The 69335-nt window shown below is 42.1% G+C and overlaps 2 protein-coding genes across 5 annotated transcripts in view; one reads left to right on the top strand and one right to left on the bottom strand.

Annotated features, from left to right (window-relative positions):
* Positions 1-22035: 22035 nt before the first annotated feature.
* LOC311089197 (sodium- and chloride-dependent GABA transporter 2-like) lies at positions 22036-35677 on the top strand (the record flags this gene model as incomplete). Its single annotated transcript, XM_084123702.1, has 14 exons — positions 22036-22174; positions 22306-22440; positions 25085-25225; positions 25317-25404; positions 25531-25663; positions 25905-26039; positions 26287-26390; positions 26677-26801; positions 26885-26997; positions 27190-27327; positions 27499-27601; positions 34786-34886; positions 35074-35244; positions 35411-35677. The coding sequence occupies 14 exons, from the start codon at positions 22036-22038 to the stop codon at positions 35531-35533; spliced, it is 1749 nt and encodes a 582-aa protein (XP_083979828.1). The 3' UTR covers positions 35534-35677.
* A 25725-nt stretch (positions 35678-61402) lies between these two features.
* Positions 61403-69335, bottom strand: part of LOC311089952 (CLOCK-interacting pacemaker) — an 11298-nt gene continuing 3365 nt past the window's right edge. For all 4 annotated transcript variants that reach the window (XM_084124989.1, XM_084124991.1, XM_084124990.1 and 1 more), the window contains 2 exons: positions 66881-67062; positions 61403-64511 (listed from right to left, as the gene is read on the bottom strand). In XM_084124989.1, the coding sequence (XP_083981115.1) occupies positions 63312-64511; positions 66881-67062 (1382 nt within the window). In that variant the 3' untranslated portion in view covers positions 61403-63311. The remainder of the gene's footprint in view (positions 64512-66880; positions 67063-69335) is intronic.

The raw sequence follows: 69335 nt of genomic DNA, 5'->3' as shown, positions 1-69335 counted from the left end.
CAGCGCTCTCCAAACACAATCTCTTTTTAAATAGCTTCTTGACAACAATTTCTTTGACTCACTGTAGCCAGCAGCGTGCACACGATTCCACAGCCACTCTCTCTCTTTGCTTCCCACTTCCAGGTGACTTTTATCCGGTTCCCCACGGCAATTACTGCAATGAGATCCAGGTGTATGTCATTATGTACTTGACCTACTTATGTGCCGCTCGTCTCCGACTCTCTTTCCTGTCACAGACGTCGCTGAACCACGCCCCCCTCGCCCCAATCCCCATCCATTGAATTGGCTCTATCACTCTCTCCTCTCCACCTATAGCTGGTGTTTGGTGAGCGTACTGGCACCGTTGTACTGTGGCTGCCGTCGCATCATCCAAGTGGATGCTGCACACTGGTGGTGGTTGAGGGGAGATCCCCTGATATGATTGTGAAGCGCTTTGGGTGTACAGTAGTACATATGAAAGGGCTATATAAATGCTTCATTCATTCATTCGTTCATTCATTCATTCATTCACCCTCTCGCTTGACTAACGCTGGGGCTAGCAGAAGGGGAGTTTTCAGCAAAAGGGGCTGCAGCTCGGCTCACTAAAGTGGCTCGAAGGGCGGGCCCCTGAGGGCCCTAAGGACCCTAGACAGGTCCCATAATGGAAGAGTAAGGGGGTGAGGCGAGTTCACTGTTTATGCAGTGCCCCCTTAGCCCCTTGTCCAGCAGCTCCTGCAGGAAATAAAGCACCAGTGAAACGTCACAGGACAATGGGTCTTCATTCCGGACTACGCACCAGTTGGAGAAGACAGACCACTTAGGGGCGTGGGGCTCTAGCCTAACAGATAGTGCTTAACCCTCTGGGGTCGGCAAACGCGCCGGTGTGTTTTGCTGGATTTTCTTCACATAGTAGCACAATATACTTAAAATACTCCGTCATTTATGCTCATACAGAAAAAAGAAATATGAAAAAAGAATCTGTGAGATGTCTACTTTGGTATGTGTCCACTTACAATCAAAACAAAACATAGTGCTTTTGTAAAATAAAGAAAATAAACAGGGTATGCTTTCTGCCTCTCCGTCTCTGTGAACTTTTTTCTTGAGCACGTCTATAAACTGAAACAAAACTCAGCAAATACTTGTCACACATTTATGAGCCATATATCTTTATAAACTTTTAAGTGTGTACTTTTAAATGATCTGATTCAAAACAAAAACAAATATTCTCTGTTTAAGTAATTTGTGTAAAACCAACAAGATGTCCAGTTTCTCAAACGCTTGCTCATTAGTTTTAATGTGACCACGCCCACGCGCGCAAAAGAGATTGACATGCAAATCTCCACGTTAAGGAACACGAACGCGCTCATTACCTCAAAAACAAAGCACCAAACTTCATCAGTCTCTGCTTTTCATCGAGTTTGGAAGACACGCTGTGAGCTTAGTCAGTTTACATTGGATTTACCTCAGAAAAAGAAGAACGCGATTTGAAGACAAGAAAGATGTAAGGTAAATGTATTCTGAATTATATTAGTTAATGTTATTGTTGCATAAACTTCACATTGCAGTTGAACTGTTGCTAGATATATGCTGAATATTATAATGTTTAGACCCATGTTCACAATTAAATACTGTGTTTGTGGATATCTGCTCAAACGTAGATATGTACAGTATATGGTAACAATAATGTTTCATAGTTTGGAGCGGCTCGATCGCTTCAGTAAATAACGTGCTGTGTGTTTGAAAAGCAAAACGCACCAAACATTAGGCTTCATGTTTTTACTCCAATCTCATTTCATAACGTCATAACGAATGGAAACATTTGAAGTGACATATGATAATCAATATATTTTTCTCTAGTGTAGTGTTACTGAAGTGTTCCTTTTTAACGATTGATAGGCTGCTATAGGTTATTGTTATTATTGTATGCAGCACTGCAGCCTATGCCTACAAGGCACAACAAACCTGGTGTTCATTTTATATATGTATATATGTATATACATATATAAAATGCAGCCCTATAGTTTCTCTTGATATCAGCATGTTCACAGGTGTGTTTTTTTTTTTTTTTTTTTTTCAGGGACCAAATGCCCCACTGATGAGTCCTGCTGACTTCAACATTCACATGAGCTTCTCTGTACATGAACATGGTAAAGTGAAAAATCAAACACCTTGGAAATGACAGGTATGTACTATGTTTCAGGAATGGCACAAAGGTGTGTGACTGGTTAAGTCTCTGTTTATTTTTCAGTGTGTTAAATAATGTGCTTTTTTGTTGTGTATCTTTGGATTATGTTGTGTTGTAAATAAATCCAAACAATCAAAAACCCATTATTTTGTAAATCTCTTAATTCTTTGTGCAAGGTTCCTCAGTTGTGAAACCCATCAATATTCATGATGTGTTCATGCCTACTCGCATAAAGCTTTCTTACACAAAACATGTCTTACAAATTTTAAATCAATATATTGTCTTTTCTGAATGAGTTGGCAGGATGATTTTCACATAGTTTTAGAGCAAATATTCTAGGCTACATGATACAACTTTCAAAAGTCTTGTGAAGAAATAATCAGTATGGGTTTCATGACCTTATTTCAGTGACTATTTTATTTTTTTCACAAACCACGCATAAACGTCATTATCTTAAAACTACAAACTTTTACATATATGCTGCTGACATATTATTGTAGCAGAGTTTGTGCTGAATACAGTGTAATCAGACTTTAGCCATGAAAATGTCACACGTAACAGAAATAAGCACAAATGGCAGAGCATGTCAGAACACCTCCAGGGCCCAGAAAACAGCTCAGACCCCAGAGGGTTAACCCTCTGGGGTCGGCAAACGCGCCGGCTCGTTTTGCTGGATTTTCTTCACATAGTAGCACAATAAACTTAAATTACTCCGTCATTTATGGTCATACAGAAAAAAGAAATATGAAAAAAGAATCTGTGAGATGTCTACTTTTGTATGTGTCCACTTTGTGTGTGTTTCACTTTAAAACATTGTGCTTTTGTAAAATAAAGAAAATAAACAGGGTGTGCTTTCTGCCTCTCCGTCTCGTGAACTTTTTTTTCTTGAGCATGTCTATAAACTGAAACAAAACTCAGCGAATACTTGTCACACATTTATGAGCCATATATCTTTATAAACATAAGTGTGTACTTTTAAATGATCGGATTCAAAATGAAAACAAATATTCTCTGTTTAAGTAATTTGTATAAAACCAACAAGATGTCCAGTTTCTCAAACCCTTGCTCATTTTTTTTTATGTGACCACGCCCACGCGCGCAAAAGAGATTGACATGCAAATCTCCACGTTAAGGAACGCGAACACGCTCATTACCTCAAAAACAAAGCACCAAACTTCATCAGTCTCTGCTGATGCTGATGCAGAACTGTTGCTAGATATATGCTGAATATTATAATGTTTAGACCTGTGTTCACTATTAAATACTGTGTTTTTGGATATCTGCTCAAACGTAGATATGTATATAGTAACAATAATGTTTCATAGTTTGGAGCGGCTCGATCGCTTATTGTAGCAGAGTTTGTGCTAAATGCAGTGTAATCAGATTTTAGCCATGAAAATGTCACAAGTAACAGAAATAAGCGCATGTCAGAACACCTCCAGGGCCCAGAAAACACCTCAGACCCCAGAGGGTTAAACCATCTGGGAATGGAGCGTCTATTCCCCTTGGGACATATTGCCCCGGTACAGCATGTTTGCCCTTTGGTTTAGTTTGGCCGGTACTTTCGCTGCTCTCAGCGAGCACAGGTTTTACTGTGCCCATAAGAGGAGGCGTCTCACCAGTTTGTACAGAGGCCTCGATCTGAGTCTACCTTGGTGGTTTATGTAGGACACCACTGCCATGTTGTCCGAGCAGACTAAGACATGGTGCCCTTTCAGGTCTGGTAGGAAGATTTTGAGAGCCAGAAAAACTGCCAGCATTTCTAGGTAGATCAGATGCTCAACCAGGAGCCAGATGTCGGCCTGCCCGTGCAGAGAGCTCTCCCACCCGTGTTGGAGGCATCTGTCGAGACCACGTTCCTTCTGGAGATCCAACCCCAAGTCTGCGCCGGCCTGGTACAGATGAGGGAACTCGTCGTGGCACGACTATTGCAACAACATCGCAGAAATTGGCTCTTTTTTTATTTGCTTTAAGCTCGCCAGATGGCCGCAGGGGAGAAGCGCTGGGACGTCTAATCCGCTGCTGAGGCTCGCTTACAGAGTACAGTCTTATCTCGGGGTCCAGCGAGGACAAGATCTTCATGCAAAAAATTTCTGGGGGCCATGAAAGTTTTGTACAAATTATCAAAAATGTTGGCGCTGGCTGGCAATTTAAAAAAAAAAAAATTCTGGTGTTATGCATAAATCAAGGTTGGTGCATGCCACCTGGATGTATGTCACTTTTGAGTAACTGCCCTTTTTAGGGTCAGATGTTGCCATGTGATCAGATGTTGTCTTGCTTTCCCTGGGTGTCTATACTGGAAAAATTTAGACAGATTTACACACATAAAAACGATATAAATGAAAACCCTCACTAAGTTACAAAAATCAGTTGGTGTTTTCAAATCGTAATTGGTGCTTTCAACCACTGTTTTGTTAAAATTGAGTTTGCTGTTCCTATAGCCCGAGATTCTGGGATAAGTTCCAGCATCCCTGCAATCCTACTTAGGACAAGGATTTGGACAATGGATGGATGAATGGGCCATTTGAATGGACTTTTTGTGTAGTCTAACAATCAATATTTGCATATACCCTTGGTATACCCAGTTATTGTGCTGTTTTAGAAGTCTTGAGTGTTCTGCAGTGCTATTTTATCCTTTAACTGAATTGGTTGGAGCTAAACTCTACAGTTCTGTCGACCTCGAAGAGGCTGTGTAGAATATCTGCGCACATTAAGATAAACTTGTTTTATTGCAAAATGTACTTATTTTACTTAGTTCATTTAAAATATTTTCTTCTTTGACAAACAAACATTTCTCCACAAAGCCCAGTACCTTTTGCACGCTCAATATATGATTTTGTGCTCAAAAAATATTCACAAGTATTATTCCACAATCACGTTTATCTGTTTCAGAGAAAACTGAACATGCATTTAGCACTCACTCAGCGGATATGATTACTTAAAACCCTTTTGATATCATGTCGCCACAGGCACGTTTTTTTTTTTTTTTTTTTTTCATGAGATATAAACGTATAAACATATGTTTCGTATGTTTCGTATAAACATCTTTGGGTTAAAGGGATAGTTCACCCAAAAATGAAAATGCTGTCATCATTTACTCTTCCTCAAGTTGTTCCAAACCTGTATGACTTACTTTCTTCTGCTGAACACAAAAGAAGATATTTTGAAGAAAGTCGGTAACCAAACGACTGATGGACCCCATTGACTTCCATAGTAGGAAAAAAAAATACTACGGAAGTCAATGGGGACCAGCAACTGTTTAATTACCAACCTTCTTTAAAATATCTTCTTTTGTGTTCAGCAGAAGAAAGAAAGTCATACAGGTTTGGAACAACTTGAGGAAGAGTAAATGATAACAGCATTTTCATTTTTGGGTGAACTATCCCTTTAATTGTGACCTGTAGTTAATATTTCCCTGGGGTTAACTTTCCAAGACACTGCGTTCTGTACATCATTTACATTATAACTTCAGCTATTCCCATGTTTGCCCCCACAAAAAGCACAACAGTAGTCTTAGCTGCTGACATACAAAGTTTTACAAACATTTTGTCAGTGTCACAGTGACACATCCTTCGAAACATTTGTTCAGACTCAAAATAAGGTCACTGTTGTCATTATCCGCTGGTATAACCAGTGGTGGAAATGGTTGAAAATCACTGTGCGGAGCCTAGATAAGGGAGGACTTTTTGTGGATGTGTGCATTGTAACGACTGAGACAAGTCAGACACAAGTATTTGTTATAGTTTAACAAATGATATTTAAAACTCACTCTGGGATCTGTGGCCCCATCCCCCCAAACAGGGCAAGAAGGTCCTAGTTACCATGACCACGATCAGATAAGTTGGTTTTATTGGTGTTAAAAGAATGTGGCCACATGCTCAAGAGAGAGACAATAGGGAAGACAGAAACAATCTTTAATACAGACTTTGCTGCATTAATCATAGACGAACTGATCTATAAATTAACATGCATCCCAGAAACTGTGTGAATGATTTACTGTCTCGTGTACAATTATGTATATACTACAGAATGTATTTTATTATACAACCAACGGTCAATGTAACCTCACCTGTATCATGTCTCCTATCTAATTAATCCTCATTTAATGACTCACACTTTGATGTACATCACCTTCTCTTAGAATGCAGTGTGGGTTTGTTATATCTATCTGAGCATTAATGAACAGAAAAAAGGTAAGGCAGATGTCTAACCACACTTGAGATAGTATCATAAATCCTCCCCACAGAGGAAACTCCCGCTCAGAAATTCCCCCTTTCTTATTGGTTGAGCCAGCCCTGCAAGGTGTGACCTTTGTCAAGCTTTAAAGGGCCTCTCCGCTAGCCCTTCCCTCTCTTGGCTTCTCATAACATTCAGGGTGCCATGCTGTCCTGCGTGGCCTCAGCAGGCCCCAGGTCAGCAGGCTTCGACTCACAACCAGCCATGTGCTCACTCAGGAGAGAGATAACTCTCAACCACAACAGCATCAAGGACAACCTCAGGAGTTCAACGTCTTCATTCAATGCAGAAGAAGTCCATCGCAACTCCCATCATTTGCCCTGTGCTCTCTCTCTGGCCCAGGGCTGGCAGGCCACAGTCTGCCCTCCAGCCATGAGAACAGCGTCAAAATAACCATGCATATCATATCTTCTCCATCCAGCGGAGAAGAAAACGATTGCAACTTGTACAGTAACATTTGACACTCACAGACCCATCAACGACTTCAATTTTCAACAGCTTCAAGAATTGTGTCCACTGCACAGACCATGCAAGTATCAATTTTAACCCCCTGAAGAGACTCAAAATACTCTGTTGACTTTGATCTTACATACAAGTTTCATACATCATTCGATCCTGTTAAGTGTGTATTTTTTTTGTGTATACTCACAATAAAAACAAAGTGAGTTCTGCCTTCTCTCTGTCAGTGAAGTCCATTCTGAAACGTGTCCAAAAATGAACTGTAACTCAGTGAATACTCAGTCAAACAGTCACACAGGCACACAGGCATGAAGCTTGAATTCTCTTCTTTTAAATTAAGTAATTTATATAAAAAACAAATATTCTCAGTTTATGTAATATGTATGAAAATAGAGAGATGTCAGTCGTTCTCATCTCAGCTCATTATGTTTTAATGTGACCCCGCCCATGGAGAGCGTGTGCTGTTCAAACGCAAATGATCTGAGGCATCCATACACACCTGTGAAATGCCCACATCAGCTGGATAAAACACACCGCGAGTAATCAGAGTCATGTACTTTACGACGCTGTGAGGAATAATACTATCTTAATAATAATCCTGGAAAATTTACCTCAGAAGTGCTGGAAGTTTCATTTCGAGGAGCAACGGATCCTAATCCATCTGAGGAATAGGTCAGTTCTATATTTGCTTTGTTCTAATCGCAATAGTGTCTGTACGCCAAAAGACTGTTTCAATATGAATCGCGTTTCTGTGTGTGAATGTATGAACGCACAGATGCGTGCTGTTGTGTAGCTACTACAGCTGGCAAAAATACTGTTTGAATATGAATCAAACTCTTTTACCAAACTCTATTGCTATACTGAGATGAGTAAAAATCAACTACAAAAATCGGATAGATTATAAAGTTTGTACTGTAAAATACTGCCACATCAAATAAGCTTATAATGTTGCCAATTTCTGCTCATATGTTAAATATATATAATGTTTTGTCAAAAAAAAAGTCATCAACTAAGATATTATTATAATGTTTGTTCCAATGTAGGCTATATGAATCCTTAACTTTGAAATACGCATGATAAAATGTATACTTTAGTTTTTACAAAGAAAGATTACACTGGAAATATTGTTAAAATGTTAATTGTTGTAATTGTATAACCTTTTTAATAAAATAGCAAAAAAAAATATACAGTAAATACAAGGATAGATGTAAACAAAATCTTAAAAGGTCAATATAAGCCTTCATTTAAATTATTTTTATTGTGTTTTATTAGTGACACATTTGGGTAGAGAATATATTCCAAAACTTTCTGAAAATACAGTATGAGAACAATTAACTGCACAATTACTAGAAATGTTTACCTTGGATATTATACAATTTGCACGCACAATTTGTGAAAAAAACAACAACTGTGTTTCCAACTGTGAACCAATTTTGTGTATATATATATATATATATATATATATTGTCCTTGCATTCTTTCTTGTAGCTCAGTGACACACCTGAATGAAAGGCTCATTATGCGGGTCGTTGTCTTCTCAGGTGTGAACCACTCTTCATTATTCATGATACGCCCCTACGCATATTGCCTTTCCAAACAAAAAGTGTCTTACAAAATTTAAATCAATGTATTGTTGTATGTGAATGATTAGGCAGGATGATTTTCTCTAGGCGACAAAATGCATTAGTCAAAAGGACACATATAATAAACATTATTCTCTCAAAAATACAAACATGTCCATACATGTTGCTCACATATTATGGTAGCCCTGTTTGTGCTAAATAGAGTGTAATTATACCTTTGCCATTAATATGTTTATAAGCAACTGAAAAAAGCACAAATGTCAGGGCATGTCAAAACATCTCAAGGACCCCAAAAACACCTTAGGCCCCAGAGGGTTAATGTGGTGCTCTGAAAATGATAAGCTGATGGTTCTTTTCATAGTTAAATGGATATTTTCCATAGTTCCATTTCCTGCTTCCTGTTCCATATCACTCACCATTTTACCTATGCATGTATTTATGTATGTATGTATGTATGTTTGTTTAGTTTAGTTATGTTTGTGATTAAAATTTGTGCACAATATGTATTTGGTTCTGATTCTCTGCTTGCAACAAAGTCTATTTTACGATCTTGATCTTGTTACAGGATCTAAGCACTGTACATGCTAAGAAATAATTATTTTTTGGTGGCCATGAAAGATACGCTTTTCTTAGAATAAATGAATAATCAAAAGAGTTCGTTGGACGAAATGATTAATTGATTGTAATATTAATTTAGCTACATCAAGTTAATCCAATTAACTGACCCAAATATGAATAATTAATCATACAAAGGTATGAGTTATTATTAATATTTCCCCTTTGAGCTAACTTGTTACAGCATCTATTGCAAATATTTCTAGATTCCTGTGTGCATTATTGGTTTGAAATTTAATGGAAGCTGACATTGCACAGCCAGATGCAGAATGTCCCCAAATGCTGACTTCACATTGTGACTACACAACCTTAAACCTTGTTGTAACCCAGTCTCAAAACAATTTGTAGTCTGAGTCAATTTTATTAATACAGTAGACTAAATAACCAAGGAATGTAAAGGAAATAATAAATAATAAGATAAAAGATGAAATACAAAATATTTAGTTAATTAGTTAGTTAGTATACTTTATTGTCCATTTTCAGGAAATTTGTCTTGGACTCAAAGCTGCATCAGTACACAACATATACATACATACATACAACACACAAACCAAAAAGAAAGGAAAGGAAAGGAAAGGAAAAAAAACGACTACATTACTACATCTGTGTAACGATAACCAGCTGGAGTGCCCTCGAGAGCCACCAGAGGGCGCTCCACAATAGACTAGGATCACTTCCTCATAAACTACATTTCCCATAACTCACTGCCCTGACCGCTGCCTGTTATTTGGATATTCTCTGTGTTTCCTCCTTTGATCTGTTCTCTGTTGATGACCCTGCCTGTACGACTACTCTGTAAATAAACTGCATTTGGATCTTCACCTTCGAGTCTCGGAGCCATTTCGTAACAGAAGACTTCGCCACACCCAGATCCAGCAGCTATGACCTCCAGGAATCCAGCAGTACGGATCTCGCCTGATCTTCCCAGCATGAGCCAGGAGTTCGCTGGACAGATCGCGGCCTTGGCCCTGGATAGCCTCGATCTGTTCCAGTACACCTGGGGGTTTGTTCCTCTCGCTGCCTCTTGCTCTCTGGGTGACGAGGCAATTAAGTTGTGTTACCGGCTGGGGGCTAAGGAGGTCGACCCGAGGGAGCTCCCCGATCTCTCCGGTCTGGATTGGAGAGAGGCACTCTCCAGATGTCTGGAGAGCTTCCTTCCGTGGCACGCCATGTCACCGTCTGCACTTCACGCCAGTCCAGCCGAGCCCGCACTTCACGCCAGTCCAGCCGAGCCCGCACTTCACGCCAAATCTGCCGAAGCCAAGGCAGTATGCGTCATGCCCGCCGCCCCTGAGACTGAGAGCGTCATGCCCGCCGCGCCTGAGACAGCAAGCGACATGCCCGCCAAGCTAGAGCCTTCACCGCTGGTCTCATCCAGCACAGAGCCCTCTTCACCGCTGGTCCCGTCCAGCACAGAGCCTTCTTCACCGCTGGTCTCGTCCAGCACAGAGCCTTCTTCACCGCTGGTCCCGTCCAGCACAGAGCCTTCACTGCTGGTCCCGTCCAGCACAGAGCCCTCTTCATCGCTGGTTCCGTCCAGCTCAGAGCCCTCTTCGCCGCTGGTCCTGCCCAGTTCAGAGCCCTCTTCGCCGCTGGTTCCGTCCAGTTCAGAGCCCTCTTCATCGCTGGTCCTGTCCAGCTCAAAGCCCTCTTCATCGCTGGTCCTAACCAGCTCAGTGTCCTCTTCGCCGCTGGTCCTACCCAGCTCAAAGCCCTCGCCGCCGCTGGTCCCGTCAAGCTCAGAGCGCGCTGATCCTGATCCAGAGACTGAGCTTCACGTCACTTCTGCCGATCCAGAGACTGAGCTTCACGTCACTTCTGCCGACCCAGAGACTGAGCTTCACGTCACCTCTGCCGATCCAGAGACTGAGCTTCACGTCACGTCTGCCGATCCAGAGACTGAGCTTCACGTCACGTCAGCCGATCCAGAGACTGAGCTTCACGTCACGTCCGCCCATCAAGAATCTCGTCCCGCCGAGACTGAATCTGTTCCTGAGCCTGAATCTGATCCTGATACTGAGCCTGAATCTGTTCCTCTTCCTCTTTCTGCGCCTGTGTCTTCGGACAAGATGGCCGACTCCACGCCTGTGTCTTCGGACAAGATGGCCGAATCCACGCCTGTGTCTTCGGACAAGATGGCCGACTCCACGCCTGCGTCTTCGGACAAGATGGCCGACTCCACGCCTGTGTCTTCGGACAAGATGGCCGAAACCACGCCTGTGTCTTCGGACAAGATGGCCACCGCCGAGCCAGTGTCTCAGGACAAGATGGTCTCCGCCGAGCCAGTGTCTCAGGACAAGATGGTCGCCGCCGAGCCAGTGTCTCAGGACAAGATGGTCGCCGCCGAACCAGTGTCTCAGGACAAGATGATCTCCGCCGAGCCAGTGTCTTCAGACAAGATGGTCGCCGCTGAGCCGGTGTCTGTTCCTGAGCCGGTGTCTGTTCCTGTCCCTGAGCCGGTGTCTGTTCCTGTCCCTGAGCCGGTGTCTGTTCCTGTCCCTGAGCCGGTGTCTGTCCCTGAGCCTGAGCCGGTGTCTGTTCCTGTCCCTGTATCTGTTCCTGTGCCATGGCCGCCTGAAGGGTCGTCTCCTCCCTGGCCACCTGCACAGCCTGCTCCGCCCTGGTAGCCTGCACAGCCTGATCCGCCCTGGTCGCCTGCACTGCCTGCTCCGCCCTGGTCGCCTGCACTGCCTGCTCCATCCTGGCCTCCCGTATTACCGCAGTCTCAAGGTCCTCTTCCGCTCCACGGACCTGGCCCTCCATCCTGCCCCCGGATCCGCCTCCGGGCCACCTCCCACCTGGACAGTTTTGGAGCGTCTGGAAGCCGCTCTTTGGGGAGGGGCTATGTAACGATAACCAGCTGGAGTGCCCTCGAGAGCCACCAGAGGGTGCTCCACAATAGACTAGGATCACTTCCTCATAAACTACATTTCCCATAACTCACTGCCCGGACTCCTTCTTAAAAAATACAGTCGTTGCTGGAATTTTGAACAAAGATAATCAATGTGGGCTTTCCAAGTAAATGAACGATCAATGACCACACCTAGATACTTATAGGTATCCACCTGCTCAATGATATTATCATAGATGATAACTGGGCTGTAATCACCTAATCTTTTTGGCTCCATTATCATTTCCTTCGTTTTTGATGCATTTACAATAAGATGATTTACATTACACCACCACACACAATTCTCAATTTTGGACTTATACGCTAATATATCATGATCTTTCCCTAAGAGACTCAATATCACTGTCATCAGAGTATTTGATAATATAGTTATTCTTATTTATACTAGAGCAGTCATTTGTATATAGAGTGAACAGAATGGGAGAGCATACGCAACCTTGAGGCGCACCAATACTAATAGATTTAACATCAGAGAGTGTATTATTTACTTTTACATATTGAGTACGATTGGTTAAGAAAGAAAAGAGCCACTTAATAATAAAAGGGTTGACATTACTTTTTACAAGCTTACCCAGGAGTAACTGCGGCTGAAGCGTATTAAAAGCGGAGCTAAAATTTACAAAGAGCAATCATGCATAAGCATTAGAGGTTTCTAGATGTTGAAGAGTCAAATGAGTGATAGTGTTAACAGCATCAACAGTCCCTCTCCCCTCCCTATAGGCAAACTGAAATGGATCTAATAATGAATTTACACTACATTTCAGTTTCGACATCACATACTTCTCCAAACATTTCATAATTACAGAAGTTATAGCAAAATTTACAAAGAGCAATCGTGCATAAGCATTAGAGGTTTCTAGATGTTGAAGAGTTAAATGAGTGATAGTGTTAACAGCATCAACAGTCCCTCTCCCCTCCCTATAGGCAAACTGAAATGGATCTAATAATGAATTTACACTACATTTCAGTCTCGACATCACATACTTCTCCAAACATTTCATAATTACAGAAGTTATAGCAATTGGTCTAAAATCATTGTTATCAACAGCACCTGTTTTTTTAGGAACAGGTGTAATAATAGTCTTTTTCCATAACAAAGGAACCGTATGACTGTCTAGCGATTGCTGGAAAATTGGACACCAAGCTGGAGTTAACTCTTCTGCACACTCCCGCAAAAGATAAGCTGAGATACCATCTGGCCCAGTTGATTTCTTAGTGTAAGTTTTCCGAAAAAGTGAAGTAACTTCTTGAGGGTCCACAAGTAATCTAACATCCGTTGCACATTCAACATTTTGTAAAAACTCTTCACATTCCTTAACAGGATCATTATTATCAAACTGTATAAAAAAGTCATTCAACTCATTTGCTTTCTTAAAATCGTCAGTTGTAATGAGACGTTGTTTTTTAGAATCCATGTTAGAAATGGTTCTCAGTGAGTTCCACAGTTTTTTTATTGTTCATAGATGAAATGTTTTGTTCAATGTAGTCCTTTTTACGCTTCCTAGCTTCCCATAATAGTTTATTCAGTTCCTTTTGGACGACTTTTAACTCAACCCGGTCCTTTTTTTTAGAAAAGCTTCTTTTTTTCCTATTGATGCAGGCTTTCACTTCTTTTGTTATGTGAGGCTTATTATTAGGGAACACCATTATCTCCTTTTTAAGGAGTATTGTATCCACACAGAAGCGAATATAGTCCGTAGTCGTCTCCGTAACTGCATTCAGATCTGTGTTGTGAAATACTGACCAGTTCGTACTTAGAAAACGAACTGCCTCCCTTTTAATGCCTCTACATTTCTTTCATCCCATATCGTTCCTGTCTTGACCAGAGGTTTGTTTCTTTTTAAAACAGTTCTATATGTCGGTATTAAATGAATATTGTGGTCAGACGTGGATAAAGGGGGTTTAGTTTTTGCCTTATAGGCATCCTTAATGTTGCCATAACATTTATCCAGAACGTTATTGTTCCTGGTCGCAGATTTAAAGGTGCCGTAGAATGGATTATTTTATTATTTTATTATGTTTCCTGGGGTGCCCTTATAATGTTAGTATGTTTTTTAGATCAAAATTTGTTATAATTTAGAAATAAAAGGCATATTTCCTAGCCTGATTTCATCACCTGGTTTGAACACTCTGTTTGAAGGGGCGTGTCTGCTGTGAGACTTCAGTGTTGTTGCCCACTGCTGTGATTGGCTGACATGCTTGCATATGAAATATCTGGCATTACATGTGGACCTATCTGGAAAACTTTTACTATTACAGCTATTATACGTTTTTACTATTACAGCTATCGGGATTAACGAATCATGAGAAGTTTTTTAAGTATTTAGATCTATTCCAGCATTGAGCAGATGACAGCCTGTTGATCGCGTGAATGAAGATCTTATCACTGCAATGCGATTTACTGATGCATAAACAGTGTTGAACGACTTTGAGAGAAAGATTATCTGTCTGAACTTGAACAATTACACATCAGAAATTCACATAACCCACTGGTTCTTCAGAGGCTCGGATGAAGGAGCTAAAAAAATATTTTTGTGTTCATTTGTAGTTACATCCAAACTGAGCAACTGCCATGCTTCGTTCGCTCGTTTGCAAGCCACGATGTCTCTCGAGGAAAAAAAAAAATATCGCGCTGGATCTAGATAACACAGTGTAAATGATCGTTAATAAAATCACTTCTTACCGCTTGCGGGAATATAACGTTAGTTGAAATTGCCCCCTTCGTCCGTTTGAGACGCCGAGAGAAGCCTGGCTGCTTGATATTGTTCCAGGTTAGAAAAACAGTCCGTGGTGAAATGGGCAGAGCAACTTTCTTCGAATTAAACTGTAGCGGTATCCGATTATAGATAGATTATAGATAGATCTGCCATTTTCCCTATGATCCTCGCTTGTTTCTTCACCTGCAGAACTTCTGATGATTCGGCTGCGCAGTTCCGCCTGGCACTGAGCATGGGCTGGCATATGCAAATTTTTAGAGGCGTACATATTAATGATCCCAACTGTTGCGTCACAGTTGGTGTTATGTGGAGATTCGCCTGTTTTTCAGGGGTGTTTTTCAAAAACGAGATTTAAATAAGAAAGAGAAAACTATGGTGTTTGAGACTCACTGTATGTCATGTCCATGTACTGAACTCTTGTTATTTGACTATGCCAAGATAAATTCAATTTCACATTCTAGGGCACCTTTAACATATTGGAAAAAGCCTGGTAAAAATGGCTCAAGTTTGCAATGATTAAAATCGCCCAAGACAAGGACTGGAGCTCCCGGTGTTCGCCGTAGCTGTTTTTAAATACAGTCAGATATACTTAAGGCAGCTCTGGATGCGTTACCACTGGGAGGAATATACACTACACACAGTATCACGTTGCCAAACTGCCTCGGGAGATAAAAAGGTCTTAGACTTAGACAGAGGTATTCGGCGTCAGTAGTACAGCCGGTTTCTTTCACTGTATATTGTGTGCACCATCCGTTACTCACGTACACACAGACTCCTCCACCTCTGACTTTTTCTGAGGACTCCCCTCTATCTGCTCGAATTAAGGAGAAACCTTCAATCTCCATAAGCGAACTGGGAATGTCCTTGTGAAGCCAAGTTTCTGTGAACGCCATTACACTCGAGTCCCGGTATTCGAAGCACGATCTGCCGTTGATACGGAGTTCTTCCATCTTAGTTCTGAGTGATCTTACATTTCCAAGAATGATGGAAGGGAGAGGCGGCCTATTCGACCTCCGTCTGAGACGCTGTAAAACTCCCCCTCGTCTGCCTCTTTTGCGAGGTCTCCGGCGTTGATCTGAGTTCCGTTTCAGCTCCTCCGGCAGGTCCACCATCGGATTTAAATCCACAGATCGAGGTGAGAGCAAAAACGGGGCTTCTGTTGTATATGATATAAGAGTTTGAGTCTCCCCACACATAGTGGTTGTTAAAGGGTCACGACACCCCCCTCTTTCAGCTCAAGTCTAGCTCACAATCTTTTTGAAAAATGCAACTTAATTGGGCGTGGTGGCTGTGAGAAGAAGGGAGGGGAGAGGGTGTGGTATGGCACGGCAGGGGAGAGGGGGGAAACTGTCATCGACTGTCACTAAAAATCAGTGGTAAAACGTGAGGAAATGCTAGATTTTTTTATAGCTGGCAAAGTTATAGTCTACTGAAATACACTGACACCTTATAATTGTATTTAAAACATATAAATGCACATGTATATGTATAATTATGTCATTATAAAATATATATTTGTTTATATACACACTATAAATGCATATATTTGAAAATAAATAAAAAAATCGTTTAAAAAAAAACCGTTCAGTAGCCTACATATCCTAGATCTACGCGCCCCCTAAACCCACATAATAAAGATGTACAGTGACATAGAAATTTGCACAAATTAAGCATACGTTCCATACAATTGAGGTATTATCGAAATATCTAAATTTTAATAACGAGTGATTTAACAGAAGGCAAGTAAAACGGTCAGGGTTACATTTTAGACACACACACACACACCTCTGAAGCGATAGAAAAGTCCTCGGGACCGCATCACTCGCAAGACGAAACCTGCATTGGTGTACAAGGCCGAAGTCCACCATTCTCCCGTTGAATGGTTGCTACACACACACATAGTTTAGATGTGTCCGTGGTTGATGGCCAACCAGCCGCCCGCAGTCAGAGTCCATCCCGGGCAGCATCGCGAGGAAAGATGCACTGGAACTTTTGCACCACAAAAACAAACGCGCGTCCCATCATTGCCTCTCTCATCTACTACGCGATATCATAGTTTGACATGTCTGTCATTGGAAAGATCCACGTGGTGTCATGAATAATTAATAGAAAGTGTCTTCTCATTGGATAAAAAACTCAGTCTCATTAATAATTATGAGACACCGATGAGTCATCAGAGTACTATAGTGCTCTGCCACGTCACAGCCAGTGACGTGGACACGATGAAGATTTTAAACCAGGAAGACGAAAATAGCGTATAAAAACTAAAATTTAACCATTTTCCCCCTACTATTAAATCCAACAGATGCTAACTTTGTCTTCAATGGTGTTCAACACACATACCTCTGTTAAAATCTCAGAAATTTTGGTTTAGGGTGTTGTGACCCTTTAAAAACCATGGTGATAAGAGTTCCCAAGTAATAAATATTCAGACAAAGATGTGTGCAAGTGTTGCCATTGAGTAGCTCGCTAGCGCGCTCCAACTAAGAAAAAATAAATAGATAAAAGAAAGCAATCAAACAACAACCGTAAAACATAGACGTGTGCAGCCAGAGCCCGGGTCGCAGCCGTGCAGCGCCACCATATTTCATGTTAGATATGGTTTAGATGAGCAGCCAATCGCATGTAATTAGGTCAAGCGGACTCCACCCCCTAGAAAAGCCGCTTGAGGAGAAAAGATAGAGAAAACACAAGAGAAGCGTAAGCTTGAAGTTGCACAAAATCTTGTTATTAGATGTTATTGAAAGATATATTTGTATGTCTTGTAGCTATTTTGTTTAGGAACAAAGTTGAGTAGTTTTCGGAAAGGTCTTACCTTTATCCTGTTGATCTGTGTGACCGTCGTCGTGGTGAAATCCAATGGAGTAGGCCATCGTTGCGTCATCCGGTGAAACCCTGAAAGAAAATAAGAAATATCATTAATACACAAGGGAATCGGCCAGTTTTGTTATCTCAAAATCTAGATTCTGGATCCTTCTATTCGTGGACTGCACTAGTATGAACACTTCACTTGTACACCGTTGAGGATGGCGAGCCAACCGGAAGACGATCAGAGACGCTTGTTTTTTGTCTTCGTGGACATCTGCATTTCAACGCTCCCAACAAAATATTTTCACTGGATTCTTGAAGGTTTGGAGTCTCTATTATCTTTTTTTTTTTTTCTTTTTTTTTTGAGTACTGGATTGAGTACTTGAGTGCTTACTTTATTAGGAACTGAGGAAAGAAAATATTGTTTGTTATTATTCGGACTGACATTATTGAACTGTGCATTATATTTGAATTTTGTATTGCATTCTATCGGACTATCGGAACACGAGTTTGATCCGTTTCACTGAAACATGGCTGTCTGAGGTCACTGTATTGAACTTGGATGGATTTACTTTCATTTGTTATGACTGAGATACAAAAAAGACAGGGAAATCGATTGGAGGCAGTCTTTGTATGGCAGTGAATGATAAATGGGCAACTAATTTTACGGTGCGTGAGACCGTTTGTTCACGGCATTATGAAATTATGACAGTGTCATTTCGACCCTTTTATCTTCCTTGTGAATTCACTCAAGTGACAGTGATCCTTGTCTATGTTCCTGGCCCTGATAATGCTCTTGCAGCTGAACGTATTGCAGACAGTTATAATAATGGTGAGCAGCTGATCAACCTATCTTTTTGCTGAGAGATGATTCCATTTGCTCATATATGTCCTTCTTTGCTGGCAATGTTATTCCAACTAAGGAAGTTAAACTGTACCCAAATAACAAACCCTGGGTTTCTAAGGAAATGAAACATTGTATTAACCTGAGAAAAATGGCCTTTATGGAGGGTGATAAAAGTTGTTTTAATGAATTGAAAAAGGAACTGAGAGATAAAACTAGGCTGGCCAAGCTTCGCTTTAAAGACAAGATGGAGGAGAGGTTTATTGGAGGAAATACAAAAGTAGCATGGCAGAATCTGAATATCATGATGGGAAAAACTAAAGCTTCAACTCAAGTTTATAGTCCAGAGCCTGCTTCCTTTGTAGAGCAGCTAAACACTTTTTATGCCAGGTTTAATTTGACTAATCCTGGGAATGATTGGGACCGGTTTGATATCAGTAGTGCCTCTACACCAATCAGTGTGGATAAGCAAAGGGTTGTTTCCATCCTTTCCAAATTACAGCCAAGGAAAGCTCCTGGCCCAGATGGACTTGAGGGCCGCATGTTGAAAGAGTGCTCAGCCCAACTAGGTGGTATGTTGACTCAGCTCTTCCAACTGTCACTGAACACAGGGTATGTACCTAGAGCATGGAAGGAGACAACCATTATTCCTGTTCCTAAAAAATGTCAAGGAGATGACAAATTTTAGACCTGTGGCACTCACTTCGATTCTTTGTAAGTGCATGGAGAAGGTGGTGGCGGGGGAGCTTACCACCAAGGTAGCTGAGTGTCTGGACCCACTCCAGTTTGCCTATAAGCCAAAACGGGGAGTTGAGGATGCCTGCTTAACTCTCTTGGATAAAGTGACTGGACACCTGGACCTTCCGAACTCATTTGTTAGGATTTTATTTATGGATTTTACATCTGCTTTCAACACAGTGAACATTTGTCTATTACTGAATTGCCTGCAGAGACTACAAGTTAACTCAACTCTTGTTCTATGGATTAAGGACTTTTTAAAAGACAGACCCCAACATGTCACAATGTATGGTTTTAAATCTAATAGTATTATTGTAAATACGGGGGTTCCTCAGGGCTGCGTGTTATCGCCTATTTTATTTTCTGTATATACGAATGGAATTAAGTGTGATATTAATGGTATGTGCCTTCTGAAATATGCTGATGACATGGCTTTGATGGCTTGCATAAAAGATGAGCAATCCCTGGTCACATATAGACAATATGTTGATTCTATGGTCCAAAGGTTTCAAGAAAGTTCGCTGGAGTTGAATATAAGTAAGACGAAGGAGTTGTGTTGTGGGGGGTTTCGTTCATCAAATACCTTACATTCACTATGTGAACCACTTAGGCTTGGGGGGCTGGTAGTGGAACAAGTTGAGACCTTCACATATTTGGGCACTGAGATTGATAGGCATCTATCCTTTACTCAGCATGTGAATATTGTCTATAAGAAGGCTCAACAGCGCTTATTTCTGCTGAGAAGGTTGAAGGGTTTTAATGTAAGACAGAATATCTTGACAGCAGTGTATCATTCTCTAGTTCAATCAGTTATGACTTTTAATATTGTATCCTGGTTTAATTTTCTTTCTGCTGAAAACAAGAAAAAATTATCCAGAGTAATCAAACAGGCATCTAAAATGATTGGGGCCCCACAAATTCAACTTGTAGATCTCTATAACTGTGCAGTAAAGAGGAAAGCAGTCTCCATCGTTACTGACCCCTCTCATCCTCTGTACCCCTCTTTTCAGTTACTGCCATCAGGCTGCCGCTTTAGAGCTCCTTTGGCCAAAAAGAAAGCTTACAGGAACTCTTTTATTCCTACTGCAATTTCTATCTTAAATAAGACCAAAAAGTTTTATTAGTATTTTGTATTAAGCCTTTATTTATTTTCATTTTTGTACAGTATTTTATTTTCTTTGTATTAATTGTGTTTTGTGATGTGTGTGATTGTATTGTGTATATGTGAGCCTTTTAACCAAATTTAACCAGACAAATTTCTATCACTGGTTGATAGATAATAAAGTTTTTTGAATTTGAATTTTGAATTTGAATTCTAAGAGTTGCTGATATTTTGGGTTTATTGTTTTGTTTGTTTACCTTGAGTATGTGTATTTGAGTTTTGTATAGGTTTGAACTCTAAAGTGCTAAAATTGAAAAAAATACTGACATAAGGTCATCATATAAAAAAAGAAAGGGGGGAATCAAACCTAGAACTGAACATTTGAGTCATATACAGTTCAAATTTATTTGGTTATTTTATTTGGTTAAAAGTCCCATTTAAACTTGATTTATTCCTTATTTTATTTATTTTGTTTGTTTTGCTTCTACAGTGTCATTGATACACTCAATTGGTGTATTCTGTTAAATCCCAAAAGACTATTCCACCTTACATAAATAAGTGCAATTAAATCATCTACGTGTGTGTGTGTTTGCCCTTGCCTCTTACGAATTCTTGTGTCTTCTGATTGGTATTAATCTGGTCTACAGTGTTCCTAAAAATAATCATCTAACTTCTAGTGAGCTATTGTCCCTTTTACTGTGATTTAACCCCTAAATCGCCAACGGGGGTTACATTGTTTTATAGGCTGCTGCAATTCCTAAAATGTTACCAGTCAGTAAATGTACTTGCTCCTGCCAGTTTTTACTTGCCTTTGGCACTTGGTGAGTGTTCATTTTGGACCCTGAAGATGTTTATTGTCTCTTAGATTGGGCTAATGGCATCGTAATTAAAAAGCTGCCCTAACTAAAATGTATTTTATTTATCTTTAGTAATCATAGTTTCAGTCAAAATACCATACAGTTAATGTCAACAGTCTGATCCTGCCATAGGTGACAAAGGCATTAATCTAGGCCAGAAATCCCTTTTCAAGGCCAGTGCTCTTAGAGTTATGACAGAATTAAGTCAATTAAAGGGACTCATGCACAACTATTTAAAAAAATGCAAACATTCACTAATGCTCAAGAAGGCAACACAATGTAATAAGAGCCAGGATGTGTAAATTGTCATTATTTTGTTTAAAGCTTTTATTTTCTCATTTAGGACTGCCCTTCAAAAGCCTTAGTCATGAAATATTAAGATTAATTTTTTTTTTTTTTTTTACATGCTGGTGGAAAAGTATCACAGTTTGAGGAATCTTAAAACTTAATTGAGACATTTGAATCAGATCTGAAACCTCCTTACAAAGGACAAAAGAGAGGAAATAACCATAATATCAAAAGGACTGAATAAAACATAATGTTTTGCTCATACAGTATTTTCAAACTAAAAATCCGAGTTGCCTTTTTATAATATATTGTCATGCATTTTCTAATTATATTGTCATGCATTTTTAAGTTTGTTCTTGTGAACTGAGGGGGTGGTGGGGACTTATAAAGTGGTTTTGCAACATTTCACACTAGACTGGATGATAAAGGTTTTGCATATTTTAACAATTTTCTTCAAAACTACAGATTTTGAAATACAAATTTTGCCTGAGGCATATCATATACTGTATCATGATGAACAGCATCTGCTTTAGACTCGCCCCATTGTTATTTTGTACTTTGGTTGTCATTTCATCTGGCGAGGATCAGTCAATGAATAGCTTGATACATTTTAATAAATGAATAGCTAAGTAGAATTTAGAACAAACTCACTGTTAAATTACAGCAGTCTGGACAGCAGGATCAGAGTAACCTGGTCAAAACAGTGTGACGGTATGACCAGAATCAAAGGACAAATAGAGGAGCGAGGGCACTGGGGCAGCAAAGCAGAGTTTATTCTGGCTGTGGCAGGGATTGTGATTGGTCTGGGTAACGTCTGGAGGTTTCCTTACCTCTGCTACAGGAATGGAGGAGGTATGAGGCAGCTTAAATACACAATTTTGTTTGCTGTTTTGAAATTTCATTATTTTAGTGGTTACAAATATGAATGATCTAGTTTACCTTTCTGGCATTTTAATAATGTTTTATTGTACTGATGTGTTCAGGGGCGTTCCTAATACCCTACCTGGTGTTTGTGATTACCTGTGGAGTGCCACTGTTCCTGCTAGAGACGGCTATGGGACAGTACACACAGGAAGGGGGCATTACATGTTGGCATCGCCTCTGTCCACTGGCTGAAGGTGAGTCAAAATATTTAAACAACTTTTAATGTATTTTATCTGCATTCTTTGTGCAGGTGGGATTTGCACAGGCAACCAGCACTTACATATTCTGAAGGCAGTGTACCAATCGAGTCAACATTATTATTATTTTTCTATGGCAGTGTTACATCTGTCAGCTGTAGGTGACATCATGTGCCAACTGATGGCAGCCTAGTCCCTCACTGTTTCCATAGACTCTGCTATTCCCAGACTTCATTTCCTAGAACCCTCTACTCATTATTAGTTTATCTGTCTCAGATAGTTTATCTGTGTGTCTTGTTTCATTTGATCATCACCCTGTCTATTTAAATGCCTTTTGCCTTCATTCAGTATTAAGTCTTGTTTGTTTGGTTCACACTCTCTGTCAGCATTTTGAGCAGTTCCTGATTTCTTTATATTTTCCTGAGTTTTGGATTTATTGTTACCGTCTGCCTCAGTGGATTGTATTTGTGTTCGGACTGATTACATGTGCTTGACCCTCTGCCTGGTATGACCTTGGATTACATTTGTTAATAAACTGTGTTTGGATTCTTACTCTCTCTGCTGAATGCTGTCTTACTCCCACAAACAAATCATTACAGAAGACTTCATCATCATGAATCCAGAAGTTGAACTAGTCCGTATGCGTCAAGGTAACCGCACACTCGAAGAACATATACAAATTTTCCTGGACATTGCAATTTCTTCTGATCTACCGGACTATGCTCTCATGGACTTTTTCTGTCACAGGCTTAACCCTTCTCTCAAAGATAAGCTAATTCATGATGCACCTCGAAGTTCGTTCATTGAGTTTCTGGACTATGCATTGTTGTTTACCGTGGCAGATGGTGACGCTTCGCTTAAAACATTTTTTGGGAGGGGGCTACGTGAGGCAAGCTCCGATGGCCACGGAGCTTGGTCAGCACTTTCCATCCATGCCCACTCTAATGCTGAAAACCCCAGTTCTTACAATGTTAGCCAGAGCTGTCATGTTAGAGCCACCAGTAGCCATTGCAGTCACGTCAGAGCCTCCAATCAACAGTATAGTCACGTCAGGGCCGCCAACCGCCAGCACAACCTTGTCTGAGTCTTCAGTGGTCAAGATCAGCAACCCTCCAGTTGTGAAAGAAGAAACCTTTCAGTCTTCAGCCATCACGGACACCATCCCTGTGTTCCCGGGTGTCGTTGACGCAGCGATTGAGGATGCAAAGGCTTCCTATCCACGTTGGGGTTTGATATCTAAGTTGGCAGATCTACCTCTGAGAATGGTCAGAACAGCCGGCTTATCAAAGCCGCTATCATCGAATATTTCTGCTGACGCTTCTCTAATCCCAAAGTTCATCCCGTCTTCCTCTGTGCTTTCAGTGATGGCAGTGGCGCTGTGGTATGTTTGGTCGACGTTCGTCGAAATGACTTTGAATAAGACAATAAGACAACTGCACATAATTCAGAGCATGTTCTAGTAAATAAGTCTGTTCCTGAGCCTTTCATAGTCTGCAGATCTGTTCCTGAGCCTGAGGCTGTGTCTGAGACTATTCAAGTCCATGAGTCTGTTCTTGAGTTTCTTCCTGAACCAGTCCTAGTCTGCAAATATGTTCCTAAGTCTGTTCCTGAGCCAGTCCTAGTCTGCAAATATGTTCCTAAGTCTGTTCCTGAGCCAGTCCTAGTCTGCAGATCTTTCCCTGATTCTGTTCCTGAGCCTGATGCTGTTTCTGAGGCTGTTCTAGTCTACAGATCAGTTCCTGAGCCTGTTCAAATCTATGAAACCGTTCCAGAGTCCTCGGACAAGATGGCTGCCGCCACGCCTATGTCTTCGGACAAGATGGCTGCCGCCACGCCTGTGTCTACGACGGCGTCTTCAGACAAGATGGCCGCCTCTGCCCCTGAACCGTTGTATCCGCCCTGGTCCCCTGAACCGTCGGATTCGCCTGGCCCCCTGAACCTTCAGAGCCTGCTCCGCCCTGGCCGCCTGCTCCGCCCTGGCCGCCTGCTCAGCCTGCTCCGCCCTGGTTGCCTGTCCTGCAACAGTCTTCAGGCTCTCTTCCTCTCCATGGTCCTGGCCCACCGTACCGCCCCAGGATCCGCCTCCGCTCCACCTCCCACACCAGGATCCGCCTTCACTCCACCTCCCACCTATGTTGGAGCTTCTGGAAGGCGTTCCTTCGAGGGGGGGGCTATGTTACATCTGTCAGCTGCAGGTGCCATCATGTGCCAACTGATGGCAGCCTAGTCCCTTACTGTTTCCATAGACTGTTATTCCCAGACTTCATTTGCCAGAACCCTATGCTCATTATTAGTTTATCTGTTTTGGCTGTGTCTTGTTTCATTTGATTATCACCCTGTCTATTTAAATGCCTTTTGTCTTCATTCAGTATGAAGTCTTGTTTGTTTGATTTTTTTTGTTTGGTTCACACACTCTGTCAGCATTTTGAGCAGTTCCTGGTTTCTTTATATTTTCCTGAGTTTTGGATTTCAAAAAAAGGATTTTTTGGAAGTCAGAATTTGAATGCGTGAGCTTGTAATCACAACTTCAGAAGTAGGAAACTTTATGATAGCACGTAAAGGCAGCATTAGTCCTTCAGTTTGTTCTGTTCCTTGTCTAGTATTGTTTGTGCTGATCAGTGTTTCTGTTTACTTTTGTCAGGTATTGGCTATGCAGGACAGCTGATAGTGCTGTACAGCTGCATGTATTACATCATCATTCTGGCCTGGGCATTTTTCTACCTCATCTTTTCTTTCAGCTCCCAACTGCCGTGGGACAGCTGTGACAACACCTGGAACACAGGTGATAGTTTAAAATACACTAACATAAAGTATGCTAGACCAGGGGTTTGCAATCCTTTTTTTATTTTTATTTTTCTCCTTCTCCATCTTAGATGATTGTGTGAATCTCGCTGCAAATAATCTGACCCTCAACTGGACAACGCTGATTAATTCAACCTCTGCAGTTACTGAGTTCTGGAAGTAAATAAATAAACATAAATTATATTATGATAAGATTTGATAATAATAAAATCAAATCTTGCAAGAACATTCCACATTGGCAAATTATAAAGCATGATAGTTGCTCTCTCTCGTCAAATTTTATAGACACAGAGTGCTGGCTCTTTCTGGAGGTATTGAGGAGGTCGGTAAAATCAACTGGGAGATTCTTCTGTGTCTCGTTGCAATGTGGATCATATGCTATTTCTGTGTCTGGAAAGGAGTCAAATCTACAGGCAAGGTGTGCAAAAATGTCATTGAAGAGAATTGTGTCTTAACACATTAAACATTTCACAAAACGTCAAAATGTACTTCTTCTTGGTCTATTTTCTGCTGCATTTACAGTTTTTATATGAAATTATGTTTGCATTCATTATTATGGAATGTCAGTGCAGTATTTTGTCTGTTTATTCAAATTAGTAAAATGATTATTATTATTATTTTGCATTTTTAAACTTTCTTGTATTGTGCCTCTACTGTAGGTGGTGTATTTCACAGCCACATTTCCTTATGTGATGCTACTGGTGTTGCTGATTCGTGGGTTGACTCTTCCTGGAGCTCTGCAGGGGGTTGTGTTTTACCTGTACCCTGAACCGGCCCGTCTCACTGACCCGCAGGTAACCCCATCATGTGCCCTTTCCTGGAATCAGGCTTAATAACCCTTACATATAGACTAGATCAGTTGATAAAGAAATGTTTTTTAGATAGTCTACTTAATTATATTCACAACCAGTAAGAAATATGTTATTTTCTTGTTATAAGTAGCTAAACAAAATTGAAATTTTGCAGACATCAAATTAGCATTAATATTACAATTCTTGAGCCTCTTCTCAAGTCCTTATTGCTAATGTGTTGTGCATTTAGGTTTGGATGGAAGCAGGAGCTCAGATCTTTTTCTCATATGCTTTGGGTACAGCCTCTCTTACTGTATTAGGCAGCTACAATAAATATAACAACAACTGCTACAGGTTAGTTCGGTTCGATAATATGTTATTTTTTCAGTATCTTTCTTTTTCTTCAAGATTCTCTTTAACTATACTGCATGTATACTGCTACCTTTGTTTAAGTACTATTTTAAAGGCATTCTTACTTCATTGTATCTTAAAGGGTATGGTGTGTTGAAGTTGCACTAACTTATCATTGATGTACCTCAGGGTTCTGTGTTTGGCCCCCTCCTCTTTTCTCTTCTACAAACCATAATTTAGGCACACTGATTTTCAAACCAAGGACTTGTATAATCTATGTTTTCCCTAGGGACAGCTTATGGCTTTGCCTTCTGAACAGTGGCACCAGTGTTGTAGCTGGCTTTGCTGTCTTCTCAGTTCTGGGCTTCATGGCTCAAAAGCAGGGTGTCCCCATTGAGGAGGTGGCAGAATCAGGTACTGCAACATTCTTTAAAATTTTGTAAAGCTTTAGGACACTAAATACTCAAGAAAACATTCTCTCTCTGTCTTTCTTTCAGGTCCAGGATTAGCGTTCATAGCTTATCCACAGGCAGTAGCTATGATGCCTTTCCCTCAGTTGTGGTCTGTTTGTTTCTTCATCATGATTATTTTGCTGGGACTAGATACACAGGTGAGCTGAAATTCAAACCTGCACACAGAGGTGTAAAACCTTAATCATGAGCCATGTTTGATGAGTATACTAATAAATTAAAGCCTTCCTAAGTTGGGAAGCTATTTAATAGATGTAATATACAGAACATCATCTGATGCACTTGAAAGTGTTTCACAACTCTAATGTAATTTTGTTCTGAATCCCCCAAAGTTTGTTGCGATGGAAGTTTTCATGACATCAGTGATGGACCTGTACCCCATGGTACTGCGCAAAGTTGGACGTAGAGAAATATTTCTTCTGCTTTTCTGTTTTTTTTGCTTCTTCTGCCAACTTGTCATGGTTACAGAGGTTTGTGTTTGTATAACTTGCTACATACATACTTTCAAAACTTTAACATTGTATGCTGTATACTGTTACAAGCTACTACGTTTGAAAATAGTAGGCAGTATACAGTACATGTTGTGCAGTATGCATTCCAATTCTTTATGTTGACTTGTAATTTTGCATTGTGACCTACAGGGGGGAATGTATGTATTCCAGTTGTTCGACTACTATGCCTGCAGTGGAGCCTGTCTTCTTTTCCTCTGTGTTTTTGAATCTTTAGCCATGGGTTGGGTTTTTGGTGAGTTGCACAAAAGCTGTTTGTTCAGTTGATCAACTGTTCAACATTTAAATAGTCTGGTTCAGTATTTGCTGTAAGTTGGCCCTTCAGTGCATTATCAGAGTTCATCTGAAATCCTCCACCTCCCCCAGCTCCACCTGCCTAGATCTACTATGGGATTTATGTATGTCTATTCATGAGGCAGCTTACATGCTCACAACAACGTGTATGTAGCCTATATCTAATTACAGTAGCAAGTCCATACTTGTCCTGCAGCAGCAGCATGTGTAGCAGATCTAGTCTGCCAATACCAAATACATTAACATTGCCATATTATTAACTCTTTCCCCGCCAGTGTTTTTGATCATTTTCACAAAACTTTCATGGCCCCCGGAATATATTGTTGTATATATATCTGAACATGCAATATATCAAAAGAAAGAACAGACCCTCAGATTTTAAACAACAACAAAAAAAAAAAAATTGTGGAGGGCCGGGTGGAGGCTTGTTGTGTGTGCGTGTCTGTTCTGCCGCTGGCTCCCAAAAACAGTGGAGCCGGCGGTTCCCACACTTCAAAGAAAGAGCAGTTTCCTCTGTTCCTGGGTCCAAAGAGGGCCAGACTGGCGGTGTGCGACCCTGTAAAGCCTTGCACCCCTCAGCTACCTCTTGTATTGCCAGCCGGCAGTTGGGTGCGGTTCCAGGACCCAGTCACGCCTTCTCACGCACTTTCTGCCGCCATGAAGAGACGGGTAAGAGTCACACTACACACTCAGACCCTGCTTCGGGCCGCCTTCAGGCCTTCCAAGCTGGTCCCTGTTTTTTGCCTAGAAGTCTGTGGTATCCGTGGTTCCCCGGCATCGCTCAGTTGTAGCACTACACGGTGTTCCTGGCTGATCCAGTCGGTTCCTCTGTACCAATAGACTCGGCTTCACTAGCTGGCAATTGAGTGCATTCGAGGACCCGGTCACTTCTTCTCACACACTCTCTGCCGCTACCATGAGACAGGTGTTAAACACTCAGACCCTGCTTCGGGCCGCCTTCGGGCCTTCCGATTTGGGTCCCTGTTCTCTAGCCCGCTTTCTCACTCTGAGTACGTCTCTGATACCTTGGCCCCCCTGTGTCGGTCCGTTGTAGCACTGAAAGTTGCTCCCGACCGACTCAGCCAGTTCATTGTATCTTCAGACTCGGCTACACGATTCAGTTCGTCCGGCACCCGCCCATGTTCAGCGCTATTTGTTACACCTCAGTGTTCCGAATTGTGCCTGTCGTGTGTGCGGTCGTCACTTCCTACTGGCGAAGGTTGCGATCGAGCCGTTCCTTCATTGTACCCAGACTATAGTGAGTTAGACTGTCAGGGATCTGTGTTCTTGATTTCGGGCTATTTTTCAAGCTTCCGTTCAAGTTACAAACACAGTATGCATCAGTCTCAGTACAAGTCCCTCCCTTCGAGTGCTACATACAGTGGGGAGAACAAGTATTTGATACACTGCCGATTTTGCAGGTTTTCCCAGTTACAAAGCATGTAGAAGTCTGTAATTTTTATCATAGGTTCTCTTCAACTGTGAGTGACGGAATCTAAAACAAAAATCCAGAAAATCACATTGTATGATTTTTAAGTAATTAATTTGCATTTTATTGCATGACATAAGTATTTGATACATCAGAAAAGCAGAACTTAATATTTGGTACAGAAACCTTTGTTTGCAATTACAGAGATCATACGTTTCCTGTAGTTCTTGACCAGGTTTGCACACACTGCAGCAGGGATTTTGGCCCACTCCTCCATACAGACCTTCTCCAGATCCTTAAGGTTTCGGGGCTGTCGCTGGGCAATACGGACTTTCAGCTCCCTCCAAAGATTTTCTATTGGGTTCAGGTCTGGAGACTAACTAGGCTAGGCCACTCCAGGACCTTGAGATGCTTCTTACGGAGCCACTCCTTAGTTGCCCTGGCTGTGTGTTTCAGGTCGTTGTCATGCTGGAAGACCCAGCCACGACCCATCTTCAATGCTCTTACTGAGGGAAGGAGGTTGTTGGCCAAGATCTCGCGATACATGGCCCCATCCATCCTCCCCTCAATACGGTGCAGTCGTCCTGTCCCCTTTTCAGAAAAGCATCCCCAAAGAATGATGTTTCCACCTCCATGCTTCACGGTTGGGATGGTGTTCTTGGGGTTGTACTCATCCTTCTTCTTCCTCCAAACACGGCAAGTGGAGTTTGGACCAAAAAGCTCTATTTTTGTCTCATCAGACCACATGACATTCTCCCATTCCTCCTCTGGATCATCCAGATTGTCATTGGCAAGCTTCAGATGGGCCTGGACATGCGCTGGCTTGAGCAGGGGGACCTTGCCTGCGCTGCAGGTTTTTAATCCATTACGGCGTAGTGTGTTACTAATGGTTTTCTTTGAGACTGTGGTCCCAGCTCTCTTCAGTTCATTGACCAGGTCCTGCCATGTAGTTCTGGGCTGATCCCTCACCTTCCTCATGATCATTAATGCCCCACGAGGTGAGATCTTGCATGGTGCCCCAGACCGAGGGAGATTGACCATCATCTTGAACTTCTTCCATTTTCTAATAATTCCATTTTCAGTTGTTGCCTTCTCACCAAGCTGCTTGCCTATTGTCCTGTAGCCCATCCCAGCCTTGTGCAGGTCTACAATTTTATCCCTGATGTCCTTACACAGCTCTCTGGTCTTGGCCATTGTGGAGAGGTTGGAGTCTTTTTGATTGAGTGTGTGGACAGGTGTCTTTTATACAGGTAACGAGTTCAAACAGGTGCAGTTAATACAGGTAATGAGTGGAGAACAGGAGGGCTTCTTAAAGGAGACATATCATGCTTTTAAATTGTTCCTTTTTACATATAAATCATACATTTGTAGTCTATATAAAGCGGAACTGCAATGCTTGGGTCTGAATTCCTCATTATTATAGCTCCACAGGCCCCTTTTCTACCCCTTTTCTGATGTGCGTCTGAGAGCAACTCGTTTTGGTGCGGTCTCTTTAAATACAATTGAGACACTTCATACCCCGCCCCCTCTCCAGGTTGCAGAGATTCAACTCCACCCCGTTCGGCCATTTTTGTAGTCTGATAGCAGAGATACGATTATCTAGCGGCACAGAAACTTTTTATTCACACGTTATTAACAAAATGTCAACAACGGAAGACTTGTCCAGCCAGCCTTACATGTTCGAGCCAGAGTCGGAGCAGGAGCGAGATGAAAATGAAGACGACGAACCTGTAGAACAACGTCTTCATATGGATGTATCGCAATGGTGTGTTACTGTATTTACACATGAAACTTTGGTCTTCCGACCTTTTACCACCGTGTCGATTTATTTTGATTAATATGTGCGAGGGAGAGAGAGCAAGACAGCGTCTAGTTTGGAGACGGTGAAGTCTTGTTTACACTTTCGCCTGGCTCCGAGAGAGAGTGCGCGCGCGCGCGACCGGGTCTCTGCTCGTTCTTTCAGTTAAACATGCGCCACAAGCGCGGCAGTTCATCTACATTAGACGGTGTAATGAAGCGTGTGGGTTACTACATCCAACAACCGAACATTTTAACTTACCCTCTCATAACTTCTGCATCCTTTAGCTTGGACTACAAAATTGCAGCGAGAAATAATAATGGCGGATTGCTTGAAGTGTTGGGCCGGAAGTTAATGTCCTTATTTGGCAGTTCCGCTGCAAATACTGTGACGTAATAGTTCAAAAAACGTCATAGATAACAGAAAAATCGGAACAGGTTGAAAAATATGACCAAAACAGAATATAAAGATATCAACGAAGCACCTGAAGAGAATAATTTCATCTTTTCTGTACTTCTAAACACTCCAAATATACAACAATGATATGTCCCCTTTAAAGAAAAACAGGTCTGTGAGAGCCGGAATTCTTACTGGTTGGTAGGTGATCAAATACTTATGCCATGCAATAAAATGCAAATTAATTATTTAAAAATCATACAATGTGATTTTCTGGATTTTTGTTTTAGATTCCGTCTCTCACAGTTGAAGTGTACCTATGATAAAAATTACAGACCTCTACATGCTTTGTAAGTAGGAAAACCTGCAAAATCGGCAGTGTATCAAATACTTGTTCTCCCCACTGTAGCCAGTTGGGTCTTCAGGTCAACTGGAGAAGAGTAACTCGTCCACGGACTGAGGAGCTTTTTTCCGGTTTGGAGGTGGACTTGGTTTACACGTTTCTCAGCTGGAATGTGTCCGATCAGTGCTTAAAAGTGAGAAAGGGTCTCATTGAATAACCTTCAGAGGCTCCTGGGGCATAAGGTAGACATAGCCGTATATAACCGGTTTCCTCCATATGATGACTGCTTCAGCACTGACTTCATGACAGAGTCCCTAGGTGGCAGCACGCTCTGTGTGTTAACAACACCTGGTCTGCTGCCAAAATCTCAGCAAGGCAAGGCAAGTTTATTTATATAGCACATTTCATACACAATGGCAATTCAAAGTGCTTTAGATAAAAGAAATTAAAATAATAAAAAGAAATAAGAATAATTAAAACAGTTTAGAAAAATAAAATAAAATACAGTACAGTACAAACAGTCGGACGAACAGTGGCACAGTGCTCATTCAGTAAATGCATAGCTAAACAGATGTGTTTTGAGTCTGGATTTGAATGTGACTACTGTAGGAGCACATCTGAGCTCTTCTGGAAGCTGGTTCCAGCTGGTTCTCAGCAGTGTTCCGACCTTTTGTTTCTCCGGGTTAATCGCTCCTAGAACAAGTGTCTACTAAACACTAGCTCAGGGACCACGTATAAATAGGATCCAGAGTAAATAAGTAGTATCATGCAGTAAATAGGGGTTTGGGCGAACCTCCCACTGCATTGGCATTCAATTGCCTTGAGTTGTTAGCAGTGTCCTTGCTTGATTCTGCTGCTCACCAAGATCGCACTGCCCAGTACAGCAACCGTTGCTCATACGCTTCCCTCACATGTCACAACTCGCCCGCCACCTCCTCCTATGGAGTCAGAAGCTTCTGAGGTGGCTTCTTCCACTTAAGTTCCGGCCTGCTCAATCGTGCCGCCCAGGTGGCCTCATGACAGCCTGTTGCCGAAAAGAGTGGAGACTCCATCCCCAGGTGGTCCAGCTGTCCAGGATTCTTCAGGGCCGCACAGTTACATCTTTTGCAGACGCTCTGATCTCGTCCCCTTTCCAGTTGTTTATTCCCTGAAACACGGAGACACTGGCATACAGCTGACGCCGGGGCCTACGCAAGATGCGTCAATTCCCCAGTGAGCCCTCCTCTCTACCTGACTTAACACAGTGATGTACAGGAGGGCTCACTAGGGAATTAACGCATCTTGCGTTATCAGGTTCTCTTAGTTGCCCCGTAATGGCCCAACTAGGACCTCCTTCCTCAGACAGCCTTCCTGACTCATTCCTCTGAGACTTCTCAGGGGTGGGGCATCGTTGGCACCCGCACTGAACCTGAGAAATCCAGGTTCCGTTGCGGTGGTTCAGCTATCTACCTCTAAAAGGAATGTAGATACTATCACTTCTGCGAGAGCTCCCTCTAGAAAAATGAGGGTTGCACTCTAGATCTCCTCTGAGCACTGCAGGCAGTTGAGTTAAAAATTCTGTTTTTAAAGAAACAGTTCTCCTGCTTGCTTGCTCTATCAAGAAGGTAGAGGACCTGCACACATTTTCGGTCAACGAATCATGCCTGGTTTCGGGCCGGCTAACTCTCATTAATATGAGACCCTGGCCTGGATATGTGCCCAAGGTTCCTACCTCTCCCTTAAGACGGGACCAGGTGGTGAGCCTGCAAGCGCTGCCCAGGAGGAGGCAGACCCAGCCCTGACTTTTCTCTGTTCCTCCCGCCTTGCGGTTATTCAGAACAGAATGCAAAGTCTCAGGACCTCTCCAGCTTTAGTCCGTTTCGGAAACCAGCAGAAGGGAAGGCGGTTTCCATGCAGAGGTTGGCCCACTAAAAAATTAGTGCTTGCCATCATCTTGGTGAGTTTTTTCCAAGATGCACCGTGCCCACCTGGGTAGTGAGCTCCTCCAAAAAGAGAGTGTTGCTCCTTCCTGGGCGTTGACACGATTGCCTCACTGACAGAATTAGAGCTGTGGGCTGGGCGACACCAGCACATTCGCTAGGAAAATAGCCTATTTGTCGAGCCGGTTGCTTTCCGTGGGCTCCCTTCATACAAAGCCAGCTTCACCTTAGCCCGGTTTGTAGTGTTGGCTTGCTGCGCCATTCCCCTCCTATGGACTGGATAAGTGCGCCTTTTTGCTCCAGTTGAGTTCCCTCTTCCGAACCCTGTTGAGTTCCTCCTCACCCCTTCGGTGTTTGACGTGGCGGAGTGTCCGATATTAGACCTATAACTTGTATGCTTGGTAACTTGTGTTAGGTGGGGTCCATATGTTGTGATCCCTACGGCGATACCATATGTGTATTCTTCCACGGGTTGACTCCCTGCAGCGAGCCCGTGTCTTCACTGCCTGCTCTGCCGTCACTGACCGGTTGCCTACAGTGACTTTCCTGGCCTAAGCCCTGTCCTATAGCTGCCTCAATATGCGGGAGGATCAGGAGGCTTTTGTCTAGGCACTGGAAGGTGGCAGCACTAGTGCCGTTTTAATAGGATCCGACTACGGCGAACGTGAGCGACTGAAAGGAACGTCTCGGTTACGTACAGTATTTAACCCTCGTTCCCAGGAGGGAACGGAGACGTAGTCCCCTAGCCACTATTACTGTACCACTGCTGACACGGTTCCACTTGGCTCCTCAGCGAAAAACAACTGGTGCGTGCATCCACTTCCGTATTTTTACCCGCGCTGTGGGTGGGGCGTGTGATGCGATTCACGCACACCAATGTCCATTGGCTCGTTTTTACAATACTCGAAGATGACAGGCTCCCTACCATGATCTCAATCAGTCGACACGTCGAGTACGTCTCCGTTCCCTCCTTCAGGGAACGAGGGTTACATACGTAATGAGACGTTTAACTGTTTATCTATATATACATATTGTCAATATACATGTCCAGCATTATACAGCCATTATCCAAAACAGAGGTGGTAAAATGTGGTTTAGTCTGAAATAAACAAATAAATATATCAGAATATGTCTGAATACAGTCAACATAAAGATCACCAATAGACCAACAGAAACAACAATAGACAACAATGACAGTATCTAAAAGCCAGTGATGCTCAATTATTCCCTAACACCACAGGGGCTGAGAGAATGTTTGACATCATCGAAGACATGACAAACTCACGACCGAATTACATGTTCATGCTGTGCTGGAAATACCTGACTCCTCTCGTGTCCCTGGTAAGTGCCTCTACATTTCATTCATCTGCTTTGTTTTGTATTTGTCAAAAACCCAACAAATCTCTCTGGTCATTATTTAGTTTTATATTCCTGGCTAAAGCCATTTCTCACATTCATCTGATTTAATTTTCCTTTTTCTTTTCTATTCATTCTTTACTAATTTTCTCTCTCTTCTGTCCATTTTCAGGCGTCTTTTGTCTGTTCAATGGTTAAGTACAAACCTCTCACTTTTAACCGCTGGTATGTGTACCCGGACTGGGCTTACGCACTAGGCTGGCTACTGGCCCTGTCCTCCATTCTGCTGGTGCCTGGATGGGCGCTGATCCGACTGTTTACTGAGAAAGGAAGCCTAAAACAGGTGAGATTAAACATGGTCAAGAGATGAACAAGCCACTGAGCAGAGATGTATATGTATACGAGATGTAATAACTATTAACCAAAGCTAAACTGCATAAAAAAAAAAAAAAAAAAGAGTAAATCATAAAAGATTAATGTTGTTTCACTGTGTCTGTGTTTCTTGACAGCGTTGGCGTCACCTGTGTAGTCCTGCCACAAACCTCCCTTTTATCTGTAAGCAACAAGCTGAAATGGAAGAAAACACCTTCATCACAGAGATGCAAGACTTAGTCAAGAGCGACACAAACTAAAAGATGCTCAACTCTTGCTATTATTTCAATTTGTTTTTAGTAATCTTTGTCATTTAATCAGCTATTCATGTCCTTGACAACAGCACACAAGGGTGCCTGAACTGCAAAATGTATGTCATTAAACCGTTGTTGTGCTTTCACGTCATATATCTTTTTATTTTTCAAAATAGTATCACTCCAAAAATCAGTTTCTTTGATATGTTAACTTTTTAGAATAAAACATCAAACATAATTATTGTTGCGAGCATGTATGGAAATGCATATTTTTCATGTTAAAGATAACTTGAATTCTGTGTGCTCAAGACATTATTTGTCTTTCAAGGTTTCTGTGAAAAATTAATAGACCCTAACAATCATGAAATCTGAGATTAAGAACACACTAATGTCACGGGTTGTGACGGAGAGACTAAACAAACGAATAACATGAAGCTGATGAAGAAGGTTTAACAGGCTATCCAACAGATATTTCCACAACGATACTAACCATTTTTTCCACTATTTTTAGGAATTGTTTTAAATGCACGCTGGTTTCGGTGGTGAATTTTGTTAGTTTTGAGGTGCACGTATTTAAAGTGGACTTGATTAGGTTGGTTACTTTAGCACTTATATACAGACCTCCTAAATATAACAAAGATTTTATTTTGGAATTTTCTGAATTTTTATCCTATATGACCACTTGCTGTGACAGCCTTGTTATATTATTCATATCTGCTGCCCGGATAGGCCCCTAGTACAAGATTTTGTAACTGTGTTAGATTCTTTTAACCTTATTCAGTCTGTAGTGGGATCTACTCACTTACAAGGCCACACATTAGATTTGGTTTTGTCCTGGGGTGTTCTGGTGTGCGAGCTTGTTATAGAAAACATTGGGCTATCAGATCATTATATTATTAATATTAATATGTTTTTCACTAGGCCCACTCGAGGCTGTGAGTCAGTTGATCGTCGTGTTAGGCCCATTAATGCTGACTGCCTCTGAGTTTTCTGAGGCGTTTGAGTCAGTAATCAGTACACTACTGTAATTATTTTTATTTGTACTAAATATAAATTAGATATCATAATTTTGATATATAATTAATTTTATTTTTATCCTACATAAGTACTACTGACATACAAACCATTTAATAACCATAATATATTTCACAAAATAAACAGTCTGCCAATGCTGGAAATGATGTGTGAAATGTTTACACATTAATGGTTAAGATTATTAACGTTTTTTGTGTTAATTTTAACTCATTCATTGTGTTAATGATTTTCTCTTCTTCTTTAGTGCTGCCTAACGGCGTGTGCGACTTCACGATGAAATTGGTCTCGGTCTAGCATGGCGTGTAGATGATTTTAACAAAGTAAATATGTCAGAAAGGTTAGCACAAAGATGTGTAAACATGTTAAATTAACACATTATGTGCTGTCCTTCACTGCACACATTGCTAAAAAATATACATAAAATCATAAACAAAATGTTAGCATTTGACAAAATGAATGTAGAGTCATTGGTTGTTTAGCTTATACAAGTATTATAATGAAATATCAACCATTACATTCATAAAACTGCAGAATATAAATACATTTTAAAGCAGTCAAAAAGGAAATATCCAACACAGGAAAAAACACAGTTCTTTTCACAATACATGACACATAACCCCACCTTCAAAATAATTCCACTTATTTCCAAACATTTGTTGGATTCATGTGGCCAAAAGAAGTATTTGTATTATATAACAGGTTAAAGGGGGTGGGAGTGAATGGAATAAGTAGCTGTGTTTATTGCGCCCTGAGAGGACTACAGACACTCGATTTTTATACTCTCTTTTTCAGAGTACTTACATTTTAATTATGTATTGGTATATAAAGAAAGTTTAAACAAATTTGGAAAAAAAAATTTTAGAAAAAAACTGCCGACCCTGTCTTTAAGTGTCTTAATGTTTTTGAAAGAAGTCTCTTTGATGCTCAAGAAACATTTCTTATTATTATCAATGTCTGACTGTCTACTCATCCATCTTTTCCACAGCATAGGAGTAAAAGTCATCATCAAAATCATCTTTAAAAAGCCAACACAATGTTTTTGTCAACCTTTGTGAATAAATGAACTTGTCCAAAGATTGGTTCCTGTTCAGAACTTGACTGACAACATCAGAATGTTCCCTGGTCTGTATTAAAATAATGCAAAAATATAAACTTAAGTTGTTTAGAATGCTAGATTTGGTATGAATGAATTAGTGAGAGTTTTACTGCAGTGCTTACCTGGATACATTTAATCTGGTGAGACTGAACATAGAAAATGGTCCATCTTCTGATTGGTTCATTTGCTGTGTAATAAATATCAAGTTAGACATGATGCAAAGGTCACTTATTTGATATAAAGTTAGCCAATTTTATAGAGATTTTATAAGATATTGTATGCTACCTAGTCTGCACCAGTGGCTCCAAAGCACTTATCACATATTGCTAATCATTTCAGCAAACTTATGTCAAAATATATCACAAATGGCCTACCTCCGGAATCTTGCTAGAAGTCACTGGTGCGAAGTGGTGCTTTGTTGCAGTTGCCTTTAAACACATACAAAAAATGGCAGTAAATATTAAATTCCATTTAAAAAAAACTATAATATGTAGTTTGCAAACTAATGCTAAAACTAGAAAGGTGGCCACTAGCCAAATAAAATGTGTTAGCTAACATACAATGTTATTTTCCCATCAGAAGGCCAACGTTATCTACAACCAAAACAGAATTTCACATTAGTTCATTTATTGTTAATGTAAACTAAGCATTGCTCGTTGGCATATTTTAACTCGACAATTCAATAATCTAACAAAGTCTGTAAAACGAAACGTTAGCGCAGTTTACCGTGGTAAAGTTCGTTACCACCATGTTGACGAGTTAAACTGGGTTGCACAATCCTGTCAACACACACAGAATGTTTTATACCTTGCTTGCTGGTCTCTCTCTCTGTGAAGTGAATTCCGTCTCTACCCCGGGCAGACACAAACGGCGCGATCCAACAAAAGACAGTCAGAACCCAGTGATTTTACACTGGATGCTCCGGCGCAACACGACAAATCCCAGACAGTGTATTAGTGATGCCCCGTTATATTTCTTATGTACGGTAGGCTACTCCAAGTCCAAGCGCTCGCGCTATTTCTGACAAGGGACAAACAGGTTTGCATTTTGCATTAATGGTCCGGCCGCTTCAATTTGTCCAATATAGACAGCCTCTGACTATTATAGCATTGTAGACACGCGGTGTAAAGGTCCTTTCACACTGGATGCGATTTTGACGCACGAATAATTCGCACGATGCATTTTTAATTTTTGATCAGCTGTTTGTGTAATGAGTGCTTCCACACCGAACGCGAATGTGCTGCGGCGAAAAAACGACTTTTATTTTTTCCGATTCAATGTTGATTTTTTTCTACTTTTGCGGCGAAAGAAAAGGCTTCAGCCAATCACATACTACAAGGACAATTGTGTGGCGTAGCATTGCCAACCAACTCGGTTATCATGACTGTGAGTATGTTGTGTGATAGTTTTAGTCATTGTATAGTCCTGTGCTGTGTAGGCTAGCAGACTAAACTACATTTGGGATAGAAAGCTAACACTATTATCGTCAAAGACATAGACAGAGACCGTGTTTACTTTGAAAATGTAACAAAATGTAGTGAGACTATTTAGGGGTGCTTTTAGTAGGCTATACTATACATTCTTTGTGTGATATCTACAGTTTCTAGTCGAATGATTTTAACTTGTTACTTCGTCTGTTACATGTAATGTGTATTGACATTACAAAACGCTCTGTGTTTAGTTGAAGACGCAAAAAAACAGTGGAAAAACCTCAGGGACACCTAAGTGAGAAAAAGGAGAGAGGAAAAGGAAACTAAAAGTGGACATTAGCATACTCCCCTTCAGACTCTCTGTTCTTTAAGACTGGGTGCACCCAAAACCTTCTTTTCTGTCTTTTAAAGAAAATGAAAAGCTCGTCTTCACTGGATGATGATGATGAAGTGTCCATGTTTTCTCAGCTGTCGGTGCAAAAGTTTTGGAATGTTGAAGCTCTGAACGTCACAAACGTAGCAAATTTGCGTCGCGGCTGATGTGAATGGTTTTGACGCGAACTATTCGCACGCCAACTATTCGCTTTTTCGTTATGCGTCCGGTGTGAAAGTAGCCTGACGTCGTCATACTCAGATTCTAGTCAGAATGTGAGTCTGATACTGCTCCATTGAGCTTTGATTATGGGGCGTGTTTCAACCGAACCAGGAAAGAAAATGCCTCTGCACTCAATTGGATAGACCTACAACCAATCAGAGCAACGGAGTAAGTGACGTATGTTTTTCATTCATGTTTCCGATCGACAAATGCCTTGATCGCGGTTCTCTGTTCCTCTTTTAAAATTAATGCGCTGTCGATATCTTCTATAACAGACGCGATGGCGGAATCTACACATGATGTTTCATAAACAAAGTTCAGGAGGAGCATTTCAAATAATCAATCCAATCAACCATCTACGGTCTACACTATCAGCATGAGAGGAAGCATATATTTATTCACTCTGTCACTCACCTAACATTCCTTGACAGTTTTCAGCATCCCTCCACTCACTCTCGGCTTGTTCTTCCACAGCCAGGAATACGGGGGGAGTACTTTGGGTTCGGGCCGAATACCGAGCCCGAGCCCTCTCCTCAGACAGCACGCCAAATATGCATTTATTCTATCTGACTTATTTGTAAGCATGAACTCGTGAAATCTCAATTCTCCAGCGGCAGTCATTTGAATTCAACCCAAGCGCTCGTTGATGACGTGGATGATTACGTTACCGTTGCTCATCTGTCCATCATCGTATAAAGCCGGCCCTGACAATTTGATTGGTCCGAACAATTTTTGTTCGGGCATAATAGCTCCTCAACGGATCGAGTCCAGACCGAACTTCCCGACCTAAAAATTTTGTGGACAGGGATAAGTTCGGCTGGCATCCAGGCTAGTGTGAAAGGGCCTTAAGGCAAAAATTAGGAAATAAAAAGCACAATGGAATGGTGTGTTACGTCAAATACAGTAGTATACAGCAAATTTAAAAAATACAGTAAGTCTCTGTATGTGGTGTTAGACGTCACAGAAAATTCCCATGATAAAATGGGAATCACAGTTATTTACTCTAAAGAGAAATAGCAGTATAATACTGAGGGATTTAAAGTAAATAACTGTAGAAATGACAGAAAAGTCTAACAGTGTTGTCAGGGGTCAGATATGTTGGTGGCTAGTTTTAATTCAAAATGCAATGGTATTCTGGATTCCATAACTTTTAAAAAGGTAAAATCTAAAAAGGTAGCTCAGCCCTGGCTTAATGGGGAAAGTCGATTACTTAGGTAAAAATGGAAATGGCTGAAAGGAATTGGAAAAAATATAAGCTCCAAGTCTCATATGAGATACTCAGAGACTATTTTTACTTACCAACTTACTATGATTACCTACCAACAGTTTGTTAAATCTGCTAAGGCACGATACTTTTCAGTTTTAATCTCACAGAATCATCATTGTCCAAGGGTGTTATTTCGAGCAATAAATACAGTCCTGAACATTGTAGGCCCAGCTGTTGTTGATAATACTGTGAGAGCTTGCAATTTTTTGTGCATAAGATCATTGCTTCTGCAAATATCAAATATCTCTAATTCTGTTTTGAATCCAGCTTATCTTCTAGTTCAGCCAGAATCTTGCACCACTGCTCAGTTATGTATGTTTGAGCCTGTTTCACTATCTAATCTGCTAGAAGTTATTCAACATCTTAAAGGGTTAGTTCACCCAAAAATGAAAATTCTGTCAGTAATTACTCACCCTCATGTTGTTCCAACCATGTAAGTCTTTTGTTCATCTTCGGATCACAAATTAAGATATTTTTGATGAAATCTGAGTACTTTCTGACTCCTCCATAGGCTTTCAGAGGGACCCAAACTCGTCGGCCCAGAATAGTTGTTAACTATCCTAAACATCGTTAAAATAGTCCAAGTGACTACAGTGGCTCTACATTAAGTTTATCATGCGACGACAATACTTTTTGTGCGGAAAAACAACAAAAATAACGACTTTATCCAACTATTAGTGTTCTTCAATGTGGGCCTCTGACGAGAGTTCACGGGAGCGCCAGGACGCATGCGCGAGAACTGAGATTACGGCGTTCTTCTTCTTCTTCTACTTGTTACTGGCTGCTCACTCCTTGGGAGTATTACCGCCATCTACTGTACAAGATGACGTCCCGACTAGAGTCCTGCACGGTTTCGGGTACCCGACAGGTGACCCGCAAATTTTGCTCAAACGGGTGAAAAATATCCAACTGTGTCGGATACGGGTCCAAGCAGTTCTGTCGAACAGTATTTTTCAAATGTAACACTGTTCAGTATGTGTGGTGTGCAGGGCGTGTTTGAACCCAAAATTGTCTGATGTAGGCTAGACGAAATTGCGTGGCAGATATAGTGTTGTAGCCGCGTCTGTTAGGTTACTCAGTTTTGTGGTAACGTTAGCCATGTTCTTCATGTACCGGCCTTTTGACAGCTTCGGCTGAAGTTGTCCTTGTGTTAATTGTGGTTATAACTTCTGTATGACCTGGCAATAATTGTAATTGTGTCTATAATGTGACTGGCTAAAATGATTTTATTTCGGGTGCGGGTCGGGTGTCGGTTCTATTTTAAGCGGGTCGGGTGCGGATTTTAATTTGTGCTGTTGACGGATAACGGGTCGGATGCGGTTTGAAGCACTGCGGGTACGGGCGGATTTACAAAATCGGACCCGTGCAGGACTCTGGTCCCGACATCATCGAGACCTAAATCACAATAAGTGTCGAATAGCTTACATACAGTGCGCGTCTTCCTCTGCTTATAAATAGACCGTTTTGCGCTTCCGGCAATGTCGGGACGTCATCTTGTACAGTAGATGGCGGTAATACTCCCAAGGAGTGAGCAGCCAGTAACAAGTAGAAGAAGAAGAAGAACTCCGTAATCTCAGTTCTCGCGCATGCGTCCTGGCGCTCCCGTGAACTCTCGTCAGAGGCCCACATAGAACACTAATAGTTGGATAAAGTCGTTATTTTTGTTGTTTTTCCGCACAAAAAGTATTGTCGTTGCATGATAAACTTAATGTAGAGCCACTGTAGTCACTTGGACTATTTTAACGATGTTTTTAATAACTATTCTGGGCCGGCGAGTTTGGGTCCCTCTGAAAGCCTATGGAGGAGTGAGAAATCTGTCAGATTTCATCAAAAATATCTTAATTTGTGATCCGAAGATGAACGAAAGACTTACATGGTTGGAACAACATGAGGGTGAGTAATTACTGACAGAATTTTCATTTTTGGGTGAACTAACCCTTTAAGCCCCCTTAACAATTTCACATGCCCCCTCAGTCATTTCATCCTGCAGCCGGGCCTGCTGCAGACATACGTGCTGCCTCTCCGAATGACGAACGTAGACCCTTCATCACGTCTAATAGCGATGACCCATTTCTTTTTTTGGTCTTCGTTCAAAGGATACCCGTGAAAACTTAAATAAGGTTGTTTTTGCCTAGAATTGCTGCACTGAGGGACGCTACAGCAACACTTATTTTTGGACTCGGCCATTGTTGTTGTCACCGGAAGTAAGTTTACCCTGTGTTGGTGAGCACCGGAAACACTAAACCCGGAAGTGTGAAAAAGGCCTATGTAGACACACAGCAGATGTAGACCTGTGAAAGGATTATTGATATCTTAGATACTGTTGCTGTGGCAACGCATCAAACTTTAATATTCTTTTCGGATGCTTTTGAGACTCTTCACATGCTTGAAAATGCATGAAACTCGACAGACACATCATATTTATTATCCAGTAGACATGTGCAAAGTTTCAGAAATGGGCGTGGTGAGGGGCTCAGTAGCGCCACCTTTAGTCAAAAACGGGGGCTTAGTTTTTCCTAGAATCACAAAAATCGGTATGTATATTGTTCTCATCGAGCCGGACAACTTTCTAATTTACAGTTATTAACTCCGACCAACAGGAAGTCAGATATTTTGGTTTGAATGTGATTTTTGGGGGAATTCTCTCTCTCTCTCTCTCTCTCTCTGTATCTGTGTCTCTGTGTGTGGGGGGGGTGTGGGGGATTTGTCTGTTAGGAGAGATTTGCTTTTATAATTGTTTTTCAAGGTTTCAGGGGCATTTGGGGCCCTTAACGTGCTCGAAAACTCTTGAAACTTTGCACACAGGTCAGAACCTGCGGCCATCAGGGCCGGGCTGAAGCTGGTACCCGGGCGTGGCAGGGGGGCTCAACAGCGCCCCCTTGAATGGGGTCCGAAAACTTGGTCCATAGATCAAACTAGCTTGCATGAATTAATATGAAACTCGGTACACATATAGATCTCATCGGGCCGAACAACTTTCGCACTCTTAAGTTATACGCCAGCCCAACAGGAAGTCAGCTATTATGGGTTGTTTGGAGAACGCTTGCTGTGGAATTTGAAACACTCCTCCTAGAGAATTAATTCAATCCCCATCAAACTCGGTGTGCATGAAGTCAAGACATTGAGGATGCTAAATTGCGGACGGATTTTTAATATCTCGAACGGTTAATATCTCGGTTTGGTCGTGGCGAGGAAACAAATTTATGGCGAGAAAAGAGAAACACGAAGTGTTATAACTTCTGCATACATTAACTGATCTTGATGAAACTTCAGCAGTGTGTTCGTGGTAAGAGGCCGATCAGATGGATGTAACTATTGTGAGTCAAAGTTATAGCGCCACCAACTGGCAGCAGGAAGTGTGTCACTTTCAAAATGCTTTTGACAAAAGTGTGTGGGGGGGGGGGGGTTAGTTACCAACAGTTACAAAAATCAGTACATATATTGGTCTCATTGAGCCGGACAACTTTCTAATTTACAGTCATTAGCTCCGACCAACAGGAAGTCAGATATTTTGGTTTGAATGTGGATTTCTTTGCAAAATCAGCCTCTGAATTTTTACCCACTCCTCTTAAGTGGTTTATTTTATTCCCACCAAACTTTTTCAACATGATGAAAATACATTAAAGATGCTAAATTGTGAACGGATAATACATATCTCAAATGGTTTTGCTATGGTGAGGGATTAAAGTAATGTCAAAAATGGAAACACTAAAAGCCTCATATCTTCTAAAAATGTAATTATACACCATTTATTTCTATATAAAATTATACAAATATCAGAACTAAACCCATTTTATTCTTTTTTTTCAATTTAATAATTGTTTAAGTTTAAAAACAGCCAGAATGTTTTTTTAGTCCAAAAAATAAATAAATCATGTCATTCATAGTGCTATACTGCCCTCTTGTGTTCAAAATCAGGTAGGCCTATTGTATCTATATAAAAATATACTAGGTATGTGACGGTAAGAATATTTTACCACCAGTTAATCAACGGGTTAATCAATGTTAATCAATGTTGTGGAATATTTTGAGTGTATCATAAAATCAGAATAAGGTAAGACAAGTAATATTTTCTGTCTTATATATATATATATAAGCTTGGGCCCGTATATTTTTCTTTTTTTATATATATATATATTTTTTTTATTATATTATATATATAATATATTATTATATTATTATAATATATAATTTATTTATTTATTAGATATAAACATATAACAGTCAACAAATATTATCAGCATTTAAAACAAGAATCGAAACATACACCAGAGGAGAGAAGAGAAAAAAAAAAAAAAAGAAAAAAAAACAGACAAAATGTACAATAATAATAATAATACAAGAAAAGATAAGCAAAAAGATAAAGGAGATACAATCAATTAGAGCATGTTATGATAAGAAAATGCCACAAAATTTAAAGGGGGATTTTGAAGAGAGCACAACAAGACAATGTTTTCCTTGCTTTGGTCTTCTCTGAAACAGAAAGCGTTTGACGAAAATCATTGATAAAAACTTTGAATAATGGCTTATGATTGGAAAATTTACAACGCTTTAGATTACAGCCCGGAAAGTACTGTGTAATTAAAATGAAAGTACAGTATAACTTTAGGTAATGACAGTGTACCTATAAAGTACGTACGTGTAAGTATAGGGGAATAATATGTAAAGTTTTGTGAATAAAGGGGTAAGAAACAGGAAAATAACAAATTATTTAGGCAAATTATTTAGACTAAGTATTTTAGAATCTTACTTTTGGGAGCAATTTAGCGAGTACATAAACTGCACCTTTTTGTAATAATAGTATAAAAATACATAAAGGCTTTTTTTTTTAATTACGGGGTACATATCAGTGCATTTATAAAGTAGGCTAATTTGTTATTATTGTAAAGGTGCACTGATTAAGTTTCAAGGCAAGTAAAACTATTGCAACTTTTTTTTTTAAATGCTGGGAAAATATAGGCTACTCTTGTTCCATGTAGTTACAGGGTAAGTATGACATTGCGGGCTGTAAATTAAAGTGGTGCTTCTTACCCTCTTGTTTCATGTAGTTACAGGGTAAGTACAATAAAAACACATGTACACACACACAATCTGATATCACTCAGAAAACTTTATTTGAAAAACAACTTATTTCAAAACGGATTTACAGCACTTTGTTTCTCTTGCTTGGTTTCCTCCTCCTCTTGTTCCTCTTCTTCTTTTTCTTTCTTTCCACTGATGAATCTTAAGAAGGAATCCCATGACATGTCTCTTGCTATTCTGTAACTTATTATGTGTTAAAAGAAAATACAGTACAGAAATGTCCTCACCATTTACTCATCTTTTACCCTCATGTCATCCGAGATGTATACAAATTTCCTTCTTCAGATTAACACAAACAAAAGTTTTTAGAAAAATAAATAATCTCTGTAAATGCATATAATGCAAGCTCATGTGTTCCTAAAAGTTGACAACAGCACATACAACACTAACTACAGTAATCCATACGACCCCAATGGATGAATCAATGTCTTCTGAAGTGAAACGATAAGCGTTTGTAAGAAAAATACCAAATATTTTAAATTTTTAAACTATAGACTATGGCTTCCGACCAACTGTCACCTGCGCGTTCATGAGAGGGTACGTTGAGTAAGTTTACGCTTGAAAATTTAAAGCGTGACGTAAGCGCACCGAAAAACCGAATGTCGAATTATTATTATTTTTTTAATGTTTTTGTTATTGCTCACAACAAAATACAAAAAATAACAGATAATAATAATAATGAAAAACAAACCATGCAGAAGAACAGACACCAGTTCTCGCGCGAGTTTCACATCAAACTCCCGTGAGAATGCAATGAACGCTTAAAGCTTCACCAGAGAATGGGTGTTTCTCAGGCGGGAAGGAAGTCGACCGGAAGTTGAAGCCGGCCGCGTGCCACCATCTTGTAGCAGAACTTCACCTGCAGTTAGCATCCCATTGACTCCCATTCATTTTGGCGTCACTTTGACAGCGAATAACTTTACATCTGAGGCGTTTGAAGACTCCATTTGTCCATTATTTATTTCTAAAGAAACACGACAATGTATAAAATGCTCCATTACCTTGTAGCTTATGTTATGGCCCCGTAGAAGCAGTTTTTGTAAAAGTAGGCTAACGATTGCGTCATAACCACGCGACTCTCTGTCGCACAGTAGAGAGATTACCGTATGGACGGGAGGAGAAGCTCGCTGGCAATCGGGGGGACGTGGAGGCAAAATGACAATATAATTAATCAGAATACCTAGCAAAAGTTGCTCCTGCTCCAAGCTCATGTACAGCTCCTACTCACACTCTCCGTCTCTGCAAGATTCGTAATGGAATGATTCAGATTTCACTTGGCACAGCTACTAGAAGACAGACGGGTTGCTCACGTGGTCCGTGTAACGCTTTGCTCGGTTTGAGTCTGCGCATCAGGAAAGGAAGTGCTAAGAAATCGCTAAAAATGGGCTTCACTTGTCTCAATTGAGATCCAATGAGATGGCTCTGTCCACTTCTTATACTGTCTATGGTGTTTCTCAATATGCGTTCTTCAGCGATCTTGCGTCCTTGTGTTCTCGTTTTACGTCATCATTAACCGTCGAAGTTCAGACCCAATTCTCAAGAACGCAAGTACACAGGACGCATGAAAGAACCCGGATGTGTTCTTGATACCGAGGATGCATCGAATGCAGACTTGAGCTAGTACTCGCCTGGTGTCCCAGAAGTCATTGCGGCCGGTTCCGAGTTCGTTCTTCCAAGGAAGCTTGGCAAGACCGGTCTCCACGAGAACACAAGTCCGTTCTCTGCGTTCTTGGAATTGAGAAACAGCCAATGTCTAATATGGCGAGAAGTTTCACTCTCAGTACACTTCCGGCTTCTGAACTGGTTGCAGTTCCTCTCTGATTCCATATGAGGGCGCTCACAGGACGAGTGCAGAATGAATGGAGGTCTATGGCGCTATACCAATAAAAATCCACTTTTCTCAGGATATAATTTTTTGTCTAGTAATTTGAATGTTGTGTTCGAAAGGAAATGCAAATAAATTACACATTGCTGGGTGTTAGATTTTTTAGAGTCACTTATTTGCTTTAAAATGTCTTTGAAAGTGTCAATGACGTCATACACATGTACGACCAGAGACATGGCTTTACGGCAATCCTTCACTCACTCTGGTGCTTTCGCGCTCTGCACTTTCTTTTCTCTCCAGTCATCGACAACACAGCTGACACAGGTAAACACACGTGCTAGAAGAGTTTTTGTTTTGTTTGTTTCTGGTCCCGCTTCGGATGACACGATGCCATCAAGCGGTATCTCTGGTCGTAATCAGTCCTTCACTGACCAATCAGCGTTCATTAGCAGAATGCTAGCGTGTTATGGGCAACAACAACTCAACCTGTAAGAAATCAAAATGACATAAATACTCGTTCATTCAACTTTCGACCTATAACCCATGTTGAACCTGCAAAATCTACAATCAGATCTGTGATTTCTCAACGGCAATCGGGTGAAAGAGACAAATTTAGCTGTCTAGCCCCATTGACTCCCATTCATTTTGCACTCATGGACGATCGCCCCCAGTGGAACTCTGGTGGAACTACAACCAAAATTCGGTACAACAGGGCTTAATAGGGAGTGGGCAGGCTCTCCGTAGACGGGCTCTGGCTTCACCAAACGCGAAGCCATTCAAGCCGACCCTATGAAGCCGACTCTCATGCACTCTCTGGTGACAGTTGGTCAGTAGCGAAAAGATGAGTAAATTATGAGAACATTTCTGGGTGTAGGGCCTACTGTATTTTCTTTTAATACATAATACAGAATAGAAAAATACTCCTTCTTAAGATTAAAGAAAAAGAAGAGGAGGACCAAGAGGAGGAGGAAGCCATGCAAGAGAAACAAAAAAGGACAAAACATGCTACTTTCTGTCAGGACTTTAGTATTTGAAATGAAAAGTTGATTTTAAAAAAATAGTAAAGAATAAGAAGCGTAATATGTTGTAAATCTGTTTTGAAATAAGTTGTTTTTCAAATAAAGGTTTTCCAAGTTATGTCAGATTGTGTGTGTACATGTGTTTTTATTGTACTTACCCTGTAACTACATGAAACAAGAGGGTAAGAAGCACCACTTTAATTTACAGCCCGCAATGTCATACTTACCCTGTAACTACATGGAATACTTACAGTCTAAATAATTTGCCTAAATAATTTGTTATTTTCCTGGTTGTTACCCCTTTATTCCCAAAACTTTTCATATTATTCCTGTATACTTACACGTACATACTTTATAGGTACACTCTAATTACCGAAAGTTACACTGTAATTTCGTTTTAATTACGCAGTATTTTCCTGGTTGTTACACCTTTATTCCAAGACTTTACGTATTATTCCCCTATACTTAAACGTAAGTACTTTATAGGTACACTGTAATTACCGAAAGTTACACTGTACTTTCATTTTAATTACGCAGTACTTTCCGGGCTGTAATCTAAAGCGTTACCAACCAAATATAACATATTTCCAAACATATTTTCTCTTGACCCAGTTTGTTTGCTGGCTTCCATGGCTGGAACATGTTGTGTTTTCCACCAACTTCTACCAACTGGCAACCTGTGGTGGCGAAATAAGTTGGGTAATTTGGCAAGGTGCCATATGGCACAGACCAAAACAAAAACAGACATTCCAACAAGGATCGCACATTTCAAAGTAAAATAACTGGATGTAGCATTGTTTTTCAGGAAAACGAGAATATGAACTCAGTGTCACAGGGTGACGAATAAGCGGAACTGTCCCTCTCTATTCTTGTTTCCGGGGGGGAGCGAGTTTGATGTAACACCAGAACGGTTCCGGGTCTTTCTGTGTAAACAGTCTGACGGAGCTTACTAATGAGGGAATGAGTGGCAGCTGGGCGATGAGCAGAGATTGAGCCACGAGGGATATGGATTTGTGAGGGGGATTATAAAAGGATCCGGTTGATGTGCAGCAGGGAGAAGTTTTGGGGGAAGAAACTTTGGAGCGAAATCTTTTGGGTGGATGCAGACTGGAGGAAATCTGTTGTTGTTGATCTACTGATCACGTCGAGCAGTACACGAGAGGGCAGATCGTTAAAGGACGGGAAAGACTGCGTGTAAAGAAGGAAGAGCTGGAGAGCAGCGGTATGATTGAACTGTTATTTCATCGAACAGACAAGTGTTATCTGCCAGTCCTATTAGGAAGTTAATGCCTGTAGTGCCCGCTACCTGCCATGATTTGGTGAAACCGCCCCGGCGTTCAGTGAGTTCTGTTCTGAAGCTTTTCAATGTCAGTTGTGTTTCCATAGTCAACCACCTACGCAGCTTGGATGTATAGTTTGTCAGTTGAGCGGAGAGAGTCGGCTGGGACCACGAGAAGAGACCTTATTCACTGTGAGTTGATGTGAGTTGCAGTGCCTAATGTGAAGTGAACACGTGTGATCATTTGAAGTGACTGAATTGTGCACTGGTGTGGAAACTGTAGTTTTATGTCTGCCCGTTCCCCAGTTGTTGACTGTTGAATCCTGTACTCACCACTGCTGTTCTGTGAATATAGAGAAACTGTCCTCTGCCATTGAATGCTGTTACTACTGTCCTGTGGAAAGAAGGCCCAGCTGTTGACTGTTGAAACCTGTACTCACCTCTGTGGTTCTGTGAACATAGAGAAACTGCCCTCTGCCATTGAATGCTGTCATCACTGCTCTGTGGTAAGAAGATCCAGTTGTTGATTGTTAAATCTTCTACTCACCATGATTGTTCTGTGAACATAGAGAAACTGTCCTCTGCCATTGAGTGCTGTTACTACTGTCCTGTGGAAAGAAGGCCCAGCTGTTGACTGTTGAAACCTGTACTCACCTCTGTGGTTCTGTGAACATAGAGAAACTGCCCTCTGCCATTGAATGCTGTCATCACTGCTCTGTGATAAGAAGATCCAGTTGTTGATTGTTAAATCTTCTACTCACCATGATTGTTCTGTGAACATAGAGAAACTGTCCTCTGCCATTGAATGCTGTTACTACTGTCCTGTGGAAAGAAGGCCCAGCTGTTGACTGTTGAAACCTGTACTCACCTCTGTGGTTCTGTGAACATGGAGAAACTGCCCTCTGCCATTGAATGCTGCCATCACTGCTCTGTGGTAAGAAGATCCAGTTGTTGATTGTTAAATCTTCTACTCACCATGATTGTTCTGTGAACATAGAGAAACTGTCCTCTGCCATTGAATGCTGTTACTACTGTCCTGTGGAAAGAAGGCCCAGCTGCTGACTGTTGAAACCTGTACTCACCACTGTGGTTCTGTGAACATAGAGAAACGGCCCTCTGCCATCGAATGCTGCCATCACTGCTCTGTGGTAAGAAGATCCAGTTGTTGATTGTCAAATCCTGTACTCACCACGGTTGTTCTGTGAACGTAGAGAAATTGTCCTCTGCCAGTGGAGGCGGCCATCACCGTTCCGTGGGGAAATTACTGTCCGTCGCTGTATCTCAACTGCCGTCGGCCTGTGGAAGGGGAGTGGCCCCCAGCTAGCGGGTGTGTCTCGTGGAGGGAACGAGAGAGCTCCCCGGTTGCCATCTACGACGGACTATTGTATTGCGTTGGATGATTCCCTGCCCGAACCTCCCCCCTATCCCAAAGAGAGGTGACACTCAAATGGTTGATGTTGTCCTGTGAGAAGAGTAACCCCTTCCTTTGTTGTCAATTTCCTATCAGTGCCTGCCGTAACCCCTACCTCCGGCTGAAGAGGAGTTGCTGTGTGAATCCTTACCAGTGCCTGCTCCATTACTTGCGTCTGACTGAAGAGGAACCGCTGCGCGAATCCTTACCAGTGCTTGCTTCATTACTTACCTCCGGCCGAAGAGGAACTGCTGTGTGAACCCCTGCCAGTGCCTGTGCCATTACTTGCCTCTGGCCGAAGAGGAGTTGCTGTGTGAATCCTTGCCAGTGCTTGCTCCATTACTTATGTCTGGCTGAAGAGGAACCGCTGTGCGAACCCTTACCTGTGTCTGCTTCATTACTTACCTCTGGCCGAAGAGGAGTTGCTGTGTGAATCCTTGCCAGTGCCTGCTCCATTACTTGCGTCTGACTGAAGAGGAACCGCTGCGCGAATCCTTACCAGTGCTTGCTTCATTACTTACCTCCGGCCGAAGAGGAACTGCTGTGTGAACCCCTGCCAGTGCCTGTGCCATTACTTACCTCCGGCCGAAAAGGAGTTGCTGTGTGAATCCTTGCCAGTGCTTGCTCCATTACTTATGTCTGGCTGAAGAGGAACCGCTGTGCGAACCCTTACCTGTGTCTGCTTCATTACTTACCTCTGGCCGAAGAGGAGTTGCTGTGTGAATCCTTGCCAGTGCCTGCTCCATTACTTATGTCTGGCTGAAGAGGAACCGCTGTGCGAATCCTTACCTGTGTCTGCTTCATTACTTACCTCTGGCCGAAGAGGAGCTGTTGTGTGAATCCTTACCAGTGTCTGCTCCATTACTTATGTCTGGCTGAAGAGGAACCGCTGCGCGAATCCTTACCAGTGCTGCTCCATTACTTACCTCTGGCCGAGAGGAACCGTTGTGCGAACTTCCCACGCAACCTGGTGGAAGAGAGAGGTGGATCAGTCGGTGGATTTTAGTTTGAGATTGGACTTATTTTAACTAAATAAAATACAAGTTTTTGATAATTATCTTGTCTGGTCTGTTGTGTCTCTGGGTAACTCCTTGAGGTGGTACGTTCAGAAGGGGAGGGAAGGCCACCCCGGCCTGTGACAGATTTGGCGTAGTCGGCAGGATTCCACCTCGAGTTGAGCGACCAGAGACCCCTTATGGCAGACGAAGAATTGCCTGCGGCCCGGCCCCAAGTTATGCCCATCTTTATGGGAGCCCCTTGGGCCCAACGATATGGAGGACCCGGGTCGGAATTGAGCTTATCGGAGTGGAAGGCTCAGGTTGAGTATCTGGCGGGACTCCAGGGATTGAGTGCCCCACAGAGGTTACAGTTTGTTTTGAATTCACTTGAAGGAGAAGCCAGGAGAGAAGTGCAGGCCGCACCAGAAGCAACTCGAGCTACGACACAAGCTGTGTTTAACTTCTTGATCGGGCAGTATGGTGATGCCACTCCAGTGGCGGTCCTCCGGACTCAGTTCTTCAATTGCAAACAAGGACCCAAGCAAACCTTACGGGCCTTTGCTCTACGACTGCGGGAGCAGTTTACTAGGCTGAAGGAGAGGCGTGACCATGGCCTGGGTGGTGAAGAGGCTTTGTTACGAGATCAATTTCTCCTGGGACTCCGGGAGGGCCCTGTCCGTCAGAGCTTGCGTGTACAGCTCCGCCGAGATCCTGAGCTGACGTTCGAGGATTTGCGAAGGGAGGCCTTGGCTCTGGAGACGGATCATGCGGAAACGGCGGACCCCTCCGTTTGTATGGCCACCAGTCGAACGATCGATTCCACTCTCCCTGGGCCGTCCGATTGGAAGCAGACCCTACGTGCAGAACTCATGAAGGAGGTGCGGGAACAAATGACCGAGTTGTCTAAGACCTTTCTGGAGGAGTTTCGCCGGGAGCGGCCAAATCCGCTGCCCTTGCTTCGAGAGCGTTCTTACTCGGACGGGAGTCGAGACCCAGGAAGGCGTTCAATTCGGTCTGCTGGTCCCAGATTCCAATGGGACGCGCAGGGTCGCCCGATTTGTAATGGCTGTGGAGAGCCGGGACACTATAGTCGCCAGTGCGGCTCTCGCCGGGGTTCACAGGGGGGTTTTTAGAGTTACCGGCCACTGTGGGTCAAGTGGTCGGGACCCCTTTGATTGACCCTTCTTTGTCTACTGTCCCCAGAGACCACTTAGTTGGACGCTGCCCCACTGTGGAAATTCAGGTGAACGGTGTCAAGGTCCGATGTCTAGTGGATACCGGGTCCCAGGTTACTTTATTCTCCGAGAGTTTGTCTAAAGAACTGTTCAATGCTCAATGTTTACAGGAGGCGGAGGCCCCTTGGCTTACCTTGCGAGGAGCAAACGGTCTAGACATTCCTTATGTTGGATACTTGGTCACGGACTTGGAGATTCATGGGGTTACGGTACCACAGAAAGGAGTTGTGGTCGTCCGGGACCCTTGTTTGGAGACGCATCGAGCCCTTTTGGGCATGAATGTCATTTCAGAGTGTTGGGAGGAACTGTTCCAAACCAGGCCTATTCGAACTGCCCCGCCAGCCGAGAAACGTGAGTGGGAACGCATTGTTGCGGATTGTCGCCGGGTTCATACGGCCAGTTCCCAAGAAGATCGTGAAGGCACAGGCCGGGTCACTTGTCGATATGCTCTTTCTGTCCCGGCCCGGAGTGAGGCTGTGATTTGGGCTCGGTTGCCCGCTCGGACGTTTGGACCAGAAGATTGGGTGCTCGTGGAGCCCCATTTGGATTGTCAAGTGGTGGAGGTGGCTTGAGGTTTAGCCACTGTTCGGCGGGGCCGAGTCGTCATAAGAATACGGAATGTACATCCTTATCCGGTCAACTTGTACCGCCATCAACGATTGGCCCGAGTTACCTCGGTGGGCCTCCAACAAGTGAGGGATGGTGGAGGAGTTAATTTCTGTCAAGTGAGCTCTACAGTGGTCGAGGTGGCCCTGACGCGATCAGCTTCTTGTGGGTTCAGGCCGTCCCCGCGGTCGTGGGTCCCCTCCTGTTGCTTGGGATTCCACATGTGACGTGGCCTTTCAGAGGCTCAAGCAAGAGCTATTACAGGCTCCGATTTTGGCATATGCAGACTTTACCCAGCCCTTTGTTCTGTATACCGATGCTAGTAACCTTGGCCTGGGAGCAGTATTGGCTCAGCGGCAACAGGGAGTGGAGCGGGTCATCGCCTACGCAAGCCGAAGTCTTCACCCCGCCGAACGAAACGATTCCAATTACAGCTCATTTAAACTCGAATTGCTGGCCATGAAGTGGGCCATGAGTGAGAAATTTAAGGACTACCTATGGGGAGCTAAGGTACTCGTAATAACTGATAACAATCCTCTAGTCCACTTACGAACAGCTAAGCTGGGGGCAGTTGAACAACGGTGGGTAGCGCAACTGGCTAATTATGACTATCAACTCCAGTATCGACCGGGCCGGGAGCACATTAATGCTGATGTGTTGTCTAGACTCCCCGAGGCCGAAAGTTGTCCGTTGGGGCCTATGGAAGAGGGTGAAGAAGGGCTTATGGTGGGACGTGTGGAAGCACCTGGGCTCCAGCAAGAGACAGTCCCCGCTAGTTGGGGCTGGGATCCACAGCGGTGGAAGGAAAGGCAGGAGGGAGATGCTGAGTTGATGAGGGTACGGTCCTGGTTGACGCAGGGGTCGTAGCCGGAGGTGGCGGAGCGTCGGGCCCAGACATGGGTAGTGAAGAAACTCCTTGGGCAGTGGGAGAGGCTCTATCTGAGAGAGGGGGTGGTTTGTCGATCCATCCGAGACCCAGTGCTGGGTGAAGCTATGTCAGGTGGTGGTACCTGAAGGTCAGATTCAAGCCCTTTTACAGGCTTACCATACCCAGTTAGGACACCAAGGGAAAGAGAGGACGGTGTCTTTGTTGCGGAGAAATTTCTATTGGCCAGGGATGGAGGCGTCTGTGAACTTGTTCATCCAGAAATGCCCACGCTGCACGCTCTTCAAGACGAGGAAAGAGGTGCGAGCCCCATTGGTCCCCATACGAGCCAGGGCCCCTTTGCACATTGTGGCCATGGATTACTTGACGCTGGGTCGACCGACGGATCGCTTCCAGAACATTCTAGTGGTAACTGACCTATTTACAAAATATGCTTGGGCCATTCCTACCTTAGACCAGACTGCCACCACTACTGCAAATGCCTTGTGGAAGATCGTATTCCAGCCGTTTGGGTGTCCAGAGACTCTTCACTCAGATCAAGGGCCAAACTTCGAATCTAAGGTTGTACAGGAGTTGTGTCAGCTCTATGGGTGTAAGAAGACTCATACCACGCCATATCACCCCCAGGGAAACGGAGGGTGTGAGCGGTTCAACCAGACGTTGCTGGGCCTATTGGGGACGTTGGACACGGAGCGTCAGAGTAATTGGGTTGATAGTCTCCCCGCGCTGGTACAGGCCTACAACAATAGTGTGCACAGCACCACTGGGTATGCTCCAACGTACCTGATGTTTGGGAGACCTGTGCGTCTTCCCACAGATCTACTACTTGGAACGGCTGGAGTTGGAGAGGATGTGAGTCTGACGGATTGGGTAGGCAAGCATCATCAGCGACTCCACTCGGCGTACGAACGGGTCACTGATCGAATCAATATAGCCTCTGCTAAGAACAAGCGGCTGTATGACCGGACGGCCCGAGAGGCTCCGTTATTGTCCGGGGAGAGTTTTGGTACGGGACAATCGACGCCAAGGAAAGGGCAAACTGAGTGATCGGTGGGAGGCCCTGCCTTATGTGGTACAAAGCCAGCAACGTCCCGACCAGCCGGTTTATACCATCCGCCCTGAGGGAAAGTCAGGCCCGGAGCGGGTGATACATCGGAATTTAATCCGCCCCTGTCCGAACTATCCAAAGCCTATGGTAGAAGCTCCGACTGTCCCGGTGGCACCTAGGCCACCCTTAGTAGGTTGGGCAGTGGTTCCAAGGGGCCTGAACGTCGAACCAAGAGGGGAGGACCCCGCCTCGCCACCAAGACGTTCCCAACGGGACAACAGAGGACAGCCCCCTGCAAGGTATGGAGACTGGGTCTCTGGCTCTCGTTCTAGGGACTAGAACGGATTGGTGGGGGAGGATGTCACAGGGTGACGAATAAGCGGAACTGTCCCTCTCTATTCTTGTTTCCGGGGGGGAGCGAGTTTGATGTAACACCAGAACGGTTCCGGGTCTTTCTGTGTAAACAGTCTGACGGAGCTTACTAATGAGGGAATGAGTGGCAGCTGGGCGATGAGCAGAGATTGAGCCACGAGGGATATGGATTTGTGAGGGGGATTATAAAAGGATCCGGTTGATGTGCAGCAGGGAGAAGTTTTGGGGGAAGAAACTTTGGAGCGAAATCTTTTGGGTGGATGCAGACTGGAGGAAATCTGTTGTTGTTGATCTACTGATCACGTTGAGCAGTACACGAGAGGGCAGATCGTTAAAGGACGGGAAAGACTGCGTGTAAAGAAGGAAGAGCTGGAGAGCAGCGGTATGATTGAACTGTTATTTCATCGAACAGACAAGTGTTATCTGCCAGTCCTATTAGGAAGTTAATGCCTGTAGTGCCCGCTACCTGCCATGATTTGGTGAAACCGCCCCGGCGTTCAGTGAGTTCTGTTCTGAAGCTTTTCAATGTCAGTTGTGTTTCCATAGTCAACCACCTACGCAGCTTGGATGTATAGTTTGTCAGTTGAGCGGAGAGAGTTGGCTGGGACCACGAGAAGAGACCTTATTCACTGTGAGTTGATGTGAGTTGCAGTGCCTAATGTGAAGTGAACACGTGTGATCATTTGAAGTGACTGAATTGTGCACTGGTGTGGAAACTGTAGTTTTATGTCTGCCCGTTCCCCAGTTGTTGACTGTTGAATCCTGTACTCACCACTGCTGTTCTGTGAATATAGAGAAACTGTCCTCTGCCATTGAACGCTGTTACTACTGTCCTGTGGAAAGAAGGCCCAGCTGTTGACTGTTGAAACCTGTACTCACCTCTGTGGTTCTGTGAACATAGAGAAACTGCCCTCTGCCATTGAATGCTGTCATCACTGCTCTGTGGTAAGAAGATCCAGTTGTTGATTGTTAAATCTTCTACTCACCATGATTGTTCTGTGAACATAGAGAAACTGTCCTCTGCCATTGAATGCTGTTACTACTGTCCAGTGGAAAGAAGGCCCAGCTGTTGACTGTTGAAACCTGTACTCATCTCTGTGGTTCTGTGAACATCGAGAAACGGCCCTCTGCCATCGAATGCTGCCATCACTGCTCTGTGGTAAGAAGATCCAGTTGTTGATTGTCAAATCCTGTACTCACCACGGTTGTTCTGTGAACGTAGAGAAATTGTCCTCTGCCAGTGGAGGCGGCCATCACCGTTCCGTGGGGAAATTACTGTCCGTCGCTGTATCTCAACTGCCGTCGGCCTGTGGAAGGGGAGTGGCCCCCAGCTAGCGGGTGTGTCTCGTGGAGGGAACGAGAGAGCTCCCCGGTTGCCATCTACGACGGACTATTGTATTGCGTTGTATGATTCCCTGCCCGAACCTCCCCCCTATCCCAAAGAGAGGTGACACTCAAATGGTTGATGTTGTCCTGTGAGAAGAGTAACCCCTTCCTTTGTTGTCAATTTCCTATCAGTGCCTGCCGTAACCTCTACCTCCGGCTGAAGAGGAGTTGCTGTGTGAATCCTTACCAGTGCCTGCTCCATTACTTACGTCTGACTGAAGAGGAACCGCTGCGCGAATCCTTACCAGTGCTTGCTTCATTACTTGCCTCCGGCCGAAGAGGAGTTGCTGTGTGAATCCTTGCCAGTGCTTGCTTCATTACTTATGTCTGGCTGAAGAGGAACCGCTGTGCGAACCCTTACCTGTGTCTGCTTCATTACTTACCTCTGGCCGAAGAGGAGTTGCTGTGTGAATCCTTGCCAGTGCCTGCTCCATTACTTATGTCTGGCTGAAGAGGAACCGCTGTGCGAATCCTTACCTGTGTCTGCTTCATTACTTGCCTCTGGCCGAAGAGGAGCTGTTGTGTGAATCCTTACCAGTGTCTGCTCCATTACTTATGTCTGGCTGAAGAGGAACCGCTGCGCGAATCCTTACCAGTGCTGCTCCATTACTTACCTCTGGCCGAGAGGAACCGTTGTGCGAACTTCCCACGCAACCTGGTGGAAGAGAGAGGTGGATCAGTCGGTGGATTTTAGTTTGAGATTGGACTTATTTTAACTAAATAAAATACAAGTTTTTGATAATTATCTTGTCTGGTCTGTTGTGTCTCTGGGTAACTCCTCGAGGTGGTACGTTCAGAAGGGGAGGGAAGGCCACCCCGGCCTGTGACATCAGCATGTTTCCTAAATATCTGCAAACATATTATTATTGCTATGCTTTAGTAGGCTACAGTCAAAAATTTACATACAGCACCTTTGAGTAAAAGTAGGCCTTTTAAGCAGAGCTTATACAATTATATACAAATAACATTTTTATCAGTTCAGGCCCTTGCGAGATTTTAGACAAATAATATCAGTTGCATACAAAATATTAATGTCTCTTTTATTTAAAGCCATAAAACAATTGATTGGCTCTTTATGCAGAATAAAAGTAATGTCATGTGATCCAAAACCCTCAAGGCAATTCAGTCTCGATCAAGTCATCTTCATTTATATAGCGTTTTTAACAATGTAGATTGTTCCAAAGCGGCTTTACATTGATAATAGGAAATTAAAGTAACAGAGATTGTTTTACCTTTATAGCAGCTCTAGAATAAAGTTATTGTCCAGCTAAAGTTAGTTTGATTGATTCACTTCCGCCGCAACAATCATTAGTTATTAACTTAGGGGCCGCTAACATGACACAGTTTTAACAGAAAACTCTTCAGTTCTTTCTGCGCAAATTTCAAAAACGCAAACCAGTGAGAACGGCGATGGCATGCACATTACGAGTTCAGTCTATAGGTATGTGCATTTGAATATATGTGCGCAAGCATGTAGTCCTTCCGTAGAAATCAACCCTCAACATACTACTTGTCTTGACTTAAAATTTATAAAACAGAATTTTTATCGCTTCCGAACCAGCCACGCGAACCAGAATTATCCCGACAACGCTTTATCTGTAGAGAGGTAAAGGGAGCGGAGGGAGGCCTTCACAGGGGAGATACTAGTTGACATTTCAGGACTGCGTTGTCATCACGTCCAGGTGCATGTAGGTCCTTCAGATCTGGATACAGTCTGGATCCGGCGGACTGCGGTAAACCTGGGGATAAACAGAGAGACTAGCGTAGACGCCATTCTTCTTATGATGTAACGAGTACATCAGGATTTATGGGAAGTGTTCCCGGTTCCGGCTGACTTAATCTAAGCAGCCTAACATTGAATTATAAAAGTCTATAATGTGTTATGTGTATGCTAGGTCAAAGAGATGTGTTTTTAGTCTAGCTTTGAACTGACAGAGTGTGTCTGCTTCCCGGGCAATGTTAGGAAGACTGCTCCAAAGTTTTGGTGCTAAATAGGAAAAGGATCTACCGCTATCAGTCGATTTTGATATTCTAGTTATTATCAACTGGCCGGAATTTTGAGATCGCAATAGACGTGAAGGACTATAATGCGTTAAGAGCTCGCTCAAGTACTGCGGAGCTAAACCATTTAGTGCTTTGTAAGTAATCAGCAATATTTTAAAATGTATACGATGTTTTATAGGGAGCCAATGCAGTGTTGACAGAACTGGGCTAATATGGTCATACTTCCTGGTTCTAGTAAGAACTCTAGCTGCTGCGTTTTGGACCAGCTGTAATTTGTTTATTAAGCATGCAGGGCAACCACCCATAATAGCATTACAATAATCTAGCCTTGATGTCATGAATGCATGGACTAATTGTTCCGCATTTGTCAATGAGAGTATATGAAGTAATTTAGATTTATTTTTAAGATGGAAAAATGTGGTTTTACAGATACTAGACACGTGACTTTCAAATGAAAGATTGGTATCAAAGAGCACACCCAGGTTCCTAACCGATGACGAAGACTTGACAGAGCAGCCATCAAGTGTTAGACAGTATTCTAGATTATTACGTGAGGAAGTTTTTTGTCCAATAATTAGAATCTCTGTTTTTTCAGAATTAAGTATAGGAAATTACTAGTCATCCAATTTTGTATATCACCTATGCATTCTGTTAATTTTGTGAATTGGTAAGTTTCGTCAGGGCGTAGAGCTGAGTATCATCAGCATAACAGTGAAAACTAATGCCATGCCATGCTTCCTAATTATATCTCCTAATGGTAGCATGTACAGAGTGAACAGCAACGGTCCTAGTACTGAGCCTTGTGGTATGCCATACTGAACTTGTGATCGATGAGACATCTCTTCATTTACTGCTACAAACTGATAATGGTCAGATAAGTATGATTTAAACCATGCTAATGCAATTCCACTAATGCCAACACTAATGCGAGTCTATTCAAAAGGATGTTGTGGTCAATAGTATCAAAAGCAGCACTAAGATCGAGTAACACTAATAGAGAGATACAACCACGATCGGATGATAAGAGCAAATCATTTGTAACTCTAATGAGAGCAGTCTAAGTACTATGGTACGGTCTAAATCCTGACTGATATCATCTATCATTTCAATGATATTCAACAGATATCATTTCTTTCTAAAAAAGGAACATAGTTGTGAGGATACCTCCTTTTCTAGTATCTTTGACAGAAAAGGTAGATTCGAGATCAAACTGCTCATAGTTTGGGAAAAAGTAAGACCGACTATATTTATATTCCCAAGAGAACAAATGTGGCATTAAATGTATATACAACAAAACAAAAGCCTTTTAATGAAGCTTTTTATTAGAATCTAATAGCGTATCTGTTGCAGTGATCCTGACTTCAGCAAACATAATGCATGGAAACATTGAAAGAATCATTCTTTAGATGCATTAGAATTGCATCACATACTCCTTGTGCTGCTACATGGGGAAGCACAAATATCGATCATGACATTGCATGCCATTCATTTCAAACACAAACTCATTATCTGCTTCACCTGGACATCAAACACACACACACGGCTCAGAACATCCCTACTGTACTGCCATTTATTTGGACTTGAGATCATTGCTGTGTACAAACACCCCATCAAAATCTATTTTTTTTAAAAATTAAGAGCTAAGGTAGAAGAAGAATATCTGTCATAAAGAAGGACTGCAGTTTTTTCATCCTTTTCTTTACTGATTGTAAATTATGCGGCATTAAAACATAAAATGTTAAACTAAGCTGAAAGTACTAAACTGGAAGCATAATCAAATTAGCCAATATATTTCATAAATGAATATGCAATGATTATGTATACAATTTTGTGAATGACAGCAGAATTCTGCAAAATCTCTATGTGGGCCTGACGGCTTCCTTAGACACAAATCAGTGACTCTGATTACTCAGAAATACTCAGTAAGTAAATAAATGAAAATATACCAAAACAGCAACAAATAATATATTAGTGTCATGTGAAGAGCAGAGGTGTAAAGTCCAGCTTTAGAAAGTAAAAGTCATCCTCAGTATTTTGTTCCAATCACCTGGATTTGCTAATTAGCACAGTTTTTCAGCCAGGAGATAGAACTAATTAGTGAAATCAGCTGGCTGAGTTCATTGGTGGAATAAACATATGGCAGGATTTTTACTTTCTGACTCCTGGACTTTACACCTCTGGAGTGTCAAAATGTGCCAAAAAGTTTGGTGCAGTAGTAGAGAATTGGGGATAAAACGTAAAGCTGTTGTAGAATACATTAAGACTGTCACAAAACACCATTAACACAAGCAAACTCACAAATACAGACGTCAAGATCTTTGATCAAACAAATGGGAAATAAGCTCACATAAACACTCAAAATTGACCCTTCATCTCAGAGGGAAGCCAATTCAAACGGCTTCAGTAATGGTTGTCTTGGTCCATGGTTAAAGATGAAGATGTAAAGCAAGCAGATTAATGAAGTGCGTACTGCATAGAAGAACACAAGCTTCGTGGACCTTATCAAGATCACTGTGAGAATAGTTCTCACACAATTCTAAGTGTCTTTGCACATGTGTTCAGTTCAAGCTTTAACTTTTGGAATCTTCATGCACCATCCTCATGCTATTTTAAGGCCTCACAGAGGAAAGCAGATCTCACCAGTAATAATACCACATTTTAGCAAAATACCATTCCCAGTCACAGGTGAACATGTTCTTTAAAAACACTACATGCTACAAACTGTGACAGCAGGTGCAAATTCAACTTGCCTATGATATAAATCAACATAAATTAGGAAACAGACTGCTACTGTATGTGTGATTACTCTCTAATCGACTGCATGAAGGGTTGCAATCAAAAACACATTTGCAAGTGGCCATTGAAAACTTGATTCAGTTATGGGGCAGGATAAGCTGATGCAGATAACCATGTCAGTGACTAAACTAATGAGTGGCAGTCTGTAGCATGCGTGTTCAATTCTGCATATCTCTCATCAGACACTTTGGGTGATTCTGATGCAGATGAGTAGAAACGTGACAGACAGGAAGATGGTTCGCAGCACAGTTGAGCTGCTGTCCTTGAGCATAGCCCTGAGTTACCATGGAGACTACTGAATCTTGGGGCATAGACATAAAATCTCTGAAGAGATGTTCAAGAAAGTGTCATCAAGTCTCCCTTGCTGTTTCTCTGCTGGGAAGGTCCAGTGCTCAGCAGGTTTCTGGGTGCAGTCTAAAGCAGGTTTCCATGTGTAGAGCTGTCTGGAGGCATTATAGGATCATCCGGCAGACTGGCAGTTCCTCTGTAGGCTCTGATTTGCTCATAAATGGTGGTGCTATCATTGCCAAAATCATATTGACCTGTTGACTGCCATTCTGCATCTGGCATGGGAGCTAGGAGAGGAGATGGGGGCGCCACCTCCTCAGTCCCATTAACTCCATATCTGTATATCACATGAATATCAGGTTTCGTGCTAGTGGCTGCCTCGACTTCCAACTTTGATTGAGACCAGTCCCCTCCATCATTGCTGTCTGTTGGTAGGCACTTGAGGCTGGGATAGTGTCCAGACTCAGCCATGACCTGTTGGAGCTTCTCCCAGGCAGCCGGCGCATCAACACCTGCTTGAGTGGCCTGGAAAAGTAGATTGGCATGTTGGCGGAGCTGGGCTATGTCTCGTTCGGTGGCGGCATTTTGTCGCAGCAGATCCTGCGTTCTTAAGGTGATGTCAAGTAACCCCGACTTGCTCAGAATCTCCACTGTGTTGAGGAACCGACGATACCGTGCTGTCCCTTTGTGAGTGTTTGACCCTTTACCAGTGTCATTTTTCGGTCCTTGGCAATGCTTATGGGGCTCTTTTTTGGACTGAATAAGGTCGTTGGAAGAGGGTGGGGAAGGAGTCTGAGTGCTTGAGACTGAAGGAGAGCTCACACTGAGGGAAGTGGAGGGACTAGATGGGCGGCATGGGCTCCGGTGCTGGTTAGAGGCAGAAAGTGTCTCATGGCCCACAGACTGCGACCGTGAAAGGGAATGAGAGTGCAACAGCAAGTTGTTATCTGGCTGTTTGTGCAGATGCTGCTTAGTCGCTTGCGTGGTTGTGGACACCTCGTCTCTTTTCTCCTCTGTGCATACTCTCTTACTCAGGCTGTGCTCCTCTGTGTTACTTCCCCTACTGGTTGTAGGTTTCTCTTGGGTTTTCTTATTAGGGTGAGGTGCAATTCGAGGGTAGGAGTTTAGGATGGGGAGGTAAGTGCTTTTCTTTACACCCTTGCTTTCGGATCTTTGTGAGTGGGGTTTGAGGGTGTGCATTGGGGCACTTTGATTGATGCCAGGCTGTTGTAGCAAAAGAACATGGGTGGCACCCTGATTGCTTGTAGTACCTCCACCCCATGACAGTGATGAAGGGTGGATGTTGTCCTGACCAGACTGCCCTGGCTTGGGAAAGAGAAAAAGAGGAGAGACAGAAATATTTCTTGTACAGAGCAATTTCACAATATGAAATATCAAGTAAATTGTCTCTTTTGTAGCACATTTTATATGAGAAATGGTATGCCAATATTTCTTATGTGACTCATTTCCATGGTTATGTTCACAAACACCTAGGACCTTCGGACACCTCTTACCATCTGTTTCAATTTAACGCATCATTCCGTTTTCTTTGTAGCTCTTTCTCATCAGTCTTTTCCAACCATCTGCCTAATTAATTTTTCTCTCTGGCTTTTGTTTCAAAATATAGTGAGCTGCCCTTTTTACTTTCTACATATGTTTCTGTCTTAGAAGGTAGCTGTCTAAAGCCGACTGTGTCCGACTGTGTCCGAATTTTTGTGTCTGAGCGGTGTCATGCAAATGATTTGAACGCTTGAAAAGAAAGGTCCACATGTGTACATACATCAAATGCCTCCAACTGCCCTTACGAAAAAGAAGTTTATTCAAGTGTGCTATTAGTATACTTATTTTAAACAAAAAAATATGAAAGTATACTTTCAGTCTACTTTTTATGTACTTCTCAGAAATATACTTAAAATCACACTTAATTATACTTAACTATACAGAAAAGTATATTTGGCCTATACTTGTACTCAATATTTTGATCGAGATATACTTTAAATTATAATTATTTTAAGTATACTTGGCTTGTAGTTGTGTTTACTCTTTGAATTACTTTTTTCTAAAAGTTTTACATACTGTCTTATAAACTTACATTGTTTGAAAATATTGATTTATAAAGAAACCTGATATGTTTCTAATTCTGAGTTTTCGAATTTTTGTGTAGGCTAGTCCACTGATAGTGTGCATAGGAATTTACTTCAAATCAAAATTTCTCAGCTTTTTGCTTGAAATATTTTTGCACTAGTTCGCCTGCCCATTCAGCCTTAAAGATTAATAGTAAACTAGCTTGGCTTGCTGTCCTTGGAGGAGGCTCGAACCCGAGGTTCAGCTTGAGCTCTGAGTTAAAAAAAAAAAATAGAGATAGAGATAATTTACTGTAGGAGAAGGGGAGGAGGAGGGCTGCCAGAAGAATTTGTCAATGAGATGACGTGGTGTCTGCTGCTTATATAGTATTCTCGTAATGACGATTGACAGGAATGAATGTTTATACTTCTCCCGAACTTACGTTTTGAAATTCATTCAAGTGTTGATATGCCGATATCGGCGTACCAATACCGGCGAGATGACTCCGACTTCCAACTAGATGGAACTGGAAAAATATTCTGAATGTTCTGATCCAATCTTAATTCTGACCTGTAATGCTGCCTGAATCATAATCATACACTGTCCGTTCATTGGCCAGAGGAGAACTGGCCCCCGACTGAGCCTGGGTTCTCCCAAGGTTTTGTTCTCCATTCTGTCATCTGATGGAGTTTTGGTTCCTTGCCACTGTTGCCTTGGCTTTTGGCTTGCTTAGTTGGGGACATTTAATATTCAACAATATTATTGATCTGCCAAATTTTGTTGTATTATTTTCATGTTATCACTGTGAAGCTGCTTTGATACAATCTGTATTGTAAAAAGCACTATATAAATAAAGGTGACTTGACTTGATAAAAAAGGATACATGAAACTAGTAATACATTTTTTAAAGTACAGTTAAAGGTATATTTCAAGTATAAAAAAATGTATAGGCCTACTTAAAATAGGAATATAGAAGTATACTTGAACTATATGAACTATAAGTATGATGTTATGTTCACTTAAAGAACATTTACAAGCATACTTGCAATATAAAACTACTAAACTAGTAGTTTACTCAGAGAATAGTGTACTTTCATTAACTAAAAAAGTACTACAAGTATTTAACTAATAAACTATCGTTATAGTTATAAGTTCACTTGTAGTATAGTTGCAGTACACTTAAAGTATACTTAAAAGTATACTTTTATACAATAAAAAGTGGGCCAATTTAGTCCAAAGTAGTACTGACAAGAATCCTTCTAGTACACTGATATTAGTATACATAAAGTAAAGTAAATATAATATAATATATTTGAATTTTTTTAAGTATACTTGAAGTATACTTATTTTTCATAAGGATGAGCTCAATTGAGTATATTTTAAAAAGGCTTCCATGCTAAACTACGTGAGACGGAGCGGAAAACGGAAAATTAAGTATACCTGGGCCTTAACTGTCATTGTGATTGTGAGAAACCTCATTAGTGACCAACCTGGAACAATTCACATTGGCAGCAATTCCATTTGTCAGAAATAGTACTGCTCACATGAGGCATATGTTGGAAACATATGTAGGCAGCTCACTATGTTTTGGAACAGAGCCTGTCTTACTCTTTCCACTCGGATTGTCTCACCTGCTTCAACACCACATTCTTAATGATGAATATGGGAGTGAGTTCAGGGGTCCTGGACACCAGTATGTGGCTTCCCTGTAGAGGGCCTTGATCCACCCCACCCAAATCTTTGCGGACCTGAGGCTCATTCACACTGCTCTGCTGGTCATCTGCATCAGTTTGCAAGGAATCTGAGCCAGTGTCTGAGAGAGAAAAAGAGCAATAGGAGGAGCAGAGAAAGAAGGAAAGGCAACAGGAAGGGTGGGAAACAAAGAAAAAGAAAAACAATAGTGAGAGGGGTAGCAGTCTCAGTCTACTAATGACAAATTAAATTACGTATCACTGATGTTACTTGAGCTTCACTACATGGTCAGAAGTACATCAACTTCTAATGAACAGGTTTGACTCTTTCAGCTGCACTCATTACTAGTATGTGCATAAATTCAAGCATACAACAGCCATTAAATCTCCTTATACAAACATTTTCAGTTGAATCGGGCACATCAAAAAACATGACTGTCATAAACTGCAAACAGTAAAAGTGTTTACTACTGAACACATTTGAGATTGACTGGAATGCTGTTTTTTATTTTTATTTTACGCAGCGTCAGTGCTTGACCTTAACATTGCTTTTGTTTCTGACTGGGAGAAAATACCCGTACACATGATCCTACATCTATTGCTAGGCCTTTTCAGAAGAGTAGAAACTGTTATAGGAGCAAAGGGAGGAGCAACTCCCTATTATTGCCCGTGGTTTTAAAATTACATGGTTAACAAGCACATAAACAAGGCTGTTACATTTCTGACACACTTCAGGTGTTTGGCCAATCATAACGCGCAGTCTGGGCTTTTCGGAATGAGGGCCTTTGTAGAAACCGGACCTCAATCTGAGCGTTTCAGACAGACTAAGAATAGAGGTGCTGCAATAATATACAGCATGTGAAAATAATGTGTTTTTTGAATATTAAAGCATGTTAACCTATTCTTGTACACCAATAAACAAAATAAACTTTTAAAATAGCATCATATGACCACTTTAATAGCCTTTGGACACTCTGTTGTATGAAAAAAAAAAGAGTATGGAAAATCTCGTTTAGTGTTCTACAGAAAGAAAGTCATACAAGTTTGGAACTACATGAGGGCTGATGAGAAATGCAGATAAAACTTGCAGAGTGTGTGTCGTTACATGGCCACATATAAACAGAGAGATATATATCTTTTTTGTATGCACATGTGTTCCTTGTTTTTCTCTATTAATGCTATCAATGTGAGAGACCCCCTTTTTTGTACTCACAATATTCAGAAGAACTGGTGATGTTGGGATGTGGCGCTGACAAAATCAAGGAAGTGCTTTTGAAGCAGGTTGAACAGCCGGTTAGGGAGAGTACAAGTTAAAGAATTTACAATGACTACAGACTTCCACTCTTTTATTAGATTACTCTCACCAATAACTATTTCATGGGTTCACGCTTACAAATAATCAGATAGAATAAAACGTATGCGTATTTGACGTGCTGCAGAAAATCTGAGGAACATAGGTGAGTCTGCCGTGTATATACAGTGAGGAAAATAAGTATTTGAACACCCTGCTATTTTGCAAGTTCTCCCACTTGGAAATCATGGAGGGGTCTGAAATTGTCATCGTAGGTGCATGTCCACTGTGAGAGACATAATCTAAAAAATAAAATCCAGAAATCACAAGATATGATTTTTTAACTATTTATTTGTATGATACAGCTGCAAATAAGTATTTGAACACCTGTCTATCAGCTAGAATTCTGACCCTCAAAGACCTGTTAGTCTGCCTTTAAAATGTCCACCTCCACTCCATTTATTATCCTAAATTAGATGCACCTGTTTGAGGTCGTTAGCTGCATAAAGACACCTGTCCACCCCATACAATCAGTAAGAATCCAACTACTAACATGGCCAAGACCAAAGAGCTGTCCAAAGACACTAGAGACAAAATTGTACACCTCCACAAGGCTGGAAAGGGCTACGGGGAAATTGCCAAGCAGCTTGGTGAAAAAAGGTCCACTGTTGGAGCAATCATTAGAAAATGGAAGAAGCTAAACATGACTGTCAATCTCCCTCGGACTGGGGCTCCATGCAAGATCTCAGCTCGTGGGGTCTCAATGATCCTAAGAAAGGTGAGAAATCAGCCCAGAACTACACGGGAGGAGCTGGTCAATGACCTGAAAAGAGCTGGGACCACCGTTTCCAAGGTTACTGTTGGTAATACACTAAGACGTCATGGTTTGAAATCATGCATGGCACGGAAGGTTCCCCTGCTTAAACCAGCACATGTCAAGGCCCGTCTTAAGTTTGCCAATGACCATTTGGATGATCCAGAGGAGTCATGGGAGAAAGTCATGTGGTCAGATGAGACCAAAATATAACTTTTTGGTCATAATTCCACTAAACGTGTTTGGAGGAAGAAGAATGATGAGTACCATCCCAAGAACACCATCCCTAC

This window comes from Abramis brama (genome assembly GCF_963993115.1).
Source record: "Abramis brama genome assembly, chromosome: 9".
In the NCBI taxonomy this organism is placed as follows: domain Eukaryota; kingdom Metazoa; phylum Chordata; class Actinopteri; order Cypriniformes; family Leuciscidae; genus Abramis; species Abramis brama.
Note: the sequence above shows the minus strand (reverse complement) of the source record. Positions and strands in the feature narration are given on the sequence as shown.